This window comes from Vicia villosa, linkage group LG6, assembly GCF_029867415.1.
Source record: "Vicia villosa cultivar HV-30 ecotype Madison, WI linkage group LG6, Vvil1.0, whole genome shotgun sequence".
Lineage (NCBI taxonomy): Eukaryota > Viridiplantae > Streptophyta > Magnoliopsida > Fabales > Fabaceae > Vicia > Vicia villosa.
In genome coordinates, this window is record NC_081185.1 from 134474056 (window position 1) to 134546144 (window position 72089).

Here is a 72089-nt window from a genome sequence, read left to right on the forward strand (position 1 = left end):
TTATTTTAATTGCTACTAAATAATAAAATACATATTTATAATATTTTAATTATTTAACAAGTTTAATTGTATGAATTGATTGAATATATATATATATGTGTGTGTGTGAAGCATATCAAGTGAGAGCATTTTTAAATGAGAGATGAGAGGAATAAATATCAACCATTGAATTCATCAAGAAAGAGAAATTAATAGTCACATTAATGCATTAACATTCTCTCTCTTGATGAATCCAATTGTTGATATTTATTCCTCTCATCTCCCATTTAAAAATGCTCTCACTTGATATGCTCCACATATTAGAGCATATCAAGCGAGAGCATTTTTAAATGAGAGATGAGAGGAATAAATATTATATATATATATATATATATATATATATTTTATATATATATTTTATATATATATATATATAAAATATATATATAAAAAATATATATATATATATATATATATATATATATATATATATATATATATATATATATATATATATATATATATATATATATATATATATATATATATGTATGTCAGAGTTAAAAACTTTTTATTTGTCAATGACTCAACTCATCACTTTTAATTTCTTTAACTCTAAGTTCTATTAATTTTTAAACCAATTGAACTTTCAATCTCACCTAATTAAGACACTGGCGGATCTAAATAGGAGCTGGAGGGGACCATGACACCCCTCAACTTTCTAAGTAGTAAAGGTTGTCTCTTTTCTCCCAAAAGTGAAGAGTTCAACTCTAGTACCAATTTTGTAATATTTTTTCAAAAAACAGTAGAAGAACCTTCATGTTTATAAAAATTTAAACATAAAATAATTGTCACAAAAACTAATAAGTAATAGTAATCTTTTAAAAAAATTTATATATTTTTTCATTTTTGGCACTCCTCAAAATTTCTCGCAAGATCCGCCACTGAATTAAGGTATATTTATGATAAATATTTTTATATTTTTAAATTCATTTTGTTTTTAAATATTTATAATTCAAGTTAAATTAATTTTTGAATATTTTAAAACCCAAAAAAAATAATTTAAAACTTTAAATTAGAAAATATTTTAATTTTGATATCCAGTCTTACGATTGATTAATTTAAGAGAATAAATCACATTCTTCACTTAAAAGTGGACCACTTAAAATCATAGCAAAACTTGTTTGAATTTAAAATTGTTTGAATGTAGCAGAATTTAAACTTGAGATTTTGAGAAAAATACACTTTCAAAATTTGAGCTTTCACCTTTTTAGAGTTTGGTCTGACTCATCTTTATAGATTTTGAACAAAACAAAATTTTAAGATTCAAGCTTTCACCATATTAGAGTTTGATCTAACTCATTCTTACAAAACCGGATTGTATGGTCAGGGGTGTCACTCTATATAAATTTTTGTGCGGCCTTTATCTTTGACCATTGATAGAATTAGAGTTTGACCTAACTCATCTTTACAAAACCGGTTTTTAAGGTGATGGGTGTCACTCTATATAAACTCATTGTGGGCTATATTTTTAACCATTGTGGAACTTGAGTTTTTTCTAATACACTCTCTCACATCCAACATTATTGGGGTTAATGCTTGAATATAAACGATGAGTGGCCCGAATTGTTATACTCATATACCACATTAGAGTTTCACCTAACTCATCCTTGCAAAATTGGTTTGTATGGTGAGGGGTGTGACTCTCTATAAATATTTTTGTGAACTCTATCTTTAACCAAAGTGAGACTTGAATTTTTTGTAAGTACGAAGTGCGCCTAAGATAGGGTAAATTAGGACTTTAAAACTTTATCCGATTTTTATGAATATTGGTTCTATCTTTTCTGGTTAGGTTAAGCAAAGAAAGCTATAAAGTGCGGAAAGTAAAGAACATCGAAAATTTTTACTAGTTTCCCTCACAGTATGAGAGTATGTCTAGTCCCCTTATAGCATGTAAGAGATTTTAATATTGTTAGATCTCTCTAAACAAGACTCTAACCAATTTATCAAGAGCAATCCTCATGAAACTTATTCGACAAGAAAAGAAAACAATCCTCAATTTTCTTGTAACCTTATCTCCAATAATCCTGGATGATAAGACAATACATCTAATATCTAACACTTTGATAGATTATGATTTTTACACAATACTTGATGAATAATGATGTAGAGTAATTATCACTTTTATAATCTTAAGTGATATATCAAAGTAAATGTTCTTTCCTTTCAATAACAATAATTCACAATCACTTAAGTGTTAGATTGTTCAAGAATTTTCCGGTTTAAGAGATATGAAAGTATGTAGAAAATTTCTTGAATGAAATTTAAATTTTTGAAATGTGAATTTTGAAAGTCTAAGTGTTTGATTGAAAGATGTAATTTATAATTTGAAGACTTGACTTGAATTTCAGGAATATGATAAATTGATCTTCTCTTTCTCTTAATCACAATCCAAACATATATACTTAAGTGCTCAAAATAATATGAATGAAACTCATCTTTTCAATGAAATGAAAGTTATGCACAAAGTTTCATTTTTGATGGAAATATGAACACTTGAGAAAGTTGTTTGAATTATGTAAAAATGATGTATGAAAGAGGTGATATGCAAACTAATGTGTTTTGCCTTAAAAAGATCATAAGAAATCTCTATGAATTAATGCAAAAGCTTGAGACGTTTTCATGAAGGTTTGCAATAGTTTAAAATAACAATGTTTAATGAAAACACACACTTTTGAATTCTGTATAGGATTTCTTAAATCAGTTAAACGGTCACCTGATTTAATAAGTTCTCAAAGTTTTTAAAATTTCAAATAATTTTTCAAATTCCAAACAGTATCAGGTTTTTTTAAAATCGGTTAATCAGGTATAGCCTAAAAGGTGCAAATGACCTGACTTAAGAAATTCTGATAACTTTTTAAAAATAAACTTTTTTATGTCTTTGCTTCAAAGATTTTTATGCATGATTTAGAAACTTTAGAGATGAAAATGTATGAAATATTTTAAGCATCTAAAATGTATACGTAATGAATTGCAATTGATTACTTCAGTATTAAGGTCAATTTCTTTTACTTCCAAAATATCTATAAACTTATGCATTCTTGATTTCAAACTTTTTTTCTTTGATAAATCTTTATCTTCATCAAAACTAAATTAAAATAGATGATGAGCATTTTCTTCATATTTTTCTCAATACTCCCATTAAACCACTCCAAGAGTTATTATGAAACCTAACTTGTGTGTCTAATAGATTATATGACAAAGATCAATAACCGCCAGGTGGTGGTGAAAACTTCGTCCCTATTATCTGATAACAAATAAAAATAATACTCTCTTCTTCTCACAATATTTTAATATATGATTGTTAGTTAGTTGTTAGATTTTACAACTGTTTAGTTATTACGGTAAACTAACATATTTTTAGGTATGATGTTAAACTAACTAAATGCACTATTAATACTCAATTATTCTTCTATATATATGATTACACTCAAATTGTTTATTATTATAATTTTTGAATAAATAAAAAATAAATTGAACATATTTTTAAAAGTGGTGACATTAATTATATACTTATATACTGTAATAAACATCTTTATTTTCTTTTATTTTTATTCTTTAAAAATAGAGAAAATTACACTTATATAAGTTGCAACAATTATTTTCACAATTATCAATTTTAAAATTGTCTCTTAGAAGTCATTTAAAGACATTTTCAAAGGTGATGCATATCTAACAGAATTATGAGGTCTATCCGAAGAAATTTAACTGACAAAGAGGATGAAATTTGATAAAGTTGAGGTTAGGGTGGAGTCAATCAAAGTAGGTTAGGATGTGAAGGAGAAAAAAGAGTATTTTGTAGAGTGAGAAGAATCTAATTCCTAAAATATGTAGAATGTGGGAGTAAGCTTGGGATGTCGAGATTAATCACACGTATAGGGAAGCTAAATCGATTAGCGGACACGTTGGTTAATTATATAGCTTTTCTATGAGTGAAGGTTACCATTTATTTGATGATTGTCCGAAATCTCTTAAGCAAATTTTTAGTGCTGATGAGAAAGGGATTATCATCCTTAGATCTGTTTGTGTGTAATGTCTTCTTTTTGGATTTTTAGCCTTCTCTCTAATAAATAAATAAAAAACACTAGTGTGCATTTATCACTTTTGGAGAAGATAATGTGAATTTTATCGTTGAGCTACTTCAAGTTTAATTATTTTTAAATGATTTTTTATTTAACATACATTTGAAGTTTATCTTTTATTCTTCATATGTTTCTACGCTAGTAATTATGCCTCACTATTTTTATGTTTCTATCCTATGTAGTTAATTTTTTAAAATTTTCTATATGCTTTTACTATAAAGTATTTTTAATTTTATTTGGTACTTAGGTTTTATTTGCCTTAGTTGATATTTGATGGTGGAAGTTTGAAATAGACCCATAAATAGGGCAAAATTATTAATTATACACTTCAACCGCTATCACTTTTTATCATCACAGTGAAATACGGTGGTGTTTAGAAACGAGAACAGGAGTGTGTCGGATGCGATTTGGAGCATTAAGGTGTTAATTTGGAAGTGGTATTTCTTCAGTGAAATTACATACGTCAAATGTAAATTTTTTGAGTTTTGTCAATTGTCATTGCATTACTTAAATTAGATAACATTTGGTATGTAATTTTTCTTTTTCTCTGAGTTTTCGTCTCTCGATTTTATTTTTTGGGCTTGAGTACTTTCTAATGCTCTTATTAATATATTCATGCTTAAAAAAAAACCATCCTCATCAACTGTATAATTATATCTTTTGTCTTTAATCTTGTAACTTTTATTAATTAGTTGCATTATATTTTTGATAATTATAATTATAAGTTGATATTCGTTAAATCAATATTGTTAATATTAATTTCAAATTAGTTAAAAAATAATAATTTAATAACAATCATTATATAAAGTGTATTATACAATAATTATAATTAATATTTTTCATTAATTTTAAAAAATTATATTTATTAAATTCCATCACACTTTTTAAAAAATTGACTTTGCCATCTAAAAATAAATAGCGACATATCTTTTTACTCATTTACCTTCTATTTATGTATAAATTTATTTATGAATAGATATATGTAGAGCAATAGGGTTGCTTTCACATATTATATTATTGATTTATTAAAATTAGCCATCACATTAAAATTTTCTCCTTATGTCCCAATAATAAAGATAGGAAGAGCAAGAAGGTTGCTATCACATATTGATACTTAGAATCCGTAATCCTTAAGTTAGGACTTAAAATTAAAATCGATTAAGACATAGACATAGTAGTATCGTGCAATTCAGCTCCCCTATATTAATACAAAGCTACTCAAACAAAAAATGATAGATTTAGTTTCACTGAAAACACAATAATTTTATGGATGTAATAACCATATGAAGAAAGAGTTATATGATATAACTCCTACTTAGAAGTGATGATGTGTAGGAAACAGACAGATCTAGACTCTATTTTTATGTCAACAATTTATTGACAATAACGGCGGTTATAATCAATTGTCAGAGTACCTGCAATCACAACATTTACAAATTATTGGAATTGGATTCCTATATTATTGAATACAAATAATTTGATTTTAATCATGCAATGTTCATGCTATTTGACACGTGCGTGTGTATTTACCTCAATAATTATATTATTGATGTTATCCAAAGTAAAACAACAACCTCAAAGGTCTCTATTGTCCCTTTGATGATGGATGGCAACTTAATTATTATTGTGATGACTCTAGAATTCATGTCTAAATCAGATCATATGGACCGGTTAGATATTGATACTAAGTTAAATAGATTAAGAATCATGCTTGAGAACACTCATAAGAATCGATCATCATTAATCTATCAATTAGAATCACTTGTTAATATTATTTTATTGTATACAACTCATACGAATATAAATATATCCAAGTGTGAATTCATTAAACACAGCATTACAAACAATACTTTTTTAATATGGTATCAAAAGTTTAGGGTTTTACAATCTTTTTTTTTCCCTAAAAACCTCGCCGCCCATAATACACAGCTACGTTGCAAGTCTCCGTTTTCCGCCACTGGATATCCGATCATTATCGCACCACCACTAGGTTCGCAACCCTCCGGTGAACCCATCACCGAAACACCCACCTTCAGCCGATGTCACACGAGCCCTCACGCGTGGCCACACTCTCGACGCATGAGCCATATGCTCACTGTATCAGATACATTTTTCTGTGCAATTTTGCCCAGTTTCATTGTTCGTTCCGATCGCCACTGTCCTCCCCACCACTAAGTAACCTTGTTTTTACGTTTTTCATCCATCAAGCAACTGATTCTGTCACTTTTACCAAAGTTCTGCTCATCCCATGTGACAAACTAAATAGGACAGCCAACTACAACATATGGGTCGACGTCGTGAAGTTATGGTTTCATGATCAAAGACTTGAAGATCAACTGACCAAACAATCGAAGGATATTTCCTCCGTTCATTGCACTAAATGGACGAAAACAGATGCCTCTTTATTCACTGTGTTGGGGTTTTCCATAAGGCCTAATCTTCAAGCGCAATATCAAACTTTTTCTCGAACGATATCCATTTTTACTATAGTGTCATCCTCAACTCTTTGAAATTGGAGAATATGGATAAGAAAACTTATTTGAGTAAGGTTGATTCATTGAAGGCAAATTTTTCAACCCTAATGTCATTTACAATTGATGCCACATCTCATGAACTACATCACAACAAGTTTTTCATGATCATGGAACATATCGGACTACCATCAGAATACAATTTTGTATGTTAAAGGTGAGAAAAACACAAGAAGGGGGTTGAATTGTGTTAACTTTTTCTTCTTTTACTCTTTAAAATTATTATCAAATTCTGAACACAAGGTTAGAATCTGAGTCAGGGTCTGAAGTATGCAACAAAATAAAGGTTCAAAGGTAAAGAAGTAAAACACAAGCAATTATCATGGTTCATCCCACAAAACAGAGTAGTTCGGTCCCCATGCACTTCCAAGGGATTTTCACTATAATCACTTTTGATTACAATTGCTCAAGAGAACGAGCAAGAGGCTTCTAAATGCTCAAACACAAAATTAAGAGACTTCAATGCTCAAGCACACAAGCAAGAGACTTCAAATGCTCAAGCAACAAGCAAGATACTTCTAACAACCTATCTTATAAATTAAGGGTTGTTTAAAACTTACACATGATATACAATTAGAGGTGTAAGCAAAATACAACACAAAAAACTCTAAGACTTAAGAACTTTTAAGAATATACAATTGATAAGAAGTTATAAGTTTAAGCTTGTGCAATAGTTATGACAGAGTAACAACTTGTTTTTTCAAGGCACGGTGTTAAATATTTCTCCAAGTTTTCAGCTCCTTTTGTAGAGGAACACAAAGAGTCATTGGAGAAGACTTCATGTACAAGGAGTCTTTGAGAGAAGTGTCATCAGAGACGTTGGAAAGCTTCCTTATATGGTTAATGTCGTTGAGAGTTCATTTGAACATCATTTTCTACAAGAGGAATTATCAGTTGCATTTCTTTTGTCTTCTGCAGATTTTCGCTAAGTCTCCACGTGATCAGAAGAGAACAATTAAAAAAAGACAAAATGAAAATTTTCAGAACACTTAATTTTCTTAAATGATATATGATAGATAGTTGTCATCACAATATTCATATGATTATTTAAAATAATTAATTATTTAATTAGAATAAAAGATAAAGTTGTTAATAAAATGTAAATTTGAAGACGTAATATTGATTTTTTTTGGTGAAATGAAAATGATGATGTTGATGAAGCAACTCATTCTAAAAGCGACTCCATCGTTTCCGTTTTCATCCTATAAGCACACCACGTCTTGGCATACTTCGTTCCTTAAAATACGCTGTCACAGAAATTGAGTGCGTTACACACTAGGGTGCTTTCATAGGATTGAATTGATTTAATTTTAAAAAATGTATATATAAACATGTGGTTTTTCATCGGGGTAAAGAACTCAAACACATTTAAAAAATGTTTAAATGTTCAAGATTTCTGTTTTACGTATTCCTTGGAAGATTAGAACTTGTATTTTGTGACTAACACATTTCTAATAAAGATTTAGTTGGTGTTAAATAGAAGTAGATAGGGATGGCAATGGGCAGGGTATGGGTAGGGTATTACAGTACCCATCACCATATCTGCGGTTAGAAAAAATCCCCGTATTCGAGTCCATACCCGTTTGGATAACAACTTTAGCACCCGTGTCCTCTGGGTATGTATGTACCCATATCCGTACCTGTTACCCGCATTTTTAATAAAAAATAAGTATATCAACTATAAAATATCATATCATTTTAAATTTTTAGTATCATTTAAATATTTTCAAAAAACTTATTGTTAAATTATGAAATAAACAAACATTTATGTTACATATGTAATGGTTTAACATCGATGTATTTTCAAAAATTGATAGACATTTATTTTAATATAATAATATAAATCAAAATATATAAATATATATGTTGTGCAGGTATGGGACGGGCTGGGTAGTAAGTTGTTCATACCCGCACCCATACCCGCTTATTTAAATGGGTAATTATCTGAGCTCGTGCCTGTACCCATTTATACGGATTTTTATCCTATCCATTGTGGATATTTTTGTGAGTACCATTGGAGATGGGCCAAATTGCCATCCCTAAGTAGATACTTCTATTTATAAATAATTATTAAAAAAAAATACACATGCATTAAACTATGTATAAATTGTTTCAAAGCATGCATGAATTTCCTCAAAGTTTGATCTTAAGGCTCTATTTGTTTTAAGTATTTTTTATTTTTATAAAATACATCTTTAAATATATAAAAGTATTTTTATGAAAATATCTGATAAAAACTTTAAATATTTAATAAGTTGGGTTTTTTTCTCAAAATGCTGTTGAGTTTTTAGTTTTTAATTATATTAAAATTTATGTGAGTTGGGTTTTGAGACTAAAATTAGGGTAGACTTTAAAGTTTAAACCTCATCAAACACTTCTACTAATATATTATTATCCAAATGTTAAATTCAATTTAAATGATCGTCTCTAGAGAAAAAAAAATACCAATCATTCATATGTTCAAGCTTATATTTATTTAGTTTATATCAAAGTACACACCTTATTTATTTAAAAGTGTTACTATTACATTATATATTCGGGGATGTGGATTTCTTTTTAACCTTCTATATTGTTGTATATTTGTGGATTGTTATATATTTGTGGATGTTGATTTTTTTTTTACAAGAAAATTCAGATTTTTTTTAAAAGAGCATCAGTTCTTTAATGGATTGTGCTTGGATTAAAAATAATATTTTTAAGAAAAATTTTTACTTTCTCACAAATATTTGGTAAAAATTCAAAAATATCTCTAAAATTCAGAGATACATCTCAAGACGCATTTATTTTTCACTAAATTAAACACAAACGAGTGAGTCATCCTATTATATTTAATATTGGAGATCCATATCCGGAAAAAAAAAAAAAACCTTTTCTTTACAGAAAAGAATGTTTTGGATATACATATTTGTAAGTGCTCGTCGTGTTTGTTTAAATTTAGTATTTGGTGTATCCTGATAGGTAGACCTAGTAGTCATGCATCAATAATGCAACAAATATGTAAATACTAACAATGTTCCTATTGAGAAAAATAATTGAAAAATAGAAGAAGAAAAAAATGATTAAAATAAAATTATAAAAATCTGAATATATAACTAAAAATCAAATAAAATCAAATTAAGAGTCAACAAATATTTTTTGGATTTTTTTAAAAAATATGAAAACAGAAAATAAATCAAATAAAATAGAAAAATAAGGAATTTAGGGCATTTAGGATGGTGACCTGTATTTAGTCCCTAAATATGTGACTTTGATCCTTGATTTTTTTTTTCATAAAATGGCACAGTAAACTTTTGATTCAGAGTCGATTTTCCAAAAAATTGAGTTTTTTACGCTAGGTTGCGTAAAGGCTAGAAACGCAAAAATGCAAGGGCTAGTACGCGAGGATACGATACATATGACTCTAATATTGGTTAAAATCAACAGAGAGCCTCCGAAAACGGCCCCAATTTCAATGAAAATGTGTAGTAAATGGGGTCAGCGGTATTTTCGAAGATGCGTCTCCGAATTCACCCTAGAAATTTTCGGAGATGCACTCTGGACCAATTTTTGGCAAAATTGGGGTGGTTGCTTGACTTATGAAGGATAAGGTGATTTAAGGTGCGTTCGAAGATACATCTCCAAAAATTTCTAAGGGCGGTATAGTTAGACTCTCTCTGAACTAATTTAGAAAAATTAGGTTTTCTTTAATGGATTGCTAGAATGTGAGCCACATAGTTAAACTCTCTTTTGTCAAAAGAAAACCTAATTTTTCTAAACTAGTTCACATTCCTTTGTATTTTGTTTCCTAGCATACCCCAAAGAGTTATAGAGTTTTCGTTATGATTTATCATTTTTCATACATTATTGTCTATTTCACATTCAACAGTCAGAAACAAGCACTCTACTAATATTTCAATAGTCTTGTTCAGAGCCATGGTGTTTAGCCAATATTAGGTTATCATCTCCATTATCACTTCCCCCTCTTATTCTATATATGAATCTTAATCCCCATTTTGTTTTTGTATTGATGCTCGCATCAACATTACTCTTAATCCACCCTTGGCTTGATGGCTTCCATTTGGAGATTTTGGTTTTGTTGGTATTGAGCTCTTCTGTGGTGTTCATCATGAACTTTGTGTTGGGTTCACTTTTCTCGTTGTGGTGTCTTCTGGAAAATTCGGGCTCGTTGATATTTGTTCCTTTTCCATTGTCCATTTTCTTTTTGAGGTGATTTTTTTATTTTTGACATCTTCCATTGTCTTCTTTCCTGATTTTGAAGAATGGTGATAAATGTTTCCTTTGTGCGCATGCGTCTTGAGAGTTTCATCTTTTGTTTGAATGTTTCAAAGGTAATCATTTATCTGAATTTTATCTTTGTTCTTTAACTTTGTTAGGGTTTTCCTATTTTTCTTGTTGAGATTAATATCTGGTATATTGTGTATGTCTTTTGCATGTGCAGGTTTGTTAGTATTCACTTGCATGTCTTAGGTGTTTTGAAAATTGCTACTTGTGAGTATGTGCATTTCATTTTGCATGTGTTTTTTCTTTAGTGATTGATGAGAATTGTTATTATCCCATTTTTCCGAGTTGATGTTAATGTTATTGTCATGATTGTTATCTATTTTGTTCCTTTGCCAGATTTTTTTTTGTTGCTTTTGTGCTCATGAATCTTGTTCTTATCTTGAATTTAATTTTGATGTCATCTTATATTTAGGTGATGAGGAATAATGCTTTTGTTGCTTTTTGGATTCTCATAAGTTATTCTTTTCTACTTTGCTAACATTAGTGCTATTGTTGATTGGGTTGTTGATAATTGATATTGGCTTTCTTTCCACGTTTTCTATTTTAGTCATTCTCCAAGAAACTCTTGCACGTTCTTCTTTTGTAATCTTCTTTTTATTGTTGTAATCTAATTGGTCTCCATTATCCATCTTCTGCTTCTCTTGTCTAAAGCATTTAAGATTATTATTATAGGTTTTTTCCATCGTTGTGATTGTTACTATGGAGATTGTTATTAGTGTGATATTGCTCCTCCGAGTTTTGCCTCACATATGTTGTGTCTTTGATGTCGTTTTTGTTGTTGTCGTGGTTACAGTTCTTAGCAGGTTTATTAGCATCGGAGTAGTTGTTAATGCCTTAAATAGCTCTACAAATGATATCATCCACATGTATGTCTTTATTTTCAAAGACCTAAGATTTTCTAGTTATCTGAATATTGTCAATGATGTTGACTATAAGGGAGGTGTTGTAGGTTTCCATGTCAGGAATGGTTTTATATAAATAGTCTATGAAGGATAAATTGTTGATATTGTTGAAATAAATAGTGAGTTGGGAGCCAAACTAGACCTAAATAGTGATTGATTGACTTTATTTTAAAGTTATATTTGGGGCACAAGGGATCACATATGACACCTTAATTAGAAAAATTCTCCGTAAATGTGTCACGGAGCGAAAAGTACATAAACAGATTTGTCTACGAAGTTTTATTTTTAAAGGGAAATATCGGTAAAAACCTTGAAGAACGAAACATGGTCGTTGCAACCAGTTTCGGGTTCAGGAGTCAGTTATGCGCGGAGAAAGTATTAGCACCCTGCAACATCCTTTATACTCAACGAAAAAATGTTTAGTTAAATTTTTTAAAAGTGTTAGCTTGAAATAAAGAAGTATTTACAAAAGGAAAAATTTTAGTTTTATATTAATGTGTTTGACAAGATGTTAAATTCTGCTGCTACATATTCCTAAGTGCAATGGGAAACCCAAAGTCTTGTAGTTTGTTGTTATAAAATATTTATGTGTTGATTGATTTTAAATGTAAAAAAAATTAGTCGCGCTTGGGCGATAAAAGTTAGTTTGATTTGTAATTGATTTTAAATGCGGAAGATGAGTGATCGCTCAAACAAAACATACGCCAAGCCTCTGATTAATCGAGGAACAAATGAATGTACATTCACCCTTTTCTAATCCCAAGTTTATTGTGAAATTTGTTTGGGTGGAAGACAAGTAATTGCTCAAACAAAGCGTATGCTAAGCCCTTGATTAGTCCGAGTTTATTATAGTGTGTTTTTAAGGAATTTGATTTGAAAAAAGAACAAAATTTATTTAAAACAAATGAGTGACTTGAGATTTTCATATTTTGTCCCAAAAGCCTTTCGTTTGCAAGCAGGGCTTCATTAAATTCTCTAATTGGTCTAAAAACCTAAGTCTCCTTCATTTTTTGGCCTGCATAATTGAGATAATTTTTCCAGTGAATTGACTTGTCCTTGTCATTATTCGCCCCGCCAAAACTGGCACATTAATTTTTCCATTTTCATGAAAATGGATATAGGAATCAAGGAGGAAAATTTCTTTATCCACCTCTCTATGGGGGTCACCCCCAGCGAAAACCCCACTTTACCCCTGCTTTAGAAATGCATCTCCGGAGTTTTTTTTTCTAAATTTTCCCAGACTTCGGAAGTGCATCTCCGAAAACACCAAATTGGGGGTGTTTTCGGAGATGCACTTCCGAAAACACCTTTTCTCACATTTTGGGGGGTTTCAGAAGTGCAATTCCGAATTATGCAGAAGTCTCTTTTTTAATGTTTTTTCTAATAATCCCGTACGAAATATATACAAAACGAGTAATATATACAAAACGAAAACGCCGAACAAAACAAACGACATATCAACGTAAAATACTAATATAATAAATAAAATCCAAATAATATATACAGACCGAGTCATAGTATGCGAAATATACAATCCGAATACAAAAAAAATAAACCTGAACCCCTACTGGGTATGCCTAACCCTCTCTCCCTGGGTTGGGACCTCCTCTGCCTCCTGTATGCCGCCGCACGGCCCGCATCACTGACGATCCTCTCCACCACGGCGACTGCCTCTGGACCGCCCTGATCAATGATGCATCGATCCAACGCGTCCCGCCCAAGCAGCTCTATCCGTTGGTAGATCGGCAGGAGATCAATGGCATGGTCATCCTCGGCCTGCTGGTTCTCCAGGATCTCCTCGTATGTTGGCCTAGGAGCGTCGGGAGCGTCGGATGTCATAAGAGGATGTGACACCCGATAGAACCATGTGACATACCCCTCCACACTGTGCCAGTCCTGGGTGACCTGCATGCGACGATACTCCTCCGGGACCACATGACGCTCCCAATCCGCAAATATGCCAGTGAGCTGCACTCGGGTAACTATGTCGGGAGAAACCTCAAAAGGTGACCTGGGTATCATCTGCACAAATCCAAACTGCCGCATGCACCGCTCAGGGAGATACCTCACCATGTTGTTGGTCCCGCATGCCAACCAGACAGAATATAACGAGATGCTGTCAAAGGCGACAACATTAGTGTAGTCGCTGAATGGTCTCCAACTGATGTCATCGTGCATCGTGCGATCGAGGTACCCACGGTATGGTCCCAGTGCATTGTTCCCCCTCTAGAGAACGTATCGGGCGGCCCTTGGCATGGCGTCCTCGTACGCAGGATCAACGCGAAAGCCGTGGATGCGGGGGAAGTAGGAGATGATCCAGCTCTGAAACACAAACACGATAATGTATTAAAAATAAATACGAAACATAAGTAAATATGAAACAATTAAAATGAAACGTACCGTCAGTAGTGTGCAGGATCCGGTCAACTGCCTGGTCCTCCAGTTGGAGGCCTCATTCAGCTTCTGGTATAGGTATACTAGAATAACTGACCCCCAGTTCCACTGGTGAACGGTAGTCAAGTCCATGAAGTAGCGGAGGTAGGTTACGTCGACATATCTTGCACTCTTGTCCACAAAGAGTGTAGCGCCTACCACAAACATGAATCAGCACCGGAGAGCGCGGGCATGGTGATACTCCACAAATAGGGCGTTATCTGCCTCCTCGGATTCGGCCGCCGCCACCAGGTGGTTCTCGAAATAAGCGCTCACTGTGGAGAACCGGATATGAGGCCCATTTGTCGTCTGGCACTCAAAGTCAGCCATATCTGGCTCCATACCCAGATAGAGCGTCATCCACTCGATGGCTTCGACCCTCGGGATCCGGGAGTGGTCCAGCAGCATCCCCCTAATCGGCAAGTGGAGGACACTGCACATCGTGCAAGGTGATCGTCATCTCCCCAACCGGTAAGTGGAAAGAAGACGTCTCCCTGTGCCACCTCTCCACAAAGGCCCCCTGCATACCGTGGCTGATAGTGGTATACCCCGTCATGCACAACCCACCTAGCCCTGAAGCTGTCACCGCGTCGTTAAACTACTTCGCCTCTGGTTTAAAGAGACTGAAAAATCTTCTGGCATGGTTCACCTGTTTCAAAGTCTGTCTCTCCTGTTACAACAAAAACAAAAAAAAATATTGTTAATTAGACCGTTAAAAAATGTTGAATAAACAGCTAAATAAAAAACGGTTAAATAATAAAGTCGGGCAAATTATAAAAAATACCTCTCCCCCCAGATACGTCGAGCGACGTGCTCGTGGTAGGAAATCAGTAAGGTCTTGTCACTGGGCCCTCCCGGGTAGCCCTCCTCCTCCTCCTCCCCGTGTGGAGGGTCAACATCTGGTACCTCCTCTGCCTCCTGGTATCTAACTGCCTCCTCCTCCACTCGTACCTCCTGCTGGCGGGAAGAAGAGACCCGAGCTAGACGACTCCTGGATTCAAATGAGGAAGTACCCTCGTCCATCTGCACGTGTACTCGCACACGACCTCGTCCCTGCGTCGACACCAGCTGCGCCGCCCGCTCGCGTCTAGTCAACGCTGTCTGGGTCTCTCTCCCTTGTCTGATGCGTGCTGGGTTGCCTGTCATGTTCCTGAAAACAATTGAAATCACTAAGAATGCGAAACAATTGAAAAAACAAAAAAAAATCAATTCTGGACCACTTCGGAAGTTCATTTTCGAAACTGGGAATGGAGGTGTTTTCGGAAATGAACTTCCGAAACACCTCTGCGAAGACAACTTCTGCAACTTCCATGGCAGACCCCAAAATCCAACATTAAAACATGTTATAATGATTCTAAACAACCTAAATACCACTACCAACCTACCCCTATATCATTTTTGCAATTTCTAAACACCCTAAAATAGATTTGAATCATAGATCTAAAGATTGAAAAACTTATCAATTGAAGAGATTGAGTAGCTTTAGGTTGAGATTGAGTAGCTTTTGAGTAGCTTTGATGTAGACTTCAAACTTGGTTTTGCAAAAAATCTGAAGAGAGGAAGTTTGATGATGATTTAGGGTAAAAATGAATGGGGGAGGGGGCTGTTTTGCTTAATCTGCAAAACGCACAGTATTTCGGAAATGCACTTCCGAAATGCTGTTTTCGGAAATGCATTTCCGAAATAAGACAAAATTTGAAGAAAAAAAATGCGCTTTCGGAGATGCATCTTCGAAAACAACATTTTTTTGCATTTCGGAAATGCATTTCCGAAGTAAGGGGTATTTTGGGTTTTTCACCAGAGGTGACCAAAAAGACATGGGGGTGGATAAAGAAATTTCCATCAAGGAGATCATAATGTAAGTGGGGATGGCTTAAGCTAATGCTTTGTTAAACTTGGTCAATAATGAAGTTGAAGGTCTGAGTTTTTGAGGGGGCCGATTCTAGCTGTAGTTTTTGTGACAATTTTAAGGGTACCATTACAAGGGCTATAGGTATATAATCAGAAGGGGGAGAGATTTTCATTCTTAGGAAAAGGCATAGTATTACTGATATTTTAGGACAATCATTTTTATTGAGAATGCTAAGAGTAGAAGATGTGACATTGGTGCCAACTATGTTACGTAAAGTTTAGTAGAAAAGAGCAGGGATTCCATCTGGGTCATCGGAAGATGTTGCTTTTAGGTTAGTTTTGGCGTTGAGAACCTCTTCAGTGAAGGGTTTGTTAAGACCTGCTCTCATATCCTCGAGTAATTTGTTTTTCACCACCATTTTATGTCTCTAGTGTTGCTTGGGTTAGAGGTCTTGAGTTGATCATTAAAGAACTGGATGAAAGTATGATGGTTCTCTTCTTTGTGGGTAAGAATTCCTTCCTAATTAGTTATGCAGGATATTTTGTTTTGATTGTTCTTATGGTTAGTTTTTTTATGGAAAAGTTTTTTGTTGTCGTCTTATTCTCTTAACCAATGCACTTTATCTCTTTATGGAAACTGCTTGTACAAAAAACCCTTCATACCAGTTATATAGGAGTACCTGCACGATGAAACTTCCAGATAATAAATGATAACCCTCAAACCTCAACTAGCAAAATACTTCATGTTGTATAGAATGATAATACATGATATTAGACTATAAAAGCACGAGTACTTGCACGTTATGGCTTTCATCAAGATCAAGCAAGATCAAGACATCGCTTTTCTCTTTTTGATATGATTGAGTTCTCTAAATTGTAACGGCTACAGCAAAGGTCCTACAAAATTTGATTAGTGCCATTCTTTCAAGGGAAACCTCAGATAAGTGAGATAACCATGCCATCTCTTCATAAATAGACATTAGCCAATCTTCCTTTTACTCAAGCAGACTTTAGCTTAGCTGATGTTGAAGCAAGATGAGAAAGAATTCTATGTCCCACAAACATCAGAAAAGCTCCCAAAAACCCTAGTGCTTTGAGTGTAGTGAACAAGTCCAGCTGCACAAAAACAAATATGTCAAAGAGAGAAGAACTTCATATAGATACTTTTCTGCCATAAGAAACAGAAATTGAACTTTGTTCCACCAAAATCTGAAAAACCAATAAGGGGTCATTCACACCACCTCTGCTAGTCAAGCATATTATGGTATTGTCTCTAATCATTACCACTACTTTATATGGACTACAGTTATCACAACAGAAGAAACTGATAGAAACAGGTTCAATAGGAACGCTGAATAGGCATACCTTCAACCAGAAAAGAACATAAAGCAATAAAACTGCGGCAGCGCCAAGTTGGAATAGGATGGCATATGTGGCAGGAAGTGCTGAAGAAGGAAAGTTCTTGAAGTTCACACCCAGGCGCAATAGCTGTGAATGATGTAAAGAAATGGCAAAAGTTAAGTAACATACAGGAACATAGTCCAAATAAGAAGAAACAAGATAGCTAAACCATGACTTTTTCATGTAACTACAAAAGTACAACAATACAGAAGGACTATTAAAGGACTTACCCCAACCAAAAAGCCAATGAATGGCAAAAGAGTCACAATCAAAAAGGCAAGAGAGAGATTCTGGGGTGGTCGCTTTTCAGGAGCCCTAAACAAGTGAGCTATCTCTGCTTTTGGCCCATATCTTGAGTAAGGATCTACAGGTAGTGGGGGAAGATGCGCTGTTTTCTCAGGTGCTTCTGGAAGATCTAATTCTAAATGACCAAGTGGCCGCAAGAAAGAGTTCTCCTGAAATCATAAATAGTAATTGTTCAGATTGCCTTTCCTATTACTGGGAGAGGGGAAACTAACAAAATCAAGTAGTGCTTGATACCATGATAGCATCACCAACAGTCAGCTCAAAATCATATCTTCCAGAGAGATAATAAAATTTGTCCACCAAGCCAAGAAAATCCTAAAAGACAAAATTATGAATTTCAGCAAAACAATAACTATATATGGATAGAAGATGAGAATGAAATGATCAAACAGTCTTCGCCAAAACATGCAGGTGACAAAATTACAGCCTAATAGATAAATAAACCCTCCGTTACAAGTGGTTAAAGACACATTATATTAAAACTAGAACATACATTCCTTTTCCACTTTAAGTTAATTTGATTTCTAATATTCAGAATGGAAGCAGTTATGCACTAAAACAGATTATCCTGACTTTAGCGTTGTGTAATTGCTATTTATTATGAATTGTAACAAAGTCAACAAGTACTCGAGAATAGACATGTTAACCAAGACAATGAAATATACAATAGGATATACTTAACGAGAATAATCTCAAACTTCTTGCCGGTATTTCCAACCACGAAGATGTGTTCATACTTTGTCTCATGCTTCAACCTAAGCAATGCCTGAAGAAGAACAAATGTTTAATAAAGAGACAACTGAAATGGCATTCATTTAAAAGTTCTAATGCAACTCCTGCAAACCTGGCGAGGCTTAAAGGCATGGCCATGAGGCGTTGTCAACTGAAAAGAAAAACGCAACTTTTGAAGATGGTTAGCTGAGAGTGAAACAACATCAGTTCCAGCCAAATCTAGCCTGCACAGAAACACAAAACAAAGATTTAAATTGAAGTGAAGAAATAAAAACATACTTAATAGAATTGCTAACAAAAATGCAAAACCAAGATTTAAATGTATATGTATTCAGCTCAAACTTCAAACATTGCATAAAACTGACAAACATATGACAATGAAACATACTAATTGATAATTAAGTAGACTGATCCTGAATATAATTGCAGAGATGTTTTCAAATCATTAATTGAAACATACGTTTTCTGGGTTTCATCACTTCCAAGATCACTGCCAAGAACTGAAATTTCTGCGTTGCTAACTTTAACAATGCCAGTGACATATATTGGCACGTGAATTTGGCCTCCGATAGCATAATCATTTTCACTACCAGAATCATGAAGCACCGTCTACAAAAATAGGCTTAAAACATTATAATTAACAAGCAGATACAAATAAATACACCTTGGTATAATGAAAGGAAAAATAATCACTAAATAAACATAATACCTCAAAAACAAACACATATGTTCCCACATCCACATTATCTGGGAAGCCCATGACATGAAGTCCACTACTTTGATCATACTGGAGTTCCTGTAGAACACAATAAGGGAGGTATACTCAAACAATTGAAAGTAGAACAAACCAGAGATAATAAAGAATCCCATAAACCAAATTACTCTATGACGCCCATTCCTAAAAAAAATCATTAACTCATCACTCACCTTGCCCTCAGTTCCTGTAGAACACAATAAGGGAGGTATACTCAAACAATTGAAAGTAGAACAAACCAGAGATAATAAAGAATCCCATAAACCAAATTACTCTATGACGCCCACTCCTAAAAAAAATCATTAACTCATCACTCACCTTGCCCTCAATAACAGCCGAATCTTTAGCATCGGTGTGGAAAGCTCGGATAAGCTTAACTGTAAGAGGTGGTGCAGCTGAACCAAGTACTGTATTCACCGTAACCTGTTTAATTTTGAAATAGAAATCTGTCATATTTTCCTAAGTGAAAAGCTGCACATTCATTAAAACCTGAAGAACTATTAATGCAGATAACTGGTTCATGCGATGCTAATATAGTATTGCATGTAAAAGACTCAACACGTGAGAAATGGGGGAAGAGTTTATAAAGCTCCACAACATAATAAAAACAATGGCACATAGGAGTGTTGAGATGAAGAATTTGAACGGACACTTTGAAAATGAAAGAACCAATAATAACTGGTAGCATCCTGTGAAAGAAAGCCTAACTGGAACTGAGAACTTATCAGTAATCTTTAATATATTTGGGTCAACCAACATATTTTGATAAAAAAGAGTGATAAAAACATAATCTTATAGGTGGTTGAGGACCCAAAACAGAAAACCAGTGTGCACCATCAACTAATCATTTCACTCCCAAAATAATGACTTCCGAAACTTTAACTTCATTGCTTACCTTGAGCTGATCTTTTTTGGACAATGAATAAACTGTTGCAGGAAGTGACAGAACTAATGGAACGGGAACCCTACACCAGAACAAGAAATTCAAGGCATATTTTGTTAATAAATAATTATTGAGATATCAAGATGTGTGCAAAGAAGAAGAGACGAGACGGGGGAAAATACACCACTCTAAAGCTGTACTAATATTATAGATTTTTTCCTTAAAAGCACTTGCCTTTTGCTCTCCAAAAGAGCTAATGATTCAATTTGATTGAAGAAGTCCTTGGCACTTCCTGGAAGTCCAATGCCTAATAAATATTTTGCTAAACCCAATATTTTATCCCCTGGAAGCTGGCAATGCAAAACTAAAGCATGAACAGAAAATTCAAGCAGATAAAAAAATTAGAGAGCAATCTCGTAGATTTCAAAGTTCACATACATCTATTTTTCCAGAAGTTACAGCAGCAAATGATGTAATCCCTCGAACAACTGAAGCAGATGTGGAAAGAGAACCCTGATGCTCGCGGCCACCGCCAAATTTCTCATCAAAATAAAATGTTCCATCATCTGAAAAAAAGATAAAATGTTCATCTGAGACCAGTAGGGTTGAAGCATGTTGTATGAAAAAATGCAAGGCCATTTATTACAATAATCAATAACAAAAATTAGAAAAACTTCCGGTGAATAAATCAATCTTTTGGGGGAGGAGCATAGAAGTTTTATTAATGCCTAAAAATCTTCCAGCCAACAGATTAAGTCATTTAATTTGATGTCAGAAACACCCTGCAAGATTGTAACACTAAAGCAACATAAAACGGTTATTCCTATTCCCAGCCCTACAAGATATATAGAATTTGATTGTCACAAAAAATAGATTGTCAAGACTCAAGCATTTTTAGGAGACATGTCCTCTCTTTTTTAAGAAGCTAAACAAAAGTAACGGGTCTTCTATATTCAGGTCTGTTCAAGAAAGTGACAATAATAAAGATTGAATCATGACTATGATTTGATATGATTGAGATTTGCGTAAAAAAATTGAAAAAAGAATAAGTGCTAATCCTTGTACTAAATACTAATACGCGACTCCAAATCCAAAGTATATAAAGAAATAAATCATGTTAATAACTAAGAAATGAGAAGTATGGACACTAATATTAAGAAATAATCTAATATACTCCAGGAATTAAAAAACCATATGAGATAATTTATCCATACCATATTTCTGGATGCTGTCAAAGAGCTTCAATATATCACTTTTCACCGTATTTACCTGACAATAAAAAGCTAATTTAATACATTGATAAACATACAAGGAGGCCCAAGACAAGGTATGTTTCTATGATGCATCATAAACAACAAAAGCATGTAAATAGATGAATTGCAAGAAAAATGAAGTGCTAATAAATTTAGCATCATATTTTTCAGCATTAATTTTTTTCATCACTTAGACCCCACTTCTATTCACTTTTATTTGGAAATTCCAGTCAGGTGTTTTATTGGTTTAAAAATATTCTAATGAAAAAATCTTGACAATAATCTTGCATACCATACTACTATAATGCACATAATTAAACTCATATGAATTTGCTGACCACATATAGAATTTTCAACTAAACAACCTTTTAAGTTTAAAATACGCAAAACAACTAACCAAATTAAGATTCAGAACATTACCCTAGACTGATCAATTTCAGAAGATGCTAATGATATGACTCCAGCCAATGCTTCAAGTGCTAATCCTGTAAAATACATGAGTAGCCTAATTTGTAACTATAGATAAACAGCACTAGTTGGAGGGATTCTGTGTTGCCAGTTTCAGAGTAAAAAAAAATAATACATAGAGAGAACTTGAACCTCAACGTATTTCCATATAAATCATTACCAGCAGCATAGGTACTAGATTCTGGATTATCAGAACTGTAGCGCCATCTCCCATCACTTTGGCTCAAAGCCTGCCAATACCCAAATAGTGAAGAACATGGCATCACAATGAACATGAGAGTTTGAAGTGCATTTGAAGCACCAAAAGCTTATGTAAGTTATGAAATAAAACTAATAAAACTGGAAAGGGTGTAGTTCTTATATCGAATCTTCTATGGCCACATCCGATGGGACCAAATGGTAGTTATTGCAAAGCAAACCAAGTCCCCCTGAATAGTCAATACCAAAGATAATGAATGAAAACAGACCTTGATTGAATGGAATGTCCCATCGGCATCGGCAAGAAGTACATCGACATCAGGTGCCTGATCCTGTAAACAGAGAAAGGGGAGATCAAAAGGAGAAAAGAATCATAATGGAAAATCATAATGGAAAATAATATATGAAATTTGAATCAGCAAGCTACAAAATAAAATCAATAAAACCACCTTTCTGAAAAGAGGAGGCACTTCCACTAATAAAACAACATACTAAAAAAACTGACATATTAGGAGAATACTAGAAGTGCCAGGAGAATTTTGCTTATCAACTAGATAAGCAGGATGAGAAACAAATTTATTATGACCAAGAGTTGAATGGACAAGAAAATAATGCAACAGCATCCCTATAGGATTCCAATTAAAGCCCATTTACCAGCCCACTAGGCTTTACCAATTTAAGTACCAAATGGAGTAAAGTCTGGAGAATTACCTTTATAAGAACCAAACTTCCTATTGTATAGTATATGTCAACCAAAGTACTTGCATCATTGACGGCGGCTTTAAGTCTTGAAGCAATATCCTTTACAAAATAAGCAATTTCTAGCATCAACTTTTTAAAAACACAACAAAAAGCACTGACAATCAAGCCTCAACTCCGCTTTAAAATAACACAATAGCATAAAATTACCTGGAAAACACCGCTATCAACCTTGCATTTTAAAATGCCATTGACCTTTAAGGCATAGAACGAATCCTTCAGATAGGATGACGATCCGAGATTTTCCACTACCTTCTGACAAGCGGTTACACTCACATCAGGCTTATTCTCAAGCTCAAGTATCTCAAATACTCTTAGAGCCTCATAGGTTTCTTCTAAACTGATAAGATAACAAGAACAAAAATAAGTTTTCTTACATAATCTTCTAACCTAAAATTTCAACAAACTATTCCAAACAGAAAATATTAATTGATAACATACCTATAACAATTGATCATAATATAATTAATTAATAATTATTAATAATTGATTATGTCAATTCATATTTGATTAATTAAATAATTAATTTAACAAATGATACACATAAGCTAAGCGTGTGTATTTGACAATCAAATCAAACTAGGCATGAAAAATACGGTTGGAGTTTGGAGAGAGTAGAATTGACCTTGAAGAGGATCCATCGAAGAGTTGTAAAGCAGCGGAACGGTGAGAATCGGAAATTGGAGTTGGAATCGTGACGGCGTTACAGATCGAAATAGTGTAAAACAGTATAATGAGAAATTTGGCTAGGTTTGTGGCCATTTCTGCAACTATGAATAAGAGAATGCAAATCGCATTTACGATAGGTTAGGGATTTGATGAAATGAGATCGAGAATTAGGATGTACGCGAAGAAACGACTTGTGCGAGTGAGTCTGTGTGTTTCTGGTGCAACTGAACTATAGTATCATCACTGGCTAATAGTCTTCGTCTTGGTCAATGCATCGAATTTTATTACCAAAATTCTACTCCTTTAACTCAGGTTTTAATACTACTCCCTCTCAAAGTAATTAACTACACATTAATAGTACTCCATTAATCAATTGCTAAACTTTACCAAAGAAGAACTACGGTTCGATCCCCGCAACTGCGATCGGGAGGGGGATGAAACCACTTGATGCCAGAACTCGCCTCCGAACCGGACTAAACCGATGCTATAAAACAAAAAAAAAATGTAATTTGTAATTAGATAAATTTTAATCTTAATATTTATGCAAGACATCAAATACAAATACAATGACGCAGTATCTCATTTATTCATCTCTATTTGACAACAAAAAAATTATATTGTTTGAGTATAAAGAAAAAGATCACAATTGTAATGAGATAAAAATATATTTAACTAAAATATATATATGAAAAATAAGAAAAAAAATTTAAAAGATAGCAAGGTATCCGAAAAGAAAAGAATTCTTCCGGACACCCTTCAACTTATATTTATACTCTCATATATTTTTGTAATGATAAAAATATTCTTATCAAAAAAATTTCAAAAACAACAAACCAAAAATTCGATAGTACAGTTGAAAAATTCAAATAAATAAAAAATTTGGTAGTATATTTTAAAAAGTCCAATATAATTTTTAACGGAGTTTTTGAAAAATAAATTTAACATGCCGGATTTTTGAAAAATTCAAGATTCTTGATAATATTTTTAATTTAAAAAAAAATACTAGCTCATATCTAGTTAATAAAAAAACATAACACTATAGGATTTTTACTCCACCCCATAACATTTAGATGTGCATTACAATTTTGTCATCGTCCTTCTGTAGATAGATATTCGAAAACACATTTTTTTTAAGTTTATTTTGTTTTTTTAATTGTTTTAATTTCCATTTTTAAATTTATCTTTTGATATTTCTATTTAACAGTTTTGATTTTTTTTTCTTTTATGATTATTGATAATTTAATTTAATATGTAGGGAAGTTTATCTTTTTGGTCTTTGTACCTAAACATACTTTTACATGTTACATAATTAAAATAAAATTTAATTTTATAATATTATTTAATAATAATATAAATTAGAATTTAATTGAAACACACTCCGTCAATCACAACCGTTAATTTGTTGAAATTGTTTGACTTTTATTTTAACTTTTTAAAAAATAATATAATTGAGTGGTTGTAATGCATTAATAGTGTAAAAAGTTTACACTGATAGACAATTAAATTCTATAAATTATTATATTAAAATAAATAAAAAATAATCTAAATTAAACTACAATTAACCTTTAAATAATGTATAAAGGATCAAATAAGTGCATTTTTTTACTGCTTAATAAGTGCATTTTTAAACATTAAAAATTTTAAAATAGGAGAACAAGGGTCTGTTTGGTAAAAATAGCGGTTGACTGATAAGTTAGCTGATAGCTTATAACTTATGACTGATGGCTGATGACTGATGACTTATAGCTTATAGCGGATGGTTGAGACTGATAACTTATAAGCTAATTGAACTGTTTGGTAAAATTAGCGGTTCAATTAACTTAAAAATGTAAAATGACATAAAATATATTTAATATATAATTATTTATTTTAAATTAAAATAAATTATAAGGGTTAAAAATGAATTTTAATTAAAATAATAAGGATAAACAAAGAAGAAAAAATAATAAGCTATAAGACATAAGCTAAAACGCTATTTGAAATAGCGTCTGAAAAATAAGATATAAGCTAGTAAAATAAGCTATAAGCTCGTGATGAAATGACATTTACCAAACGGGTCTAAATTATCAAATGAACTTATAAGACATAAGACATAAGCTATAAGCTCGAAAACATTTCTTACCAAACAAAGCCAAATAATTTTTTTCTTAAGAAATGGAGATTATGCTAACCATATCAGCATTCTAAACCAGTTTTTCATCAAATTAATCTCTTACATTTTTTATTCCTTTTCATTTTACATAATAAAAAAAATTCGAAAAACTATATATAAATGGCAGGTATCACACTCTCTGAATTCTTACATGATCTCAAAAAGAAGAGTGATTTAACTTGACAGTTACTTACTATAAATACCCTTTCACGGAACCATAATAATTTTCTCTCCCCAACTATTAATTACACGGCATTCCGTTTTCTCAGCTTCCTTTTCCCATCGATTCTATTTTTTAACCGTTTTTTTTCATCCTCAACGTTTCAAACCAAATAATCAACGTATAATTTTCACAACTTTTGATCGATAACGGTTGCAGATTCATTATACAGAAGAAAACGGGAATGGTAACGTTTGATCGGTGGTGGTGAAGAAGATGGATTCGGCGAGGAGTTGGTTATCCAAGTTTCAACCGCGAGATAGACTGAGAGCTTCCACCAGGAAGAAGGACGACGTTATGGGCGGAACCGAGGATTCCGATGCGTCTGTTGATGACGAGAGTCTTTCTAGTGTTACAAAGCAGAAGGTAGCGGCCGCGAAACAGTACATTGAGAACCATTACAAGGAACAGATGAAGAGTCTTCAAGAGAGAAAGGAGCGGTATATTTCATTTCATGATCATCAATTTTAAAAATATCATTTGCATTAGTAATTGATGGATTTAGAATGACTAAGATATTTGCAGAGTTTTCTAATTCCTCGCTTATAACAGGCGAACTATCTTGGAAAAGAAGTTGGCGGATGCTGATGTCTCCGAGGAAGATCAAAATAACTTACTTAAATTTCTAGAGAAAAAGGAAACGGAATATATGCGCCTTCAGAGGCATAAAATGGGTGTGGAGGATTTTGAGATGTTGACTATGATTGGAAAAGGCGCATTTGGGGAGGTACTTATGTGCTTACATACGACGCGAGCTATTACTCTATCTTTCGCTTTATAGCTCTTTATATGCTTTGTCCAGATAATGTTATACTTTTTCCGGAAATTTGAAATTGTTGCAGGTGAGAGTCTGTAGGGAAAAGACTACGGATCATGTATTTGCGATGAAAAAGCTAAAGAAATCAGAAATGCTTCGAAGAGGCCAGGTTTGTACTCGTTTGTCTTGCTACATTATACTCTACGGACGAGAAGCGGTTATGCTGAGTTTATTGAAGTTGTTACCCTTATTTTTGCTAATTATTCAGGTTGAACATGTCAGAGCTGAGAGGAATCTTCTTGCAGAGGTTGACAGTAATTGTATAGTCAAACTTTATTGTTCTTTCCAGGATGATGATTATTTATATCTTATAATGGAGTATCTACCGGGAGGGGATATGATGACTCTACTTATGAGAAAGGATACATTGACCGAAGATGAAGCCCGATTTTACGTAGGAGAAACAGTTCTGGCTATTGAATCTATACATAAACACAATTATATACATAGGTATCTATAGAATCGGTAATCTATTTCATATTGGTATGTCATACTACTATATGACAAATTGATCATATATTTAAAACTATTTGATGCTCGAGTCTGATTTATTTATCTTCGTAGAAGTCAATTGTACATTATAAATTAATCTTCTCTATATGTTATGTTGCAGGGATATTAAGCCTGATAACTTATTACTTGATAAATACGGACACTTGAAACTATCAGATTTTGGATTATGTAAACCGTTAGACTGTAGTACACTTGAAGAATCAGATTTTTCTCAGAATGCAAATGGAACTGGCCAGGGTGATGATCGTGCAGGTCCGAAGCGTACGCAACAAGAACAGTTGGAAAACTGGCAGAAAAACAGGAGGACACTTGTAAGTTCATTGCTATTGTGCCGTGGTCTCTTTTTTGTTTATTACGACAAAATGTAACTGTATCTTAACTCTTGATGATCAATTGGGTTCTCTTTTTGGTTTATTGTAAATGTGAATGTACAATTGATGCAGGCTTATTCTACTGTTGGTACACCAGATTATATTGCTCCAGAAGTTCTATTGAAGAAAGGTTATGGGATGGAATGTGATTGGTGAGTTGACGTTAAAATTATGACACTGTATAGCTGATACCACTTGGTGATAAAAGGCCTTATCGTTGTCAGGGCACGTATTTTATTTTGAAAATTGACAGTTATTTATTTCCCAGGTGGTCACTTGGAGCTATTATGTATGAAATGCTGGTGGGATATCCGCCTTTCTATTCCGATGATCCAATGTCAACATGCAGGAAGGTAATCTTTTGGAAAGAAATGTTTGTTTTACAGACGGCTAACCTTCTCTTCGGTTCCTTAATCCTGTAATTAAACTTATCTACCTTTCTATTTTATGCAGATAGTAAACTGGAAGTCTCACTTGAAATTTCCTGAAGAAGCAAGGCTATCTCCGGAGGCCATAGATCTTATAAGTAAGCTTTTGTGTAATGTGAATCAGAGACTGGGGTCAAATGGTGCGGTTGAAATTAAGGTGTTGTATGGTGTGTCCTTTTCTACTTTATTAAAAGTGTTAAAAGAAATTCGGATATAAGAAATTAAATTTCCGTTGTATTGTATTCCTCTGCAGTCTCATCCATTCTTTGAAGGTGTTCAATGGGAGAGATTGTATCAAATGGAAGCTGCATTTACTCCTGAAGTCAATGATGAGTTAGATACTCAAAATTTTGAAAAGTTTGAAGAGGTATTGAAATATTTCAGGTTTTTTTTGTATTGCTATTCATTCAAGGTCATTCAGCTTTGCTAAGTTATCTTCCTTTTACGTTTCCGTCTGCAGGCTGACAGCCAGACTCATTCATCATCAAGAGCTGGTCCATGGAGAAAGGTAATCATAGGTTTTTGTTTCTGTTTAAATTGTCATACAATTTGTTTCTTCGTAATTATTCATTGCATGATTCATTGCTCATTGGGATGTTGCAGATGCTTTCATCTAAGGACTTTAATTTTGTGGGATACACATACAAGAACTTTGAAATTGTAAACGACTATCAAGTTCCTGGGATGGGTACATGTCTCTCTTTTCTTTTACTTATGATTGATAATTTATAATTGTTAATATGTCTGCTACAAATTTATATTGTGTTGTTGTAAGGTTTTAGTTTGAGCTATTATTCTCGTTTGACAGATACTCCGCTGTCATAAGACGGATATGTTGCTAGGTGTTAAGAGTCCGAGTCTCACACTGAACAATATATGATCTGATCATTATCTTTTCTCTTTATGAAATACCAAAAACAGCTATAGTAGAAAATGTAGGAACTATGTAACAAACAACAGCATCACATCGTTATGTTGTGTGTTGAATGATTTTGCTTTCCTCTTGCTGTGCAGCTGAACTGAAGAAAACCTCCAAACCAAGGAGGCCGTCTGTCAAATCGCTGTTTGGTAAGCGTACTTCTTTTTAACCACATTTGAAGTTTCTTGCTTATAATACTAACTCTTGTCTTCCACTCAAACTCGTTGACATTATAGACGGGGACTCGGAGACTTCTGAGGCGTCTGATATGTCAGATGTGTCTGCAAACAATCAACCTGCTCAATGAAGTAACTCTTCCCTTGACACCCAAATTAGAAGTATCTCAAAGCTTGAAGGAACCTTCCTCACAACAAGGCAGACTCTGATGATTTACCTGCTCAGAAATTATAGTTGCCATGACTCAAGCCTGTGGCATTTTGACCATTTTTATATAGTTCTTGATGCTATTCACGTTTGGATCGTACTTGGAAACATTAATGTTTTACATGATTCATGGTTTGAGGAAAAGCTGGGAGGAAGTGTTGTCTTTAGAATCAAGTTAGCCATATCTTGGCTTAGGCAAATCTTGCAAGTTTTGTTGGTCACACCACAACTTTAGAATTGTAAATCTCTTATTAGCAAGCTGTGAAATATATGTGACACTGTGTATATTCATTTATAAATATTAGCATGTATTCTTTTACATTAACCCAAACAACAAAGTATTTAATCCAATGGATAGGCTTTGGAGACGTGGCTTGTCACTTAGTTCCTATTGAAGGTCGTGTGTAGATAGATGTCTATGTAAAGTATTTTTGTTTATTCTTTTACAGAATTTTTTTATCCTATCGAATGAGGTGGAAAAGAATTTTATGAAAAATTAAAAAATGTCTCTCAATTTTCGAAGATGTAATTTCGGACGCAGTATTTATATAATTCAATAACGCACAAAAGCAGAGTCAGCCTATTGTTGAACAAAATTTAGTTTCGGAGATATATCTCTAGACCAATCAATTCAATATATTATTGGTTGAGCATACTAGTGAGGTTTTCTGAGATATATTTTCGAATATTTGAAGTGGGAATTTGAAAATATGTCACCTTTACATGTCATGTGTTTTCAAAGATGCATCTCCGGAACAATCAAATAAGAATTTGCTAAAAATAGCCACCTACATTTGTTTTCAAAAACCTTCCATTCTCAATCAAAATTTTCACTCAAACTTCATTTTTGTGTTTCATCACATCAAAAGGAGCATAAGAAACTGAAATTCAAGGTAAAATTAATTTATTTCAAGTCCCATTGTCCACATTAATCTTATTTTGGGGTTGAAAAAACTTACATTTACTCCGGATATGTATTTCTAGATTCAGTATGAACGTCTCCAAAAATGCATTTCCGGATATTGTAAGTCTTTATGTTCCACCGATATGTTTTTAATATTAGCTGTTTTTTAGTATTGTATGTTATGTTTTCATTAAATATGGTGCACCCCGGGGTTTCTCAAAAATATATTGTGTCTCCGCATGTTGAATGTGTTGTTCTAAAGGAGGTAGATATTGACAATCAATTTAAAAATGAACAAGAGTTTGAATTTCGTGATCACATCCTTCATTGAATTCGTACGGAGGCATCCAAACTGAGGTTTGGTGTTGTAATCGGAAGGCCGGATTATGGTTCGAATAGAAGATGTGCATTTGTAACATTAACATGCGAAAGAAGTGAAAAATATATATTTTCTCTCTATAATTTCAAACGAGATAATACCAGTACAAGAAAATGTGAATGATCATTTTAATTTTTCTTTATTAATTTTTTGTATGTAACCTTGTATTAATGTTAATGATGTCTAATTTATATATTTTGAAGTTTGTCAAATAAAAATATACATTTATTATAGGTGTTGTTCATAGATGCATTTCCGAAAATTGAGGACTTTATTGTATTTTCACGTGTTGTACCAGTAATGCATGAAAGTCCCTAATTAATTTTATGAAGATGATGTGTGAAAAAGAAATTTGAAAAGAATATGTTTTATTCAAATTTTTTTAGAAGACAAACTAAATTTTTTTTGTACTCGTTAAATTAGAAATTTCAATCAAATGCATTTTTCTCCTGTCTCGTGTGGTGTTTAGAGTTCTACATGAATTATGAAAGTTGTGGTTGTGTTTTGTTTAACAAATCTATGTGAAAGAAGTATACCATAAAAAATAAAGAAGTGACATATTTGTGTATACAACTACAATGATTTGAAAAGTAATTTACGTTTGCGTAAACTATTAACTTTAATTTGGATATTTTATAATAAAACAAATTCATATTTATAAGACATTTAAGGTAACAAAATATATGTTTGACTTTTCGAATGTCTTCGTGTACGTGATGAACTATATCTTGATAATAGATTGACAAAAAAATGTTATATTCATGTATAATTAGCAAGATACATAAGTGCTCTAATTGCACTTTGGTATGGTTTCTAGGATAAAATAGTTCTCCACCCTCTTTTCAAATTCTGAAAGATTTTCTCTTCCCTTCCAATGATCTAACAATAATTGGGATAGACAACCGATGAAATTTGTCCATATAGAAACATTTTAACATTTTTTTCTATACAAAATTCTTCATTTGCAAAAAATGTATGGTTCAAATGCTCAATTTGTAATTCTAGACAATTTTTTTGTCACTTTCTAAGTCCTTGTTAGACGCAACTCAGGGGTTAACACGAGAGAACATTTTACATTTGGGACACACATTTGTGAGAGACACACCTGATCGGTCACCATTTCTACTTAATTTCGTCATAAATTCGGCATAAGATCGTCATACTTGGTAACACTTTGTGGTTGTTTTCAAGAGTTTTTCGTTGATTCCTTTAATATTAGTTAATTGCTTGCATTATGTTTTTGTGCCCTTTATCATGTCTTTTTAGATGCTTTTGATCTCTCTACTTGGTGGTTGTAGGTTAATTCTGGATCAGATGGAAATTGCACAAGTGTTGGTGTAAAAGAAGCTGAAAATCGTGACAGGCGTGTAGTATTTTGATCATAACTAGAGCTTCATAACTCGGAATGACGCGGTTCCGGTGGCAAAATTTCGCTAACGAAAAGGGCTACAACTTTGATGTTGAAGTCAAAGCCAAAAGAGGCAGAGACGGACACGATCAGACCGTGTCAAGTGACACGGCCGTGTCCAACCTACTGAAGAATTCTCCCAAAAAGTGGCAGAAGCTGACACGGTCAGCCCGTGTCAAGTGACACGGCCGTGTCAGCCTGTGCAGACAGAATTTCTGATTTTCTATGTTTTTACAATTTTAAAGTTCTGGGGGCAATTTGGGTATTCCGGCTGAGATCTGAAAACCTAGGGGGATTAAAAGAGGATTGGGAGACAAGGAGAAGACACTTTTTATCGTAAAATAGAATTCCAGAATAGAGAAAGATAGCTTCATCAAGGTGTTGGAAGACGAAGAGATTCAACGGTGGACACCATTGAAGATCCGAGTTCTCCTAATCTTTGTAAATGTCTAAACTTTTGATTTTGGTTTCTTGAATATTATGAGAGGCTAAACCCCCCCCCCCCAAATGCCAGGGGGTGTCCCTGATTTTAATTGTAATGACTTGATCTACGTATTTCTTTAATCAAGTATTCATGTTTTGCAATTTAATTGTCTAATGTTTTTATGCGTTCTTTGTTGGACAAACAAAGATCGATCTCCGGTTAACAATTTGTAGGACTATGATTGTTAAGGTTTTTAGACAATTGAATTTGAGATATCACCTAGGACTAGGGATACCGTAAGGTTATTTGAATATTCTTGATAAAATATATCTTTGGTTTACAAACCTTTGTTTCTAAGGACTTAGGCAATAGGATTGCAAACCAAAAGGTTTTCACTAAGGACTTAGGAAAACATCCTTAAGAACAAATAGTTGCACCTCATGAACTTGTTGAAGAGATCTTTTTACAGAGTCATTATAAGGCAAATCATACACCTACCTTGGCATTACTCTAAATTTATACACAAAAGCTCAACTTTACTTTCAGCTTATTTATTTTAATTCTATTATTTCAATATAAGAAAAACCCCCATATGCTATTTTGTTTAATTGACTCTTACAATAATTTGTATTTCCCACGCAATCCTCGTGATCGATACTTGGGGTAAAACCCATTATTACTACATCGGTGAAAATAGTACACTTGCTATTTTTCTGATCAACACCACATATTCACCCAAAATCTTATGGTGATAGGTGTGTGAGTTTTCGTGCTCAATCTTCCATTTTCTAATCAACGTGAGACTTCTTTTTCATGCTTGATTCTCAACACTTTCCCTTAAGTGTGAGTCTATACACAATGTCCCCCTCAAGTGGAAGATCTTTCTTTCAGATACACTTGTACCGCCGCTAACACTATTTCTTATCCTCCACCTATTGAGAGTACTTTTGATACAAATAAGTTGGTTCCTTTACTTGAAATCAAAGGCTCGTGATACCACTATTGAACGCAATTGAGGGGTCAACACGAGAGAGCATTTTACACTTGGGACACACATTTGTCTCACTGACTTGATCATTTTCTTCATGAGTCATTTTGAGAGAGTCAAACATGGACTTAGTTGATTCCATATTTGTGATTTTCTCATACTCATCATAAGAAATAGCATTCAACAAGATGGTTCTTGCTTTATGACGATTCTTATGATTCTTCTTTTGTTGATCAGTCATAGTCTTCCTTTCAAGCTACTTTCCATTTTTATTTGTGGGATGTTCGTAGCCATCTACTATCATGTCCCAACAATCAAACTCGAGACTTAAAAAAGAAACTTTATAGTTTATCTTTCCAATATTCAAATTTATCACCATCGAAGGTGAGAGGTTTAGAATTGTAGTTTTCATTTGAAACTAGAGCAGGAGGTAGTGGAGTAGAATCAACCACAGTGTTTCTGAAACTCTTATGAATCTTTATTTGACATGGATAAGTGTATCAAATTAGAATCGGAGCTCTGATGTCAATTGAAGATGCAAGAAACACAAGAAATGGGGGTTTGAATTGGGTTGCACCAAATATAATATTTTTGCAACTCAAAACATAAGGTTAACAAGTGAATAAAAATAAATGACACGGTTATTTTTATCCTGGTTCATTGTTAACGAGGTTACTCTAGTCCACCCACCATGGTGATTTTGTCTTCTCAATAAGGACTTAATCCACTATAACCAAACTGATTACAAACAGCCAGAATGATTACAACCATTGTCTTCTTGAGACTCCTGACTATCACTAGTCTCTCAAGATAATAACCTCAGTCTTCTTCAAAACCTAAGTTTTTGAGTCTTCACAGTCTTTAGCACTTGGTATTCAGAAGAGATGTCTTGAAATCTTTAGAACCTTTTCAGCAGAACCCCGTCTTCAGCATCTTCAGAACATAGGACACAGAAGCAAAGCTTTAGAAGGCCTCTAAAGCTTTCTTGCAAAATCACAATCAGAAGCTCTTATACCAACGTTCCTTAGAACCATTGCAGAAGTAGCATTTCAGAATATTGACTTACGTTGTAACACAACACTAGTATTCTTCCAAAGTGTAAAGTTCAAAAGCTGATGACGTCACACTCCTTCTTACCAGAGTCAGAACCGGCAAGGCATAAGCCACACACTAGAAAGAAATTGTTAGTGTATACAATTGTTCTTTAAGATAACATGTAACATTATCATCAAAATTTAAGGCTAGATGCAGAACCAATAATGTCCTTACATAATTTCCATCCTTAATGACTATCATTGCAACACTTAAGTCAGTAAGGCCATAGAAACGTGACTTGCGAAAGTGAAATGAATCATATTTAGGAATAACGTCAAATCACGTTTATATACGAGATACATTTAAAATCGCCTCTGGTGAATGTGATGCAAAATGTTAGAGACAGTTGGATTGAATCAAACGATTGAGATAAACATAATGCATGTATCCAATGTGCGATCACATGGTGAGGATGAACATGTTCATTCGTCTTGACCGATGGGTGGTTTTAGATTGGGCTCTCCGAAATAACTCGGTCTTATTTTGTCGTTCAACCAACCTAAAACAGTTGTCCAACATTTAGTCACCTCACCCTGGCCATTTTATAAATGAGGTGTGGACTGTCAGAAAATTGGCTTGATGCCTTTCTCTAATGTATTTCATACTATATATAGTAGTGTAAGTAGTTACAGGTAATTACAGTTCCCAATGAACGAATTATGATTTATAATGACTAATTACAATTCATTAGCATTATCCCATAGGATATATAAAAGTAAATTATTCATAATAAAGGCAAAGATATAGGTCGTGTTACACAAAGATATAAGTCGAAGTAGTGTAACTGTTTGAGGTTAATCCACCTTGGGAATCAATCAGATATCTGTTTGGTTCACCATAGCAATTTTACCAGGGTTCTCCTAAACTTTTTTCACAAAATCACTAACTTTGCTTCCCACTACATCCCATGATTTTTGATAAAAACCTGCAGTAAATCCATCAGTTCTAGGGTCTTTCCAGGGATTCATTGCAAACACAACACTTTTTACTTCACACTCGTTGACTTGTAGAGCCATATGTTGAAGATCGGCGCAATCTAGAATAAGAAAGGTAATTACACAACACTTTTTTACTTCACCTTCATTTGAAACCAATTACACCTCGTATCCTTTACTACAAACAACTTCCTAAAGTAGTCATTTACTACCATCTAAAGTTGATCATTCTCCTCCACCCGTTGTCCCTAGTCATTTTTTAGCAATACAATATTGTTATAGTGCATTCTTTCAATGGTTTTAATGTGATTATATCTTTTGTTATGATCGCTGTCCATTAACCATTTTGCACGAGACCTCTGGAACCATATTAACTTTTCATTCTTTAAAATATTATTTAACTCAATTTGTAGTTTCTTTTCAAGTTTCTTCAACCCTACATAAGTATCACTCATTTGCAGGCAGATTTGAATTCCTTGTAATCTAGCCATAATCTCTTCCTTATTGATAGTTATTTGGTCAATAGTGTTGTATTTCAATCCTTTGATATCGTCTTGCTGTACTTTAAGATTATGTTAAAATCCAATATCCATGCACTCTTAATCATGTAATGTAATGATTGGATTCATCAAGCAACCAAGCACTTTTAAACTTGAATTGACGGGGCACCACATTATGGGGATTCCTTATCGAAGCAATTAAAATGGGTTGATGATCTGAGAACTTCACCCTAGTTAACACTAAAAAAAGCTAATGGGAACTCTAATATCCATAAATAAATACTCGAAGCTATGTCAACCTTCTCATAAATGTGTTGTCCTCCGTGAAACACGGGCCCATGCCAAGTGAATTTAGGCCTTAATGTACCAAGATTTATCAACTTGCATGCATTAATTCTCCCTCTAAAAATTGTACACCTTCTAATAGAAGCAGGTGCTCCTCCTTTCTTCTACTCCATACTTAATATTTTATTAAAGCCTCTAGCAAGCAACTAATATTCCTCAATAGGATCGACAATCTATACCAAATCATCCCACAGAACTCTCCTACTTTCTTCATTAGGGATGTCATATATAGCTATGAACATCCATTTTTTTCATTAGGATAATTTACCTCTAAGTGGATGTACCGAGCTTTCTTCTTGCAAAACTCCATTGATATACTGTCCTTGCACCATGCAACAACTATTCCACCCGTAAATCCTTGGTTTTTCACGGAGATACAATCATCAAACCCCAACAGCTGGAAGGTTATTCGCAACTTAGCAGGATCACATCTCAATCTAACAACCACAAGCATAACTGGTCTATGTAAATTAACAAAGTGCTTACAATATCCATAGAATGATTTGTGAGATGCTCATCTACAATTTCATACAAATATTTTAATATTTTGCACTCATCATAACTAACTTTATTATAAAGTAACTCTTGCTTCTTACAAGCACCTATTTCTTAATCCCTGGTGTTTATGGTACCTCCCGTGTTTCCGTTCCCAGATTCTCGTTGACTCCCTGCTCTGATGCCATTATGCACTCCTTCATTTCCATGCTATAATCCACTTGTGCCAATCTTGTATTTTCCATAAAGCTAGGAATTCTAGAAGTTATTGATATGTTATGTGGTCAAATTAAATTAGGGGAAGTTATGTTGATTGGTACCTCGTTATTTGACCCCTCATGATTTCCCCCCATGCTTGTTACTTGCTGCAATCCTCATATTCGAATAATCATTATCTTCTTTCTGGTTGACTTTTTGTTTTTGACTTATCCTCACACTTTTCTAACTCATCATCTTTTCCACGATTGGTTCATCGCCTTTTTGTTGTGTGCATTTATTTTCCCTTTGAAAATAATATCGTCACATATTTCCAGTTTGTCCCCCTTGTTATTCTTTTCCTAACTTATTGCACCTTTTGATTTTCTAGTGCGAGCTTTAATATTATTTCCGATTTTGTGTTTCCCATAAATGTTGATTTTACATTCTTCACAGCCACTTCTTCATTATTCTCCCGTGTTACTCTCCCAATATCCTCCATTCCCTCCTCAATTGCTTCATCATAATTGGCTACAGCCGCATTAACGTCAACAATATTGACCAAATCCCGACCAATTGATGTGTCAACCTCTGGTATCTCCTCGCTTAATGAAATAAATCACGAGCCAATGATTGCTCTCTTGTCATTAATTTCATTGACCTCGTGTTTTTCTTGCCGCGAGTCACCCTTCTTCCTCTGTGTTGTTTCTGCACCACTTTCTCGAGGGCCCTCCTCTTCTCCTCTAATACTAACTCCTCATATTTATACTGTTAACCCTAACTGACTGCCATTGATATTCTCTTCTTCTTTAGTCTCTTTCAAATATTTCGAAACACCCTTCTTTATAATGGCCAAATCGACCTCAAATTAAGCATAAAAGGTGTAAACCTTCATACTCAATCTATTGCCAACTACCAACATAAAGCTTTATATAATTCTTAAAATCACTTTTGACTTTCCTATCCTAAAAGTGAAACTAAATACATATCTTAAATAGATGAATGTAGAGAAATAAAATAAAATAAAACAAAACACACAAACTATTACTAAAATCTCCTGCCAGATTTTCCTTTCACATCTCTCTTTTTCTCTCTAAAAACTCCAAACTTTTTTTTTGATTTGTGGAATTACTCTTGTTCATACCTGGTTGGTTAACCATACCATCCTCCTTCTCTTCAATCTCTCCATTTCCTTCATATACATATAGAATTTTTTTTATTTATTTTTAATATTCATAAAAAAAGTTTTTTTTTTTGTCTTGTTGCTGATACCCATTAGCATTTTATTTTCTGGGGTCAATGCGGTCAAATTCTCTGAAAATTAGGGTTTCAATCGGTTCTCTGGGTTGATTGATTTCGGTTCTTTCTGTCAAAGTAATGTAGTTAGAGAAGATTGTGTTGTTATTGTTGTTCTAAATAGTAATAAAAATTTCATCTTCATTTTTGTGGGTTACACTTTTTATAAATTTTGCTCCTTTTTGATTTGCCCCTGTGTTTCACGCGAATCGGGTGAATAGATTTGGAAATCTCATTGGATTTGAGTGTATTATCGAAAAAAGCTTGGAACTTTTGACCCCTTAGGTGCTGAATTAGGAATAAAACCAAATCTGAGAAGAAAAGGGTTCTTATAGTTAGTGGATATAGGTTAATTGAAGGGTCAATTCACTATGGATCATGTGATTGCTGGAAAGTTTAAACTTGGAAGGAAAATTGGAAGTGGGTCTTTTGGGGAGCTTTATATAGGTTTGTTTCATGTTTTTTTTTGTTCTTAGTGCTTTGAAATATTGATTTTAATGTTCCTTTTTATGGCATTGTTTGATATTGTTGACAAATTGTTTATCTTTTTTGTATCAGCTGTTAATGTACAAACTGGTGAGGAGGTAGCTGTCAAGCTGGTATGCTAGGTTTTCATAAAGTTTTTAACCCTATTTTGTGTTTGGAACGGGTGAAATGATTAGTTATTAGTTATTACATTTTCATAAATATCTTGAGTTTGATTATGCAAATTATGGTTAACATTGTTGTGTTGTAGTTTATCTTCCATCGTTCATCATGCTCTTATGCCTTGTTTTCACAAGTTTGTCCTATCAGTTAACGTCCTGCACCTGAAAATTTTCCAGGAGCCTGTGAAGACTAAGCATCCGCAGCTTCACTATGAATCAAAATTGTATATGCTTCTTCAAGGAGGAAGTAAGTCAATGTGGCGATTTCTTTTTGCTGATTTCAGTAGTGAGAATATTAACTAATAGCTAACGCTAAACTTCCACATGAACATGGTTTCTCCATTATGTTTGTGTGTGTGTTTGTTTATTTTCTTGAGTTGGAGGATAGTCTGATGAATTCATTAATGTTCATAATAATCTAAACTTATTGGAATCAAAATCGTTTGTCTTAAACAATCCCCTTAAAGTAGATTAACGACTGAAAAGGTTTCAGAAAACAATTGCGAAGTTTCCTCTTGAGTAATCCAACTTGGTTCTTTATTTGCAGCGGGGGTGCCTCATCTGAAGTGGTTTGGAGTTGAGGGAGACTACAATGTGATGGCGATCGACCTTCTTGGGCCCAGTCTGGAAGATCTATTCAATTATTGTAACCGGAAGTTAACATTGAAGACTGTGTTAATGCTTGCTGATCAACTAGTAAGTCAAAATGGAAACTATTATGAAGTTAAAGGCCTTATATAGTGGTACTAATGTTTCACTTGTTCCATATTATTGTTCAGATTAACAGAGTTGAATATATGCATTCAAGAGGTTTCCTTCACCGTGACATAAAGCCAGACAATTTTTTAATGGGCCTAGGACGTAAAGCAAATCAGGTATATTATCTTGTTGAAATTATTTCTTTCAAATTTTTAATGTTTCTCTTTTTTATCTTTATTCTGCCATTTTGTTTTTGAAGGTTTTGGTTATTCTATCCAGTCCTGTTTGATGCTTAGTTGGTTAAGACTGGTTAGGTCAGGTGAAGGTTTATGAGTCTTTTCTATGACAAACCATGAAGTGGATTTTAGTCTATCATGGCCACTTCCTCCTTGAAACTCACGGTTTTTTTCTTGGCAAAATTGATTGCTCTTGGGCCACATTTTGAGTCAAAGCACTTCCTCTGGCTCTCTATCTCGTCTTTTGAATGGATGTTCTTGGAGCATGTCTTCATTTCCGAATCTTTTTCTTTTCTATTTATCTAGAATTCTCTTTGCTGCCACTAAAAAAATGATGATTCATAGATTCTGATAAGAAATGTTGAAGTTGAACATGCAAACTCCAGTTCTTTTAGGTTCTTTATTTATTTATGTCATGCTGGGTGCCTCATTTCAGGTCTACATCATTGACTACGGCCTCGCCAAAAAATTCAGAGATCTTCAGACTCATAAGCACATACCGTACAGGTAAATTTTGTCACGATTACTATTGCAAGATATGTTAAGATGTATAAAAAATTCTTTGGGGGCAGACCCAACCTGATGTTGCCATATTAATTTCGCATGTGTTCCTTTTATTTTAAGCACTTGTGTCACTTTCATAGGTATTTCGCAACCTTTTCAAATGAATGCTGTTTACCTATATTAAGTGGTATCAGTATCATTCACTCTATTAACAACAGTGATAATTGAGATTGCTGTAAATTATCTTAAGTGTGGCCGCGTTTGCAAGCATGCACATATGCTTATGACTAATTGGAATTGATACCTGTTAGATTCCGCACCGTAAGTTCGGTAGTGTTTGAAATAAATATTTTGGCTTGTCATCCATGACATGGTTTCAGGTCTCTATTGTCTCTTGTCTGTTTTCTCTTTCCAATACCAAATACACTATAAACACATTCTTTTACTTTATTTTAAGTTATAGTTTTATTTTTTTAATCGAGTAAATTCATATTTCTTTAGTTACAAAAAAATTCTTTTTCTTGCGCAGAGAAAACAAGAACCTTACAGGAACAGCTCGGTATGCGAGTGTCAACACTCATCTTGGAATTGGTGAGTTATATATGTAATGGTATTCAATTCATTTACTTTTTTTTTTATTGCGTTGACTACCAATAATTATAATGCATTTTTTAATTACTTTAATTTGTTGGCAGAACAAAGCAGAAGGGATGACCTGGAATCTCTTGGTTACGTTCTCATGTACTTCTTAAGAGGAAGGTTGAATACTTGATATACACTAATGTATTTTCCTATCTATATTTGGATATATTTACAATATTATTCTTACAATCTCCTTGCATCGTACTTTTTATTTTCAGTCTTCCTTGGCAGGGACTGAAAGCGGGTACCAAAAAACAAAAATATGATAGAATCAGTGAGAAGAAGATGACAACTTCCATCGAGGTATACTGACTAGCTAGATTGACGAGGCTTTCTGAGACACTTTGATATTTTCTCTGGATCTTGAGTTTGATGCTTTGAATATTTTTGGATGTTGACTGGACTAGCCATTATTGGTCTTGTCGTTTTTGTTTCATTTCATAAATTTTTGCGCTTGTATGACAGGTGCTTTGCAAATCATATCCTTCAGAGTTCGGATCATACTTCCACTACTGCCGATCTTTGCGGTTTGAAGACAAGCCTGACTACTCCTATTTAAAGAGGCTTTTTCGAGATCTATTTATTCGAGAAGGTCCACAATCCAATACATTCTAACTTGTACATTAGCATTCTGTATATTTTGTTTGGCATCCTATTGTGTTAAATAATCACAAATTAATCTGGGCATTGTTTACGCAGGCTATCAATTTGACTATATTTTTGACTGGACTATATTGAAGTATCCGCAGATTAGTGGAAGCTCTAGAGGGAGGGTTAGTGCTTTTATACCTTGTTTGTTTTCGTTTTGCTTTCTAGTAGAGGTCACTCGCTAACTGTATTTGTTCTAATAACAGCATGACAGTGGCAAGGCGGCTATGAATGCAGGGCCATCTGTACAGAGGCCAGAAAAGACCTCAGGTATACTCTCTTTTGGCCATATAAGATGATAAATTTGTCATCCTTTAATTCCCAACGTCTAAAGCTAGGAACAGCACCTGTAGACTGACTGACAAGGTAGGAAGCAGGAGACTGATGCTTGGAACTAGGCTCTCGAGATTGGAAACTCATAGAGGCCATCACTACCAACAATTCCTTGTAGAAGAACTTGACTAGTAACCTGGGATTTGATGACAGAGTAATCAGAAGGAAATTCAGAAAACATAGTTATCCCTTGCAAAACAAGTAACGCTAATCAATTTCTTTGTTATAGAGGGAACATGGAGTAAATTATGTAACCTGAGACTTCTGTTAGGTTCTAAAGGAGATAAAAAGGAGGTGGAACCAAAGGAACGAATAGTCAGACCTTGACCATTCTCTATAAAGATCTGGTCAGGACCTTCATAGGGAACGGGGAACCAGGTTGAGTTGGTATTAGGAAAGGCATTGGTACTTTGGTAGTGGGCATTAGGTTGCACAGGGACGAGAGGTCTATAAGTAAGCAAAGTTTGGGGACAATTCCAGTGAGTTGAAAAGTCATGAGATAGAGAACGTGCTTGAGAAAAAATAACCTTGATATCCTTTTGAAAGACCTGGAGGATTGCCATGATAATCAGCAGTTATAGGCGCCTGAAATTGCTGATTAAAACGATGAGAGCAGAATGAAGCAGTGTGGCCAAATTTAAAGCAAACTTGACACTGGATATTGCTAAAACGTCCTCTGCATGTCCTTTACCTCCTATTCCATGCGAGCAGCCTCCACGAAATGAGGATTCAGAGGAGGAACCAGATCCATCTGAGTTTCCAGTAGTTAGATGAGCATGAGAAGGATGTTTGCCTTTGGAAGGAGCATCAGATTTTGGTTTGGACTGTGTGAGGTTAATAGAAGCCACATCAAGTTGGATCTTCTTGTTTACTTGGAAAGTCGCATCTCATGAGCAATACTTCTTCAAATTTGCTCTCTAACAGAAATAAAGTCCGTAATCCTATGGCAGTCCTTCAAGTATCACATCAATATGTTGTTGAGGGGAAATAGGATCACCATCAGAAGCAAGAGAATCAACAAGTATTTTAATGTGCGAGAGATGATCTTCAACGCTAGAATCGCCTAAAGTCGTTGCACGCATCTCTGAGCGTAATTGACGTCATGAGCACAAGTCAAATTCTGGAAATGATCATGAATACGCGTCCAGAGGTGTGACGCGTAAGCACATCCAAGAATTGAGTCATAACAGATCTTGAGATAGTAGACTGAAGCCAGAAAAGCAGCCATTGATTTTGCTGCGTCTAGGCGCGGAAATTTGGGTACTCTATTGCAGAACCAGTGGTTGCATCGGGAATGTACCGATCTGGAATTTAACAATAAAATTAAGAAGTTTTGAAGATTGTGCTCATTCACAACTAATTCAATTTGTTGGTGCCAAACAAGGAAATTTTTCTCATCAAGCTTTTCGGAAATCTTCAACTTAAAAGTAACGAGATCCTGTTTTGAAGACGATTGTGACGGAGGTGGTTCTGTAGTGATCTGAGATGAGAACCAGGTTCTATGATACCATTCTAGAAATGGTGAATGAGATACAGAAATGCATTCTAGAATGTTTTATGAATTCTGTTTTCATTGATTAAAATTTAAAACAGGAAGATAACAAGAGGTTATATAGGATTATTATCCTACACTAACCAAGGGCTTATCATACACCCTTTGTAACTAACTCTAACAAATAGTAACAGAGATATCAGCCTGGCACAGCTTTGAATAACACAAAAAAGGCTAGTTACAAATAACTCTTTCAGAGTCTAAAACCACCCAACTATAATATCATTTCATTGCTATTAGTATTATCAACAGTTGTCAAATACTGTACGTAGCTCAATTTTTTTTGTCAATAATTACTTATGCAATTGCTTCTTTCAGTCGGGAAAGAGCTTCGAGAGAGATTCACTGGGGCTGTTGAAGCATTCTCGCGGAGGAACCCAACAAGTTCTAGTCCACGCCGTGATCATTCTAAACATAGAGGTTTTGAGGATGTAGCAGCCATACCCAAGGATGCGGTAAAAAAAATTGTTTTTTAACAAGATTTTGTAAATCATTACTGAGATTCTCCATTGGGATTATTTATCCTAATACCTTACCTTGTCAATTCAGCATCATGAACAAGACAAGGGACGCAATTCCGGACGATATGGAAGCAGTTCAAGAAGACCTATAATCTCATCAACATCCAAGCCAAGTTCATCAGGTGATCATACTGACAGTCGTACTGGCCGGCTGACCTCTAGTAGCCGTCCATCAACCGCACATAGAGTTCAACCTATGTACGAAACCAAACAACCAACCTACACACGACCAGGATCTTCTAGAGGCAACCGCGATGATCCTCTGCGGAGTTTTGAACTCCTCTCAATCAGGAAGTAAACGAATTCAGTATCCTTTTGTTGGAAAACATCTTCGAAATTCTAAGGCACCTGTTGCTGTTATTGATTCGGGAAAGATATCAAATATGATGGAGTCATGTTCGTGTATATTATTGAATTAACATGAGGTCATATAATCAACTTCATTCCTGATATCATTTTCTGGACCAATGTGGACTTAATTTCTTCCTAAAACATGCTCTAGAGAACGTTGTTCTGTTTTTGTTATTTAAACTTGAGAGTTGTAGTTTATGATGCAAGTGTTACTGTTGTTTTTTGTTTGAGTGGAATTTAATGACTAGCTAGAAATTGATCTTGGACTAGATAAGCAGCTTGAGATCTTTCATTGTTCTTTTTTCTTCTTCTGTCATGCTCCAAGGCTGATATTGGTAGACTCAACCGAGTAACAAGGGATATCGAGGCAGATTTTAAAATATAAAGTTTTTGTAGGCTAGAAGAATTAAAAAATTGGACTGGATTTGTTTGAACTGTTGGTTTCTTAATGGTGAAATTAATCATCAGTAGGGTTGTTAAAATACACTCGTTGATTCTACAATCCAGAATGTTTGAAGATTGAAAAATATAACAAAAAAAAGAGAAAAAAGGTTTGATTCATATATAAAATGAGCAGGAATTATTAAATTTGAACCAATCTCGTTCAACTGTTCTAATCTTATCAAGTAAATTCAATATTTTTAGAGGATTTAGTTATCTATATTTTAAGCTAAAATCCATCAATTATAAATTAATATAAAAAAGAGTAATGCTATTCATATACCAAATTGTTACACCAATACTTACACCTAACAGTACTTCACAATAGTCATTAAATTTGGTTAATGGAGTGTAAAAACTTGGTTAATGCAATAATGAAGTTGGTTAATGCAACATTCAGATATTAAAAATAATTTTTAGCAGTCATCAAACTTGGTTAATGCAGTGTAAAAACTTGGTTAATGCAATAATAAAGTTGGTTAATGCAACATCCAGGTATTAAAAATAATTTTTAACAGTCATCAAACTTGGTTAATGTAGTGTAAAAACTTGGTTAATACAGTAATGAAGTTGGTTAATACACGTTCAGATATTAAAAATAAACATCCGTACATGAATAGTATTTGTCTGTACATGAACAGTGTCGTCCGTATATGAATAGTGCCGTCCGTACATACGGTGTAGGTGTAAGGTTTGGTGTAAGAATAACATTTCTGTATAAAAAATTGATGCTAGCTGTATTTTTTGTTTATTCCTTTTGGCAATTTTTATTTATTTTTTAAATAATTCTTTTGCATTAAATTAAAACTTTACTATGCTTTGATTTTTTTTATAAATTTAATTACATTTTTAATTCTTATTTTTATACGGTTACAAAAAAGACCTTCTTCTATTTTAAAATCATCCATGCTTGATCACTTCATATTTTTAGACTTTGATGTAACATGCTTTAAATGCAATATTTGATATGGTATGATGATACAAAATGATCTACCGAAGAAATTGCAAAATAAAAAAAAAAACTCTGTAAACTTCCATTTTTACCAAAAAGTTATTTATTTTTGTAATTTTATTAATAATATATAAATAATTAATCTATTTAAATGACTATGCAACATCAAATTTACATTTGCATCCAACAATTTTTCTCCACAAAGGGAGTCTTGCACATTCTACTACATCATGATTCAATTTAACATATAATTCCGCTCTCGCCGCTCCACCAAACCAAACTATAGCTGTGATATCATTTATTAGAGATTAATTCAATAACAAATGACCATATAATTATATCATCTACAACATGCTAGTTTATGAAAGACGAAACCTTAGAAATGCATATATCCACAGTGATAAGTTTTTCAGTACTAATTTAAAATGTAATATGAATAGATTATTGACATTCATTGTCTTCTAAATATTCTTCAATAAGTACTCCTATTACTTTTTTGAATTCTCTTTGAATGTTTGAATGAGAGAAGAGATTATATATTTGCTTATCATATATTAAAAGACCATAACTTATATAGGACAATAACTAATTAAGATTCTCTTTATTTAGAAATGAAGCATCTTATATCTACTTATTTTTAAACTGATATTTTATTTGATCACTTAATTAATTAATATTTTTAATTGAATAAATAGTTAATATAAATACATATTCACATAATAATAATTGAAATATACTAAATAAATAATATTTAAATATAAATATTTTAACATTAATATATATTTTTCAACTAATGGCTTCATTATAAATTTTGACCAAAGTGTTTGAATTTGCAGTAAAAAATTCAAAATAAGCCTTAAAGGTATGTTCATATTGCATAAACTTGTCATTGTTGAAAAATTATTTTCAATTTCTTTAAATTAAAATTGATTCTGTTTGTATGAGTTAAAATTTCATTTTGATCTAGACTTCAAAAAGAAATTCATTTTGAATTTTTTTTCACATTTTTAATAAAAAAAAAATCTAAGATTGCATTGATTTAAATTTACTTAAAAAGTAATATTTATGGTATATCTATATTATAGGGTGTACATGATTGGTTATTTTCAAAAACCAAACTATAATCATTTTAAAACCATTTTTGAATTTATAACCATAACCATATTTTAATCAAAACTGGTTATAAATTTGGTCATGATTATATAACCAGTTTTTTGAAAAAATCCAATTTTGAAAATTTTTTTTTCAGGATTTTTTTTTTCAAAAAAAAAAAGTATTCTGACAATTAAAATATTTGAATTTGAATAATAACCGGATTATAACCGAATCCAAAATAATTTAACCGGTTAATAACCATTTAATTATATTCGAATTATATAAATGAATAACCAAACCATTAATAACTAAACCGGTTAATAACCATTCAATTATATCCGGATATTTAAAAGTGATTTATATTTAGTTATGAATTTGAACATCACAACCGAATATTTTGCATACCCATACTAAATTAATTAATTAAACTTTACATAGGATCAAATCTAAGCTACGAGCGTCCCATGCTTTCACTTAGTCTTAATGTCAAAAGTGGTTATCCAGATTTTGCTTATAATTTATTTATGGATTAGTTTTGTAAAAGCAATTCCCGGGTCCTGATAATACAAGGTTTACATGAACAATGAACTATTCGTCAGAGTACAAAAAACACTAGAAAGTCCGGTTTCAAGTTGGTAGGAGAAAAATAAATGGAAAGAGAAGTTTAGAAAAAAAAAAAAAATAGTGATTTATCTTAGCATGTGTAATGTTCAATCTATTATTGTTCTCCCCCTGCATAATTTCAGTCCTACCAAACATCATCAAGGCAATGGCATAACAAATTGACTCGTCCCTCTCTCATTTACATAGCAATTTCAAGTCGTATATAGCTTATAGTATATACACATATAACTTATGGAAAGAATTTTAGTTTGAATCTTCGAGATCGTGAACAATATAATCACAGTCAAAATTACGGGTTTCTTAGAGCTGCCAAACGTTTCTCAAGGTCATCAATGCCCGAGCTGCAACAACATCATATTTCAAAGATTATCAATACTTGCAAACAAAGCAAACCACTTGAGAAATCTTAACTTGTTTATTTATGAACACACATAATCAGCCAAATTCATGCGTTGAAAGTGTTCCACAGAATATACCTGCCGACATTTTCAGTATTCTTTGTTGCGACTCTCCCTTTAGGGGCAGCTGATAACTGCAAAAGAGTTCAAATACAACAAAAATTAGCTTGACCAAAAGCACTGCCAAATAGGAGTGTGCAAAAATGCCAAATGATACAAGTGCAGAGATTAATAGCAGCTCATTCTTACCTGCGAGGCAACATCCACACCGATTTCATCAAGAACCTGCCAAGAAAAGGGTAAGTGAAATTACTACAAATATTCTTTTTTTTTTTTTTTTGTAATTTCAAAAGCTAATGTTACCCTCAAATGATAAGGTCTGGAATCTCTGCCCTCAAAAGCTAATGTTACTCTTTATGAATCGGAAATCATTCATTAAACCTTGTAAGCTAAGTCCAAAAAGCCATAAGTTATCACGACATTCTGAATTTCAAAAGTAGTTTCAGGTCTTCATAAGGAACCCTTAAATATCTTCTGTGCATTGCTACATTCCATCAAACTCACACAAATAGGAGTGTGCAAAAATGCCAAATGATACAAGGAGGGAAACCTAAGGTTTTAACTGATTACTCCCTATATTGTCTCCAACAGATTGTGGATAGCCCAATGGCACGGCCCACGTAACGATTCTTAGGCCATGTTTGAATAAAGAACTTAATCAAGCGTTCATAGCATAAACATTTATCATATTATTGCTTATGTATAAGCTATTTCTATAACAAAAGTTATAATAAAGTAAAACGATATTCAAATAAGTTATAAGTTACTTTCTTAAGTTATCCTGAAGAGCTTATGGACATATCATGAGCTGCTTTCATAAACTCTTCCAAAGAGTCTCACACGTTATTATGTCAACATATAAACTCAAATAAGTCAATCCAAACACACTCTAAATAACTTCACCTAGTAGGATAAGGTTTTGTAGCAGTTGTTTTAATTCTTGATTTTCCCACTGGTGTTATAACTGAAGTTAGGATAATTAATAGGTAGGATATGACCTATGGTTCCAAGCACGGCTAATTCTCAAGGATTATGACACAAGATATAGATGTTAGTCCTTATTGTAATCTGCAAGTCCTTTTAATTATTTGAAAAATTAATCAAGGGAGCCCCGTAAATAGAGCAACATAAATTTTTCCAAAAAATATTGCAATAAAAGGTAATTGAAAGTGTACCTGATTTGTAAGCTCTTCAGTTTCCTCTTCAGCTTCATCATCATCCAAGGCATCATCTATGACATCTGACATCATTTCAGTCTGCATAGAAAATCATATACCATTGAAGTCCAAATATGTTCAAATGAAACAATGTTTTCTTGTTTTTTTCCAACTTGAAGAATTTGTAAAACAAAAGCAACATCTTACAGTCATATCCATCTGTGCCGATTGTTTATGGAATTCCCGCATAACTTTGGCTTGTTTTGCTGGGTCCATTTGCTGCAATGAATCCGCCAATTTAGCAAAAGGTAAAAACAATAAAAAAATGGTGAAGAATTTATTTGCGCTGAAGTTTAAGAACTGCTATTATCAAGGCCAGTTTCCTGATAGTATTTTCCTTTTAATTTCTCCTTACTATTAGATACTTCCACACCATACACGTTTTCTTCTTTCTAAATTCTAATTTCTCCTTACTATTAGATACTTCCACACCATACACGTTTTCTTCTTTCTAAATTCCCTTTTTGCGTGCGTGTGTGCATGTGACACGACCGAAGAAAGAGGGAAGGAATATCTTCCACAATATTTAGCCAATGAGCAACTTGACAATCTCCATAGCAACCCTTAAATATCTTCTGTGCATTGCTACATTCCATCAAACTCACACAAACTTGCACACATTTCCATTAATAAAAATCAAATGCCATACACTGAAATAGCAATACCTCAAAATTCTTCAAATCTCTGCCCCCTCCCCCACCAAAAAAAAAGGAATTTTCTTTTCATTTGTAATTAATTAAATTTAAAACCGAACAAAACATTGCTATCATATACCCCAATCAAATTTTGGAACAATATATTATGAACGAACATGAAGGCGAGCGCCTTGGTACAATGATAATGTTGCTTGCCTTGCAGCCTAAATTCACATGTTTAAATCCTAGAAACAACTTCCTTGTTTGTAGAGGTAAGGCTGCGTAAATTTACCCTCTGATCTAGACTAGACTCCATTTTATGGAAACTTTGTGTAATTGGCCCACCCTTTATATAATGAAAAACGGAGATAAAATATAAATAGAATTTTAGACCAAACACCATACCTTATTCATAGCTGCCATTGCCTTAGTAGCACCTTGAATGCCAACAGCAACAGAAGAATTGGCATGCATTGCCTTCACAAAAATAACAAGCAACCATAGCTAAGACAAGGATCATAAAACAAGCCCAATCTCAAGCACAAAAATAACACACAATTCAACAATCAACCTGCGTGTGAGTTGCTATGCCTCTCATCTGAGCTCGACTACCCTGAAGATTACCAATCTGTTGCCTAAGCCTTATCAGCTGTCGAGCTAGAGTTTTAGTCGCCGCCTGAGAATAAAACATGTAATTTCAAATCTGCAAATAGTAGACCGAGGTGACAGCTTCTCAAGTCTACAAAACTCAGCAGAAAAAAAATAAACCTATGATCTCTGCAGCACTAACACCTCTGAAAAAAGGTGTCAGAAACCGACACCCACCAACACTTGTGATTACGTTTAATTTATTCATTTTTTCAAATTACTACCGGTATCAAACAGTCAGTGTCGGTACCATGTTTCTGATGTCCGTGTTTCACAGCTGATGATTATGATGAAATACATATATCATACCTCGTTTCCAGTCTTAGCAGTTCTCTTAATCTCAGCAACTAATTTCTTTTCCTAACAAAATTAACATCAAATGCTTATATAAATAAATCGATTAAATCAAAAGGATAATCACGAATTAAGTATTAAGCAACTGTTCGACATACTTCCGATTGTAATGATGCAATTTCCCTTTCTAAACCTATATTATCACATGAAAAACAAAGAAACCTAAATTATCAATTAATCAAAAACTGTTTAAGTTACAAAATCACGAGATGATCGAATAATTAATCTGATTATGATTATGATTACCTCTAGTGGCGTTTGTCATTTCACGTTTACTCGCCCGAAGAGCCTCTGAAGGAAAAATCGAAAATCGAAAATCAAAATCGAAAAGCATAATTGAAAGCGTAATTGAAAATTAACGATGGAAGAAGAGAAGAAGAACCTTTGGCGGTGGGTTTCTTGGCGAAAATGTTCATCGCTATGCTTCAATCGTCAACGAACGAAGGTTCTTTCACTTTTTTTTTCTTTTTCTCTTTCTGTATTCCTTTTTAATAACGCTTTGATGGAAACCGCGTTGTTGCGTTTCAAAGACTTGTAAAAATCAAAGGAAAATTTCTAAAATCTTTAATCAGTTAGATAAGAAAAAACAAAAGGATCTAATGAAAGGTGGATTTGTAGCGGGATCAGTTCAGATTCTTTAAGCAAATTATTTGATTTTTGATAGTGATGAATGAATAGAGCGAATTCAGTTGGGTTGAGAGGTATTGCTAGAGTAGTTAGTCTACACGTGGAGGTAGGGGTGGCAAGCGGCTGTCTGCCCCGCCCCGTCCGGAAAAAAAAAAGAAAGCGGGTCAGTCCCTCGAGTTGAAATAAGCTAAGTGGCGTGTTGGCGGGCGGCCGACTTATTTTCTTATTTTTTAATAGATTAATAGATTTATGTTATATTTTAATTAAATTTTTTTACGAAATTTTTTTATAAATCATAATTTTAACAATTTTACTTAAAATAATATTGCATATATTCACAAATAAATGTATAAAATAAAACCATCAAGAATTAAAATGACTAGAATTAATAAAAAAAAAAGCGGGTTTTGACGGAATGACAAACTTTGACGGACAACAGAATTTGACGGATGGCAAATTTTGGCGAACGGCGGATCCAAAAGCCTAACCCAATCCTCCATATTTTGGCAGGTGTCCAAGTCAGCCCGACGGACGATGAATCTTTTTGCCACCCTACGTGGAGTATACATAATCTATTTATAAGTTAGAAGTTAAATAGAGTTAATTATAGGGTGTATTTAAAATCTCTAAAATTTTAACTATTACATAAATAATTAATAGTCTATGATGGGGGAGTTTTGATTTGGGGTTTTTGACAAGAGTTACATGATTTGGATTTGATCGAGTGAAAACTTTGAAGAATGGGAGGTTTTTGCAAAGGAGTAGCGTGAGACAGTGAATCAATTGGTAATCTTGGGTGACAACAAATTGCAACTTGGATTTGATCTAGTGAAAACTTTGAAGAACGCTGGTTTTTTGCAAAGGAGTAGTGCGAGACAGTGAATCAACTGGTGTTGTTGAATGACTTGATCAAACTCATATCAAGGGAAGAGAACTGCAATGATCAATATCAAACATAGAGCTTGTAGGGTTCGATTGCTACATTTATCTTGTAAACAATTTTTGAATAGTAAGATTGATACCAGAATTCCAAATTGGAATTAGGGACAAGCGTATCCGAAGCGAGGAAGATCTGTTAACTGCCTAAAAAACTCCTCGTGTCCCATCCATCTCTCTCTATTATATATATATATATATATATATATATATATATATATCATTTTAATTTTTATTAGTAAATTGTTAAACACGTTGATTGAGTGATCGATTCGTAGTGATTTTCCCTTGATTGTTAAAAGCTACACTGATTTGTTGATTGTATTACAATCAAATAGATTGTAAGAGGTTTTTGATATCAACAAACTTAAAAGGAAAATCTAAAAAATCGACCACACGCCAAGTGTTCGATAATTTGTCACTTTGAGTTTTTCAATTGATTTAATTGGAAATAAGTTGTTCTAGTGATATCATTAAAACATTTGATTGGGAATTTGATTTGTTAATAGCATATCATCGTCATACATTACTTGAGGTTGTGTGCATATCCGAGTTTTCAATAATCATTTCGGTTTAAACGACTTTTCAATCTAAACACGAAACTTCCGCTCACCATAGATTTTATCGTTTCAAAACTTTTAAAAAAATTGAAAAGTTAAATTTGGGTATCTATTCTCCCCCTCTAGATAAGTTGGTGTCGTCTAACAAGTGGCATAATGAGCTATAGTTTATTTCGTGCTTCAAACGCTTAATATATAATGGCTACCGAACCTAAAAGGGCGTACAATAGAGCACCTATTTTCACAAGTGAAAAATATGGTTATTAGAAAGCTTATATGCACATTCATATAAATTTATATGTTAAGGGTGTGTGGGACGTCATTATGGACGATCCAACTCAAATTACCATGACCGATGATAATGATGTTACCATACCTAAATTGGAAGCACAATGGGATGACAATGATCATAAAAACTGGTCTTACAATTAGAAAGCACACAATATTCTCATATCCATTCTCGGTGTTGAAATCGCTAAAGCTACGTGGGTCGTATTACAAGTTATCCATGAGGGAGCTAATGAATTCAAACATGCTAGAATTAACATGTTAAATCAAGAGCTTAAACTATTTCGCATGAAGCATGGTGAAACCATTGCCGAAATGCAAAGGATGTTCACTTATCTCATTAATCATTTAAATGTACTTGGGAAATTGGCTTCTAATGAAATTGCTACTAACAAAGTTTTGAGGTGTCTTACTAGGGATTGGAAACCAAAGGTCACGATGATCAAGGAAGCTAATAGTCACTACACTTGACCTTACTACATTGTTTGGAAAGCTTGAAAAACATGAGCAAAAACTCACTTGCTTAGAGAAACATGAGAAGAAACTTAAGAAAGAGAAAAACAAGTATAAGAAGGTAGAAAAGAAGTCCATTGCTCTAAAGGCTTATAATTCAAGGTCCTCAATAAATGAGCAAATTGATTATGAAACTAGTGACAATTAGAATTTGGATGAAGAAGAAATGATATTTTTTTTTGAAAAGATACAATAAGTATATTATAGGGAATGGTGTAAAGAACTCCGACAAAAACTCACAAAATTTAGAAGAAAATCTACATCTTCAAAGGAAGATGACAACAAGAAGGGTCGATCTCTCGAGGATTGTAATTAAACAATTTGATATACTAATCTGATAAAATAATACACGAGCTAAAGTAATGATCAGTAGCATGTATCATGTAGCAAAGTTACAGAATATCATACATTAATTAAAATGGTTTGAAAATAGAGTATAGTAATATGTTAAACAGTGATCTATTTCACAGGTTCATCTAATATCTTTTAATAAAGCGTGGTTTCGTATTAGGTAAAGCCATAAATAAATCTTATGATGTTTATCAACAACATGAGGATATGAAATAAATAACTAAAAAAAATCACGTTTTAGCCTCAAGTAACACCATTATACTTCAAGTATAACATGCTATGTTCATTTGTTGGATAATGTATATGTCTACTAACTACCTTACTCTATTAGTTCTTGAAATTTATTTATTAAACACTACTGCAAGTTAACAAAATATTGTCTAACTCTAAGGTGATCAAACTCATAATTAAACATTAAAAATAAAACACAAGAACTAAAGTTAACACAAAATTACATTCGTTCATATTGAAAAGATTACTATTCCATGAAACTTCACATCATCCAACAAATAAGATTTACTCATGTTGAGCCAATCAAATACATAATACTGAGAACTTAGGTTACTCATTAATAAATAATGATTAATGAAAATGATAAACCAAAAGAAAAAAATGATAATCCCTTGAAATCTTTCAACTGCAAGTGATCCTTAATGTTGCGTCTCTCATTGTCAAATTGCTCAGAAACGAATGTGTGGGAGAAAATGGTTATGGATACTCTAGTCCGTGCATCTCATTCCTCTTCATATTTTTCTAGACTCCAAGACACTATTACAATAAGTACTTTTCTATTTTAATATTCATTTTTGGTCCATGGATCCATTTGAATTATCCATAAACCTTGGTCCAAGAATAAATCATATTCCCTTTATTTGGAGGTAGTATAAGTACGGGATGTGTTGATGTGCATGAGGTATATCCTTATGCACGATGCATAAATACTCAAATATTATTTATATTACTCAAAGTATTATATTTATTACTCAAAATAATATACAGATTACTCAATAGTATAAATATTACTTAGAACAATGAATATATTACTCAAAATAGTTAAAATTCGATATTACTCAGAATAGTGTACTCATTACTCACAATTAATAATTATTCATAATTAATAGATGTGTATAAATAATGCATATATTATTCATGGATTATGATATTATTACTCGTTTCTAACTAAAATGTTACTCGGAACAATTTAAATATTACTCGTACGAGACTTATGCACCGTGCATAAGAATATACCTTATGCACATCAATCTGACCCGTACAAGTACTATGATAGTACATTGCACATGAGTGAAAACTCTAATTCCTTTGGCAACTTTTCATCCTTCTGTTATTTTGACAAATCTCTACTTTATCAAATTCTAGAATATTCCCAAATTTCATGAGTGTTTTTCATCCAATAGTTACTTTGTCATCATGTGAGGCAAAGTATGTTACAACCTCATTTACAAATTGATAATTACCATGGATTGAGATGCTAGTTACAGAATTTAAGACCATTGTAATTGCTAGAATGAAGCTTCTTGCTGATAACTCGTCAACAATTGATTTAGAAAAGATTGCAATATGTTATAGAATAAGCAGACACTTAAAAGGAGATTCCATTTTCTAAGAGATGAGGTGAACAAGGAAATAATAGAAGTTGATTTTATGCAAAATTGAACTGTAAATAGCGGGCCTCTTAACTAAACTATTGATTAAGGCAATACTTGATTATTTGAATAAGCTCATAGGAATTGAAAGGCTTGCAATCATGAATTAGGTTGTGTAAAATGATGCAATTCCTGATTAGACGATGATATTGCTGAACAAGTTATTTATTTTTAGTAGTTTGTTAAAGAAGTTAGCTGAGTAGTTATGTTAGTTTCATAACTTGTTCGATAAGTTATAATGGTAGCTAGAGTGTGAAAGTAATTTATATATATATAAAAAATGTTTCATTCATCAATAACATAATTTAAGAATCATTTTTCCACACAAATCAAGTAGAATAACCTTTTGTTTCATCTTTAACCCCCTTTTTTATATGATAAGAACCCTTATTACTCCAACAATAACAAACACCTGCTAATAATTATTGAGTAATAATTTAATTCTTTATACCTAATTTATATAAAATTGGGAAATAATAAATTATTATTTATTAAATTCTACTAAAGTTAATCTAACATTTGTTTTTAGAGATTGTAAAGTAAAACTCATATCATAGAGTTGATAGACATATATTGCACTTTTAATATGCTAAATCTTATTTTGATGATAGTGATTCACCTAGTCATGCACATCAACTCTTTCTTATCATTCTTAATTTATCATCCTACTTTTATACCATGTTTAATAACATGAAAAATAATTTTTATCCTCTAAAGGATCAGAAATTACACATGTGCAACCATGGCAAAAAATCTAACAATAAAGAAGAAAAGGTCTCCAAGTAAAAATATATGCAGTTATTTTATTGATTCTTGAGACTGTAGTATAATACATTAATAACATTTACAAACTGTTCTATAAATATATTTGTACATTACTAGTAATATTTTAACTAGGAAGAACACTAAGATATCTTACATTTTTTTTGGAATAAGTAAGCATTCCAATTAGTAGTACAAAAATTTATCTAATTTGGACAATTTCTCAACATATCTTCATTAGATTCTCTCTCAAGTTGTCCATCTTCTTCATTGAGTCTATGCTTGGTTTTAGGTTTGGAATTAGGTCTAGAAGGGCGTCCTTCACTCAAATTAGAGTTTCTAGGTTTTAAATTAGACCTCAAATGTGATCCTTCTTTAGACTTATGTTCCTTAGATTTAGAACCTACTCTTGAATGCACGTCTTCATTGGAAATTTGGTCCTTAGAGTTGGAACATGATATTGGATGCATGTCTTCATTAGAATTGTGCTCCTTAAGTTGAGATTTTAATCTAGATTTGGATGATCCACTAACACCTTGAGCATCTTTTATTTTCTTGTGATTAGTCCTTTTAGGATTGTCTGATTGGATCTTAGGTGGCAAATTATCATCAGTAGTTTCTTGGAGTTGGAGAGAATCTGTATCCATTGGTATAGGTTCTTCTCTTGTTGTGAGGTTGGATTCATTTAAAGTATCATTTGATGTTGAACGTTTTGAATTCCTTTTTTGTTGCCTTGGTCTGTCTGCTTTTTCTTTTGCATGTGACTCTCTTAAGTTTCTAGTTGAATTTGATTGATTCTTAGATGATTTAGGTAAAGGTAACTCATGTGCGTTCTCGTCAAGATGCATTGACCTTGAACCTCTTTTTATTTTTTCTACATAGGAATTAAAAAAAATCAACAAAAAAAAAAGGTGAAAATTCAAACCAAATAGTTATATGATTTGGATTCTTTGCAATCATGATGTACCACATTCACGAATTCAGAATATCGGTAGTCGTTCTACCAACATGAAAATGAATTCAGAATATTGGTAGTCGTTCTACCAACATGAAAAGATCTAATATAATACGATTCTTAATTTTTTATAATTAAAAATTTGAACTTAAATTGAAATTATTTGATCTTAATCGAAAAATCACTAATATCATAAATGCATGAATGTGGAGAATCCCTTGCATATCTAAATATATGAATATAACATTTACCTGGGGACACCCAATTGTCTGAATCATCATTTCCTCTATCTCCATTCATATTTAGAGGTGCTGATGATGAAAGTCCTGAAACAGAATTATACTCATTCATCTGAAAAGAAAAAAAAAAATTATCAATTTTTTTTTCTAATAATACAAAATTTTGAAGGACACACAAATGACTCACAATTATCTTTTAACAAAGAATAATTAAGTTGTTAATAATATTTAACAAGCTTTATTATGTTAAATTAACAATTGAAAGCATTGAGTGAATAGAAAGTTACCCAGCTGGGAGCATTTTCAGTAGGACCATCCCATCCAATATGTGCCACATGCTTTACATCTGTGGGACCACCAATCTCAATTTCTGGTTCTTTTTCGTTGCTATCTACAAAATGAGTATATTAATTAGTGGTATAACATTAAATATATGAGAATGGTAAAATGATTAAATTGTAATAATATGAGAGGAAGATTAAATTTACTTACCAAATATCTGAGTAATGAACTTCAACCCTTTAAGGAGACCTTTCATCTTATTGTCACGGGACATGTTACGAGAAATCTCATGTGTCGGAATTTTCTTTAACCAAATAATAAAAAATGTTATAGTGTCTAATTATACCTGAAATATATGAATTTAGCATTTAATTAAAGATAAAAAGGGGAATCTGCAAACAATCATAGAAAATAAATTTATGTGTTGATGAAAGCATTAAACATAATCTAACCTTTTGAAGTTCTATTTAAAAAGTCATCATTTAAGAATCCATCCATTGTTGAATTAAACAAATGTTCTAAAGAGAACCATCAGTGAAGAAGATAACATCTATATTTATTAAACTATTTTTTCTTCCGCATGAGGATGAACATGCAATGTCTTATGGATTTTATGTGATTAATTTGAAGAAGTTAAAGATTTGTTGAAAAAACTTAAGGCAATGTTGTGACAAAATGTTTTGTGAAAAGTGTCTAAGATAGTAGCAAATCAATTATGTTTAAAAACACACCTATTTTTAATTTTGTTATATTATATTGCAATGCTTAATTTGATTGTTGATTTTCCCTTTAATTGAAACTAGAAGCTGATCGAAATTTCAGGTGTGACAATGAGAATTGTTGAAAGAAAAATATAAAACATTATTAGAAGTGATAAATTTAGAAAGACATTAATAGATCATATCTTTAACTTAAAATTAAAGGATGATGAGTAATACAAATGGTTTGTCTACAATTAGATATGGTAACATTTTTCAGCATTATCAGTTCCATCTCTGCCTCCATGCACCACCCCACCCTACCCTCAAACTCTATCAAAAATAAAAATCGAACACTTTCCTCCGTTCTCAACTGGGAACGGATTTCTCCGTCCTGAAAACTGTAATTTTTCAACAACTAAAAAAACGTGTTTACGTGTTTTTTCAAATTTTTTCTTCATTTTATTTCTCCACAACTTCCACAACTAATCACTAAATAAAATAATAACATTCAAAATAAATCAATCATATACTTATATCTTAACAAATGAAAAATCTAAATATTTAATTTTCAAAATAATAAAGATTTCATTTTTTATATAGTTTGAATCACATTCATAAACACATTTTTCTCTAAGCCTTTTGGAAGTAAAAATATTAATTATCATCCTAGAATCCTCCAAATAAAAATCACATGTATTTTTTTAAAACATGAAGTTATTTTAAAACACCACAAATGTGTCAAAATACACACTTAAGCCTCTTAAAACAAAACATCCATCAAATAGTACAAAAATCAATACAACAAATATGCACTCAACAATTGTGATGATGATCTTCACGACATGAGTGAGAAACACCATTTGTAACACCCCGTATAATATATATCTAGAAAATATAATATACACATATTAATTGGTATTGATACAACATAAATGTCTAACTAACGGCATCATAATATATAGGATAAATAGCTTTTTTGCCCCCTGTCATATAAGCGAATTTTGAAAAATCCCCCTGTAAAAAAAAGTTGCATGGATTGTTCTAACTTTTCCAAAATATTTTAATTTTAACCTTAAGCAGTACACATCATCAAAAATGCTGATGTGTCTTCACCTTTTATTATTTTTTATTTACACCAAATGCCACATGTGTTTATTTTTTATGAATTGACCCAAATACCCTCTTTATTAGGATTAAGAGTTTTGTGAATTTGGCACATTTCAGGTTCTCATTTCAAACCCTAACTATTTGGTTTCTACACTGTACGTGATATTCATCATCTCCTTCAACTTCATAAGTGTTCTCTTGCAAGGATCAACACACGTTTCTTTAAAAAGGTACGATTTTTACGGTCATTTGCAGAAATGTCATCGAAGTAGCATTGTTAGATATTCCATTTGGGTTACCGTGTATTTGCAGAAATGAGGTATTTCGGTGTAATCGTTCATCATGGAGGAAACTTTGTGTATGAAAATCACACGTTTTACAGGGGAGGGAGTGAAACCATCGTTGAAGGTCAAGACTATGATAAGTGGAGTTTCTTTGAAGCCGTCGGTTTGGTCAAAGATTGGGGTTACGATGGCTTTAGGCTTTGGAGGAAGATTCCACAAGTGGACGAAGGGTTTACTCATATTATTGATGATGCACAAGCTGGAGACATTGCCAATCACTGCATTTCTTGTAAAGTGGATGGACACATTTGGGTAGAACATGGGGTTCAAGACGTGAGGACCAAGGTGTTAAACCCTGATGTTGATAGGTTTAATGACTGCAGTGAAGATGACAGTATTGATGATGATGACATAAGATTTAATGACAGTGAAGAAGAAAGAGCATGTGAGGTAAAAGATGAACACTTTGAGCGAGTGGAATTAGAAATACCTGTTAGTGGGAATATGGTTGAGGTAAATGATAAATCATTGAAGTTCAAGATGATGGCATCCAAGGATCTTAAGAAGATGTCACCCATAAAGAGGGGTTCCAAAATGAATGTTATGGTTCCAAAAAATGTGTTGGGATCTTCTTCAAGGAGGAATGCAAAGCAATTTGGAAATAGTGAGGTTGATTGTGATAGTGAAGAGCTGGATAGTTCAGACCCTGATGAAAGTGAGAAGGATGAGAGACCCCCCAAGCCAAAGTATAAGCAATTCAGAGGTGAGCTGTTAAACAAGGACTTCCAATTCAAATTAGGTATTGAATTCAAATCTCTGGCTGAATTTAAAGATGCAATTAGGGAGTGGTCAGTGTTAAATGGAAGAGAGATAACATTTGTCAAGAATGAGGGCTATAGGGTTAGGGGTAATGTGTAAGAAGGGTAATTGTGGTTTTTTAGTCTTGTGTAGTAAAGTGGTTGACAAAGAAACTTATCAAATAAAAACTTTGGTGGGGACACACACACGTGCAAGGGTATTAAATAATAGATCTGCTAATGCCAAATGGGTATCTAAACTAGTTGCTGAACCAGGAAATGACCCAGAATTAGATGCTCTACTTGATGAGATGATGAATGCATTTGAAGAACAATAATCACATGTTTACAGTCCAACACAGACTGAACCAGTGGCTGAAACACAATTTGAACCATAGCCTGCAACACAGACTGAATGAGAGCTTGTAACACATACTGAACCAGTGGCTGAAACACAATCTGTACTAGTACCTGCACTAAATCCTGCACCAAAGACTTCTAAGAAGAAGAATCCTACTCAGATTGTGAGAAGAAAGAGGTGCAGTGAGAGGTTGAAAGAGGTGAGAAATAAAAAAGAATTGGTGGCCAGGTTCAACCCCAGATGCTCCTTTGGTGTTTGATGATGAGCCTACTGTCAAGACTTCAAACAAGAAAAAACACAAGTGGGAGGATATTGCTAGGAGAATGACTCAATAATTAGGTCTCATGTTGTTTCAATTTGAAAATTAGGCACATAGTGTGCTTTGTTTACTATCTTTTGCTAAGCACATAATGTGCTATGTTTACTATGATTTTGAACATTCTGGTTGTAATGTTATTTTGATGCTGCTACTAATGTTCCATCTTTTGTAAGGCACATAATGTGTCATTCTGGTTGTAATGTTATTTTGAAACATGCTTTTTTGTAAGGCACATAATGTGCCAGCTCAACTTATAAAACTGCTACTACTATATACCAGTAGTATTTATATAACAAACATAACTCCAATGTAACCAACACTTAAATGTAACAAACACAACCAACTTCATTAAACAACACAACTTAAACGTGATACAAGCTCAAACGTGATACAACCATTTCAAGCTCAAAGTGTATTCATTACAAGCTCAATATGTTACATGTTACATGACCACACCACTATTACAACCTATTTGTTACATGAACCAAGTAGAAATGAAAAGCATGTACAAACAACTATAACTATAAAAAATTCATCTTCTTCCTTAAGCCATCAACATTTTTCTTCATTTCTTCCATGTTGTTGGTAAAATCTTTCTCGATTTTGCTCATCCGATCTACACCTTCTCCATGATAGTATGTTGGCTCTATTTCACCAAAAAACTCATCATACAAGGGAATAAGTTGCAACCATCCTCTTTTCCCCAGAACATACACTTCCAATACTTTCTTCTAGGATTTGCCAACGATTTTGAGACAAACATTTTCATGTTCCTGTTATGGCCGCATTTAGGAATTCTGGGGTTTGAAGAAATGCTTGAGTTGGAACAAACTGGGTTAGTCATGTTTCATGAGTTGGTGCAAGAGCAACGAACAACAGAGAGAAACGAAGAAATGAAGGCGAAGAAATGAAGGTGCAAGAGTAATGAACACCAGGGAGAAACGAAGAGAAGAAGACGAAGATGGCTAGGGCATGATAGAGGACACAAAATTCTTATCCCTAATAAAGGGGGTATTTTGGTCTGTTCATAAAAAATAAACACATGTGTCATTTGGTTTAAATAAAAGCTGATGACACATCAGCATTTTTGATGATGTGTCCTGCTTAAGGTTAAAATTAAAATATTTTGAAAAAGTTAGGGCAATCCATGCAACTTTTTTTACCCGGGGGGGGGGGGGGGTTCAAACCTCGCCCATATGGCAAGGGCAAAAAAAGCTATTAACCCTTATATATATGCGTGTGTGTGTGTGTAAAACAATAATACAACTATGACACATGATATACAAGAGTCCCTAATCAAAATCTAAGATCTATGTACAATATTCATCTTTGCACATAATCCACAGTGGATGATCACGATAACAAAAGTCTTCGAAACATCACCATACAAACTTTAACCAGCAAAGAATTGCCTGAAAAACAACAATAATAGTGGGGTGAGTGTTGGTGTAAGTCCTAGAGGCCAATACTTTTGGTACTTGTATCGAATAATTTATTAATAATAAAAGGCATTTCTTTATTATGTTTGTTTTTCCAAAATAATAAAGTCCCTAGAATAGTTAGTCTGTTTAATGAAATGTTAAGTGTGACTTAATCATGAGATCCCATTAAACATAAAGACACTATTCTTAAAGTATCTATAGTCGAGCTTTATTTTGAAGCGAGATAACATTAAAGCATCAAGACTATTATGAAGATAGACTAATGATCACATCTCATGGATCATGGATAAGGAATTATCAAGTCTTGACATAGGTATAAATATTAGGAGTAATATTTATACTGGATTGACCCGCTATGAGAATACTACATAGAATGTTATGCAAAGTGTCATAAGTTATTCTCATGGTGATAAGTGGTGTATACCACCCTTTGACCTAAAACCACTATGGACCTTAGATGTAGAGTCAAATGCCTGATTGTTGATCAAACATCGTTCGTAACTAGATGTCCATAAAGACAGTTGATGGGTACTTCACAAAGCATGCTGAGGGATATGAGTGACCTAGATGGAATTTTCCCATCCCGCATAATAGGATAAATGTCTAAGGGCCCAATATTGAACTGGACAAGGGTGACATGATCTATGCCTTGTGTTCAATATAGACATAAGGGCAAAAGGGTAATTGTACACACAAACATTATCACAGAAAGGTTTTTGTCAAATCACATGACATTTTCGTGACTTGGGTAGCAGTGATGTGTTGCTAGATACCGCTCACTGTTTATTATGTTAAATGTGTGACTTAATATAATTGCCAACATCGCGAAAACCTATGGGGTCACACACATAAAGACAGGTAGATAAGAGACAGAGAAAATAAGGAACACCGTAAGGTACATTGCACTTAAGTGAATTCAAAATGTGGTAAAGTACCATCAGCGTTAACTGTGTCAGCACGTGCATTTATTACTTCACAATTTGCCAAGGGCTAACCCCCTCGCAAAACTCACCTTAAATTCTTCAATTACTCTTCACCTTCCCCATTCTATAACTCTCTCCATTTTTCTTCTTCCATCCTATTATCTACCTCTTTTCTTCTTCTCCACTTCTTCACCAAGTCCACTTCTTCTCAAATTATTTTCTTCAATTTTCATGGTAAAAATAATTATTTTCTTTTTCTTTATGATTTACAGTTTATTTAAAAGTGCAATTTTAATTGCTTTTTAATTATTTTTTGTTTAATATAGCTACAAAAGAGTTAGCTTTTTCAAGGAAATCCAAAATAAACTTGGAGTTGTTGATTTGTTTTCTTATGATACATTTTTCTCTCTCTATTTTTATGTATATTAGTGTTGTTGTTGTTTGATATGTTGAATCTGTGTTGCTTATAGAAATATAATGTATATTTATAATTTTTGAAAATAAATATTATGTGTATAATCTAGTATTTTGTAATTTTTTACTGTATTTTGTGTATGCAAAAAATATTATGTATGTTGTTATATAGTGGTATTTTGTATATATATATATATATATATATATATATATATATATATATATATATATATATATATATATATATATATATATATATATATATATATATATATATCCAGGGCCTGAATGGATGAACCCCTCACAACTCCCAAAATGTATACATTTTGCAAAGGGCTTAACCCCAAGCAAAATTTCTGACGCAAGGTACCAATAGCTGAACCCCTAGCCTGCGCTTACGTCTGCATGTTGCAGTTTGGAAAATATGGATTGCAATTTGCGAGGGGGTTAGTCCCAAGCAAAATGGCAAGGTGGATGGCCCATCGCAAACAATTTGCGACTCCCTGTTTAGCATGGGGACCCGTACCCTCACAAACTTTGTATTTGTGAGGGGTTTTTGTCATTTGTGAGGGGATTATCCCCTGACTAATTGTTTTTTTGCTTGTTGTAAATTTTATTACACTCTTTGGAAAATTTATATTACACTCGATCCATTTAGTTGGTTGACATTGTTCTTTGTCCAACACATCATAAGTTTTGATGTGGTTGAACATTTCAATTTCACAACATATAAAATTTGCTAACTTCTTAAGGTTAAACGATGTCATGTGGGGAGACTATCCCGAAGACGATAAAAATTCCTTATTGGATATCATGCTCAACACAAGTTGTTAATTTAACCCCTCTTAAGTTATGAGGCATAGAAGCTCAAACTAAGGAGCTTGAAAGGGACATGTTCATTGAATACACCAAATGGGTTACAATAGCGAAGAATTAGAAAACTGAAGGTATGTTGTTCAATCAAGTTCCTTGAAAATATATAGAGTAACAGGTTGCTACACTAATGAAAATCAAGAACATATAGAGTTACATAAACAATTTTCAAATATATACAATCAATCAACTAGAAGTACATATCAAACTATAACTCTTTTTGGATGTGACATATTTTGCAATCACTTTGCACATCAAATTTTATGATATCAAAATTTATAAATAATGAAAAGAAAAACATGAATGAGAAAAAAAAACTGCTCCACTTCATATAATCACTTTGTACATCAAAATTTTCTATTATCCATATTAACACTAGCCTGCAATAAGAACAAAATCAAAGCATCAAATGAGGTAAAAAATAACTTAAGATAATTTAGATACTCCATATAATAATAATACCAGAACTTTATGATTCTCTGCAAGTACTAAAGAGAAGCTATCACAAAATTTTACTATGTCAGAACTTAGGTCTCCTGTACCAATTGCTTCCATGAAACTTTTTCTATCAGGAACAAGCTTCAATCCAACCTGTGTAATTCAATTGAGTGATTTTAGATTAAGCTAATCATCTTATTATAAAACCTATGTAATATGATCATACAATATTTTTATTTATTTTTACATTGAAAGTAGAACTTGCTAGCCAGTTATGCCACTTTTTAAATGTTTTGTCGTATGAATCCCGACAAACATGTTTCATGCTCCAATCCTTATGTTCTTGTAAGTTTTTGAACAATTGTACTGTATAATCCATGCTCCTAACAAGTTGCAAACGAAATAGTAAGAAGATAGTTGTGTAATTATCAACATTAATTAATTAAATGAAATCTTGAATATTTCATACCTTGATAGCCATAGTAGGGAATTTGTGCAGCTTGATTGAATCCTTTCTGTTTTAGTTTCAACTTCTTTTTGAATCATGCTATGTAAAAATTTGTACTCTAAAGAGTCGGAATCATACTGAGTCTCCAATCTCTGCAATTCAGGCGCGTTTTTTGTAGTGAGTAATTAAGAAGCCACGAATAAAGGAAACAAGGTGATTATGAACTTACCGCGATGTTACCACCTATATCAGATTTTACAAATGAAAATGCTCCTCCAAATTTATCTGAAACCATATTAAAATCAAATCATGATAATGATTTTTTTGACAAAATTAGGGTTAAAGTAAAGTGATGATTTACATACCTAAAATGGGTAATACAGTTTTGCAAACATCCAAGAAAGGTTTTGTGAGAATTTTCCCTTCTTCAGATATTACATGATCCAATGCTTCCAATGCAGGACTCAATATGGATCCTTCCATTCTTGTAGGAAAATTCAAATATAAATATAAATATATATGCATAAAATCATATATTCATCATTCAATTATCATAAAAGTATCCTAATAGTAAATATGAAAATATTGAATTTCTTAAGTTTCTATCACAATCTACTAATTTCAATTAGAGAACCAAAATCAAGAGAAACAATAGAGTGTGTAACTGAAATTTGAAGATTTAGCGTGATATATTTTCATTATTGCATGGTGAAATCAACAAATCATCAATGTTAATCAGAAAATAATAAAAGTTGCAGGTTTCCAGGACATGAGCATTACCGTATCTGTTTGCGTTTTTTTAGAATAAGATACCGTTATTTTTGGTACATTTTGTGTGACCACCACAAACAGAAAAACTCCATATTTCCTTAGAAAGTGAAAAAAATGACATGTCATGTTGTAATTGTACCATAATATTTTATGAAACTCCGATGCGCATAGGTCGTATTAGTATGCTCGTTTTATTTTTTGACTCTGTTTGCGGTCGTATTTTGATCAGTCAGAGCCTGTTTAACCATGTATTTTGTGTTTTTTTTTTATCATTATGTATCTGTTTTACCGAACCTTGTTGCGTGTAGATCATTTTGATGTATTCATTTTACTTTTTCGATTTAGCACGTGTCTGATTTTATTTATTTTTCGGTTTATTCCAATTTTTATTTTTTTATTTTTGAAAAAAAATTAAAACCAAAATATTTTAGTGATTAGCTTGATTTTCTTCTTTTAGTTTTTCATTTATTTGTGATTTTAATTCAAAGGAAGGACAAGATGGGCATTTTGTTTGGTCACTTGAAGCCCTAACTACTAATATAAATAGAAGTCTGCATGGAGAGAAACCAATCATAGAGCGCAGCCCCAAAACCAAATACACTCTACTGGAAAATCGAAACTCACTCACAACCGAGATCTTTCCTTCACATTTGAAACTTCACCACGTACACTTCTTCCATCCTCACCTCAAAGTCACCGCGACACCACCTCATACATCAAAACCGTTACCTCACAACAACCTTCATTGATCCACACAATACTTTCTTTCACCTTTCAACTCTCCTTAGCTTCACCACCAGAATAATTACAAAATTTGGTCTCCTATTTAATCTTTTTCTTGATTTTGATAAGCTAGCTCAAGAGGTGAGATTGTCCTAAGCAATGTGGGACTTCAAACAAACTCTAACAAACATAAATACCAACTTCAACACCCACCCTCACGCCTAGTGTGCAGGCCTGGGTCAAATGCCCACATCCTTCTATTTCTTGGTCTTGTACTTAGATAGATTTTCAATAGATGAATCATCTCATCTTCACCTGTAGTTAGGGGTGCTCGCGGTGCGGTTTGGGCGGTTTTGACGAAAAAAATCATCCGAACCGCAAGAGAAAAAATAGTGCGGTTTGGTTTGGTTTGGTTGACTTTTAAAAAAAATCCGAACCAAACCAAACCAAACTAATGCGGTTTGGTTCGGTTCGGTTTTTTACAAATATTTTATTGAGCCATACATACACATATAGATGATAACATAATTTTGTATTTATACATTCATACACTATCAAATAACAACAAAACTCGTCATATTTTGACAATATTTTTCCATTTAATATGTAAAAATTAAATTAGACAAAAGTGGAATATTAAACATAAAATAATAGCATAAAAAAATATAAAAATTATTATAACGAAAAAAAAAATAGAAGAGACGAAAGATTAGTGAAAGTGAAAAAGAAAAAAAGTGTTGAGAGATTAGAGAAGAAGATATGCGATAAAAACGAAACTGAAATACGGAACATATACATAAAAATGAGAAGGTGAAAAAGAAAGAATATAAGAGAGTAGAGATTATAGAAGAAGAGGGAAGATGTATGTGGCAAAGAAGGTGCGATAATGTTATTAGAGATTTTAGAAGATCGGGACTGAAATTATATGTGTAAGGATGAGAAAATTGTTCGTAATCATAATGCTAATGTATAATAAGTTTAAGTTTGGGTTGGATCTGAGTTAGTAAAATTTAGGTTGTAACATAGTGCGGTTTGGTTCGGTTTACAAAATACAAACCGCAAACCGAACCGAACCGTGCGGTTTTGTAAAAACTGACCCAAACTAATCCGAACCAAATGCGGTTTTTTGCGGTTTCGGTTTGGTTTGATTTGGTTTGCGGTTTTCTATTGGGTTGGTTTGGTTTTGATCACCCCTACCTGTAGTTAATTTTAGTTCATGTTTTTCAAATACCCAAGTCCAGTCTAGTTAACATGTTTTTAGATCATTCTTTTTTCACACTTACTGTGACATCGTGAAGCATGATATAGCTAATGTAATCACTTAATACTTCACAAATGGATGAATCCTCTTTAATTACAATGCTCACAATACTTCCATATAGTTTTGATGGAAACTTAAATATGAAGATTGGTATTACAAAGGCTACTTTCATTGTCAAATGGGGACGAGGTTTACTTTCATTATAAAGGCTACTTCATCCTGAACCAGTAGTTATTAATCAAAGTTCTTGAAGGGTATGAAAACACTTAGAAGGGGGATTGAATAAGGGGTTTTCTTTGACAAATAAAAATTTACACGATATTTTTATCCTGGTTCGTTTGAACTCAAACTACTCTAGTCCACCCGTCAAGGTGATTTCGCCTCTCTCTGTTGAGGACTTAATCCACTAATCAAAACTTGATTACAATTGGTTCACGAAGACAACTTCCAACGTCTTCTTGAAGAATTTGTCTACAGCGGTTGGTGCTTTAAGAAGTTACTTCATGTATTAGAACTTCTTAAACTTCAGCGTGACTTTTCTTTCTTTGTTTGTCTAGCTTTACATAAAGTCTAATGTTCTGATGGTACTAGAGTTAGAACTTCTTCTGACCTAAGAAACATATAATTAGAGTACCACATTTACTTATACAAAATTTATTCAATTGTTACCATCAAAACTCTAAGATATGATTAGAACCAAACTATGTTCTAACAGTTCTTACTAGATTTGGCTTTGACAATAAGTTTTTCACTTGGATCAGTGTTATTCTTTAATTTGTTTCTCTTTTTGTTTTCAACAATGGTAGGCAAAAGGCTACTTTCATTGTCAAATAGGGACGAAGTTAGGAGATCCCTTTTTCCCTCTCCCCTTTTGTATTGTAGAAGATACGTATGGGTCTCACTCAATTGGTCAATGCAAGATCAAGTTGGCAAAAGAGCCTAAAAATCAATAATGTACTCATTAATTTTGAAGGGCGATGAGTATTACTCAATTTTATTGATCCACTAGGAAACATAAGTACACAGTGATTTAGGAAAGCATTAAACTCAAAGAGTACTGATTAGGAAGATAGAAAGCATAAAGTCTACATTATTGTCAAGGTGGGAAAGCTAAAGTCAACCCTACATTATTGTCAGAGCTTCTGGGCAAGCTAAAGCTGAGCTTCCAAATCAATTTCATTGATCAACTAGGAAACATATCAACTAGGAAACAGAAGTACATAATGATTAAGGAAATCATTAAACTTAAAGAGTACTGATTAGGAAGATAGAAAGCATAAAGTCGACATTATAAGCTGGCCAAGATAAAGTCAAGGCTACATTATTGTCAAGCCTTGTGGGAAAGCTTAAGCTAAGCTTCCAGTTTGGTTATGTTTCTGGCTAAGCCAAAACAACTTTTATCCAAGCCATCCTTTTTTGTAGTCTTGATTTCAAGTTTCTTTCTATTTAATAACAAAAAACTATTAATAATTAAAAATAACTATATAACTTAAATTAAATTTTTATTACTTGTGCTTTTGTCTTATTGGAGATATCATTTTTATTAAGCATTTCATTGTAAAACTTCATCTCAACTTCGAATTTGGCAACCTTTTGGGAAGATCTCTTAAGATCATCCTTCCTACTTTTGATCTGGTGAAGTATCATTTCCTTGTCCATTTTTGCCGGTGCTGTTCAGAAAAATAAAATTAATTTTATGAGTATTGGAAGAACAATTAGGACAAGCATTTACTGGAATTCAATAGTAACATAGCAGAAATGAACATAATCTGAAAAATAAAGAATCGATTGAAAAAACAAATCTCACGAAACTGGATCAAAATAAGTTGTATACAAAAACAAAAAAGCTTGTATAATTGGAAAAAGCTGTGTAACATGCCAATTAAATAAAAATCATTGGTGAATTTTCAAAGAATTTTATCAAAATCACAACGAAGAACAATTAGGACAAGCGTTTACCGAAACTCAATATAATAGAGAAGAAATGGAAAGAACCTAAAATAAATAATCGATTCAAGAACGTGGATAAAAACACTAACACTTTTTATGAGTATTGGAAGAACAAATAGGACAACCATTTACACGAACTCAATAGTAACAGAGCAGAAACGAACATAACCTAAAAAAAAGAATCGATTGAAAAAACAAATCTCAAGAAACTGGATCAATAGAAGCTGTATACCAAAATGAAAACGCTTGTATAATTGGAAAAAGCTAGGTATCATGCAAATTAACTAAAAATCATTGGTGAATTTTCAAAGAATTTTATCAAAATCGCAACGAAGAACAATTAGGACAAGCGTTTACCGAAACTCAATGTAATAGAGAAGAAATGGAAAGAAGCTAAAATAAATAATCGATTCAAGAACGTGGATAAAAGCACTAACAATTTTTATGAGTATTGGAAGAACAAATAGGACAAACATTTACACGAACTCAATAGTAACAGAGCAGAAACGAACATAACCTGAAAATAAAGAATCGATTGAAAAAACAAATCTCAAGAGACTGGATAAAAAGAAGCTGTATACCAAAATGAAAACGTTTGTATAATTGGAAAAAGCTAGGTAACATGCAAATTAACTAAAAATCATTGGTGAATTTTCAAAGAATTTCATCAAAATCGCAACGAAGAACAATTAGGACAAGCGTTTACTAAAACTCAATAGTAATAAAGAAGAAATGAAAAGAACCTAAAATAAAGAATCGATTCAAGATTGTGGAAAAAACACTAACAATTATCATGAGTATTGGAAGAAAAATTAGGACAACCATTTACACGAACCCAATAGTAACAAAGCAGAAATGAACATAACCTGAAAATAAAGAATTGATTGAAAAAACAAATCTCACGAAACTAGATCAAAAGAAGTTGTATACCAAAATGGAAAATGCTTGTATAATTGGAAAAATCTATGTAACATGAAAATTAACTAAAAATCATCGGTGAATTTTCAAAGAATTTTATCAAAATCGCAACGAAGAACAATTAGGACAAGCATTTACTGAAACTCAATAGTAACAGGGAAGAAATGGAAAGAACGTAAAATAAAGATTCGATTCAAGAACGTGGTTAAAAACACTAACAATTATTATGAGTATGTGAAAAACATATAGGACAACCATTTACACGAACTCAATAGTAACAGAGCTGAAATGAACAGAACCTAAAAATCAACAATC

General features: G+C 33.0%; 6 protein-coding genes across 6 annotated transcripts; 2 read left to right on the forward strand and 4 right to left on the reverse strand.

The window, feature by feature from the left end:
• Positions 1 to 16813: 16813 nt before the first annotated feature.
• LOC131610102 (dolichyl-diphosphooligosaccharide--protein glycosyltransferase subunit 2-like) lies at positions 16814 to 23855 on the reverse strand. Its single transcript, XM_058881970.1, has 19 exons — positions 23499 to 23855; positions 23024 to 23213; positions 22826 to 22915; positions 22384 to 22446; positions 22077 to 22146; positions 21869 to 21933; positions 21410 to 21464; positions 20634 to 20761; positions 20430 to 20545; positions 20208 to 20277; positions 19631 to 19735; positions 19268 to 19354; positions 19019 to 19167; positions 18671 to 18782; positions 18509 to 18592; positions 18061 to 18141; positions 17751 to 17975; positions 17485 to 17607; positions 16814 to 17235 (listed from the first exon to the last, which is right to left on the reverse strand). The coding sequence occupies exons 1-19, from the start codon at positions 23633 to 23635 to the stop codon at positions 17119 to 17121; spliced, it is 2067 nt and encodes a 688-aa protein (XP_058737953.1). The 5' UTR covers positions 23636 to 23855; the 3' UTR covers positions 16814 to 17118.
• Positions 23856 to 25918: 2063 nt separating this feature from the next.
• LOC131612453 (uncharacterized) lies at positions 25919 to 29714 on the forward strand. Its single transcript, XM_058884248.1, has 13 exons — positions 25919 to 26354; positions 26467 to 26641; positions 26757 to 26840; positions 26940 to 27181; positions 27345 to 27555; positions 27688 to 27767; positions 27884 to 27968; positions 28069 to 28200; positions 28297 to 28410; positions 28504 to 28551; positions 28647 to 28731; positions 29058 to 29111; positions 29199 to 29714. The coding sequence occupies exons 1-13, from the start codon at positions 26131 to 26133 to the stop codon at positions 29267 to 29269; spliced, it is 1605 nt and encodes a 534-aa protein (XP_058740231.1). The 5' UTR covers positions 25919 to 26130; the 3' UTR covers positions 29270 to 29714.
• An 8335-nt stretch (positions 29715 to 38049) lies between these two features.
• On the forward strand, positions 38050 to 44617 carry LOC131610103 (casein kinase 1-like protein 10). The gene is made up of 14 exons (XM_058881971.1): positions 38050 to 38757; positions 38869 to 38909; positions 39135 to 39204; positions 39505 to 39653; positions 39737 to 39832; positions 40329 to 40399; positions 40926 to 40987; positions 41092 to 41155; positions 41257 to 41341; positions 41504 to 41630; positions 41738 to 41811; positions 41893 to 41956; positions 43890 to 44026; positions 44121 to 44617. Exons 1-14 carry the CDS (start codon positions 38682 to 38684, stop codon positions 44388 to 44390), a joined length of 1386 nt encoding a protein of 461 aa, XP_058737954.1. The 5' UTR covers positions 38050 to 38681; the 3' UTR covers positions 44391 to 44617.
• A 2987-nt stretch (positions 44618 to 47604) lies between these two features.
• LOC131610104 (vacuolar protein sorting-associated protein 2 homolog 3-like) lies at positions 47605 to 51638 on the reverse strand. Its single transcript, XM_058881972.1, has 11 exons — positions 51250 to 51638; positions 51114 to 51158; positions 50966 to 51000; positions 50823 to 50873; positions 50437 to 50541; positions 50271 to 50342; positions 49378 to 49449; positions 49189 to 49269; positions 48203 to 48238; positions 48032 to 48087; positions 47605 to 47896 (listed from the first exon to the last, which is right to left on the reverse strand). The coding sequence occupies exons 1-11, from the start codon at positions 51281 to 51283 to the stop codon at positions 47845 to 47847; spliced, it is 639 nt and encodes a 212-aa protein (XP_058737955.1). The 5' UTR covers positions 51284 to 51638; the 3' UTR covers positions 47605 to 47844.
• A 5020-nt stretch (positions 51639 to 56658) lies between these two features.
• Positions 56659 to 58715, reverse strand: LOC131612454 (CRIB domain-containing protein RIC7-like). Its single transcript, XM_058884249.1, has 5 exons — positions 58497 to 58715; positions 58255 to 58390; positions 58050 to 58153; positions 57775 to 57874; positions 56659 to 57442 (listed from the first exon to the last, which is right to left on the reverse strand). Exons 2-5 carry the CDS (start codon positions 58316 to 58318, stop codon positions 56775 to 56777), a joined length of 936 nt encoding a protein of 311 aa, XP_058740232.1. The 5' UTR covers positions 58319 to 58390; positions 58497 to 58715; the 3' UTR covers positions 56659 to 56774.
• Positions 58716 to 65584: 6869 nt separating this feature from the next.
• LOC131612455 (glycolipid transfer protein 1-like) lies at positions 65585 to 66846 on the reverse strand. The gene is made up of 6 exons (XM_058884250.1): positions 66517 to 66846; positions 66381 to 66436; positions 66173 to 66303; positions 65951 to 66086; positions 65728 to 65856; positions 65585 to 65645 (listed from the first exon to the last, which is right to left on the reverse strand). Exons 1-6 carry the CDS (start codon positions 66674 to 66676, stop codon positions 65613 to 65615), a joined length of 645 nt encoding a protein of 214 aa, XP_058740233.1. The 5' UTR covers positions 66677 to 66846; the 3' UTR covers positions 65585 to 65612.
• Positions 66847 to 72089: the final 5243 nt, after the last annotated feature.

Coding starts and splice junctions, on each gene's coding strand:
- LOC131610102 (XM_058881970.1), bottom strand. CDS start 23,635: ATGGCCACAAACCTAGCCAAATTTCTCATTATACTGTTTTACACTATT. Junction 21,934..22,076: donor ATCTAGTACCTATGCTGCTG/GTAATGATTTAT, acceptor TGTATTTTACAG/GATTAGCACTTGAAGCATTG. Junction 18,783..19,018: donor AGTGATGAAACCCAGAAAAC/GTATGTTTCAAT, acceptor GTTTCTGTGCAG/GCTAGATTTGGCTGGAACTG.
- LOC131612453 (XM_058884248.1), top strand. CDS start 26,131: ATGGATTCGGCGAGGAGTTGGTTATCCAAGTTTCAACCGCGAGATAGA. Junction 27,556..27,687: donor AGAAAAACAGGAGGACACTT/GTAAGTTCATTG, acceptor CAATTGATGCAG/GCTTATTCTACTGTTGGTAC. Junction 28,201..28,296: donor ATGGTGCGGTTGAAATTAAG/GTGTTGTATGGT, acceptor ATTCCTCTGCAG/TCTCATCCATTCTTTGAAGG.
- LOC131610103 (XM_058881971.1), top strand. CDS start 38,682: ATGGATCATGTGATTGCTGGAAAGTTTAAACTTGGAAGGAAAATTGGA. Junction 41,812..41,892: donor GTGGAAGCTCTAGAGGGAGG/GTTAGTGCTTTT, acceptor TTCTAATAACAG/CATGACAGTGGCAAGGCGGC. Junction 44,027..44,120: donor CAGCCATACCCAAGGATGCG/GTAAAAAAAATT, acceptor TTGTCAATTCAG/CATCATGAACAAGACAAGGG.
- LOC131610104 (XM_058881972.1), bottom strand. CDS start 51,283: ATGAACATTTTCGCCAAGAAACCCACCGCCAAAG. Junction 48,239..49,188: donor CTGAAGAGCTTACAAATCAG/GTACACTTTCAA, acceptor TTTTCTTGGCAG/GTTCTTGATGAAATCGGTGT. Junction 48,088..48,202: donor GTGTGGATGTTGCCTCGCAG/GTAAGAATGAGC, acceptor ACTCTTTTGCAG/TTATCAGCTGCCCCTAAAGG.
- LOC131612454 (XM_058884249.1), bottom strand. CDS start 58,318: ATGTCCCGTGACAATAAGATGAAAGGTCTCCTTAAAGGGTTGAAGTTC. Junction 58,154..58,254: donor GTTCATTACTCAGATATTTG/GTAAGTAAATTT, acceptor CTCATTTTGTAG/ATAGCAACGAAAAAGAACCA. Junction 57,875..58,049: donor CTGAAAATGCTCCCAGCTGG/GTAACTTTCTAT, acceptor TTTTCTTTTCAG/ATGAATGAGTATAATTCTGT.
- LOC131612455 (XM_058884250.1), bottom strand. CDS start 66,676: ATGCATATATATTTATATTTATATTTGAATTTTCCTACAAGAATGGAA. Junction 65,857..65,950: donor TAGCAAGTTCTACTTTCAAT/GTAAAAATAAAT, acceptor TGAATTACACAG/GTTGGATTGAAGCTTGTTCC. Junction 65,646..65,727: donor CAGAGAATCATAAAGTTCTG/GTATTATTATTA, acceptor TTCTTATTGCAG/GCTAGTGTTAATATGGATAA.